This window comes from Salmo salar, chromosome ssa04 (genome assembly GCF_905237065.1).
Source record: "Salmo salar chromosome ssa04, Ssal_v3.1, whole genome shotgun sequence".
NCBI lineage: Eukaryota > Metazoa > Chordata > Actinopteri > Salmoniformes > Salmonidae > Salmo > Salmo salar.
In genome coordinates, this window is record NC_059445.1 from 4,349,437 (window position 1) to 4,419,355 (window position 69,919).

At 42.7% G+C, this 69,919-nt stretch overlaps 1 protein-coding gene and 1 long non-coding RNA gene across 2 annotated transcripts; one reads left to right on the plus strand and one right to left on the minus strand.

The window, feature by feature from the left end:
• Positions 1 to 7,864: 7,864 nt before the first annotated feature.
• On the minus strand, positions 7,865 to 12,785 carry LOC106591691 (deleted in malignant brain tumors 1 protein-like). The gene is made up of 9 exons (XM_045716336.1): positions 12,770 to 12,785; positions 12,230 to 12,538; positions 11,496 to 11,801; positions 11,101 to 11,370; positions 9,820 to 10,125; positions 9,410 to 9,694; positions 8,635 to 8,955; positions 8,443 to 8,531; positions 7,865 to 8,316 (listed from the first exon to the last, which is right to left on the minus strand). Exons 2-9 carry the CDS (start codon positions 12,432 to 12,434, stop codon positions 8,182 to 8,184), a joined length of 1,917 nt encoding a protein of 638 aa, XP_045572292.1. The 5' UTR covers positions 12,435 to 12,538; positions 12,770 to 12,785; the 3' UTR covers positions 7,865 to 8,181.
• LOC123742389 (uncharacterized) lies at positions 12,476 to 13,310 on the plus strand. The gene is made up of 3 exons (XR_006769517.1): positions 12,476 to 12,567; positions 12,753 to 12,961; positions 13,091 to 13,310. It is a non-coding gene; the product is annotated as an uncharacterized lncRNA (long non-coding RNA).
• The last annotated feature ends 56,609 nt before the right edge of the window (positions 13,311 to 69,919 follow it).

Genomic DNA, 69,919 nt, shown 5'->3' on the forward strand with positions numbered 1-69,919 from the left:
CCATTACTACTATGATGCGCATGCCCGTGGGTACTCTCTCGTTCCGAAACGTTTTGTAAGACAATGCAATCGTCCGCCTTGAATATTATTGAAGTTCTGATTGAAAAAGGCCCTAAAGATTGATGCTATACAACGTTTGACATGTTTGAACAAACGTAAATAAATAAAAAATTGCACATTCAAGACGACAAGTCCCGCGCGCTTCGTACATTTTGAGTAGCCTTCGGAACGCGCTAACAAGAAGGAGCTATTGGGACATAAATTATTAACTTTTTCAAACAAAACTACATTTGTTGTGGACCTGGGATTCCTGGAAGTGCCTTCTGATGAAGATAATCAAAGGGAAGTGAATATTTACAATAGTATATTTGATTTTAGATGACTCCAAGGTGGCGCTAACCCACCATGGCCTCGTTTATTGCAAAGTGTGATTTCCCAGTAAAGTTATTTTTAAATCTGGCAATGCGGTTGCATTCACGAGATGTTAATCTATAATTCTTTGAATGACAATATTATATTTTACCAATGTTTTCTAATAGTAATTTTGTAAATTGTAGCGCTGATTCACCGGAAGCATTTGAGGGAAAATATTTTCTGAACATCACGCGCCAATGTAAAATGCTGTTTTTATATATAAATATGAACTTTATCGAACAAAAGAATGCATGTATTGTGTAACATGATGTCCTAGGAGTGTCATCTGATGAAGATTGTCAAAGGTTAGTGCTTCATTTAGCTGTGTTTTGGTTATTTGTGATACATGTGGTTGGTCGGAAAATGGCGGTGTGGCTATTGTGTCGATGTACTCTCCTAACATAATGTCATGTTTTGCTTTCGCTGTAAAGCCTTTTTGAAATCGGACAACGTGGTTCGATTCAGGAGAAGTGTATCTATAAAATGGTGTAAAATAGTCCTATGTTTGAGAAACAGAAATTATTAGATTTGGTTTTGAATATGGCGCTCTGATTTTTTCGCTGGATGTTGATCCCGGTCACGGGATCCGCGCGGCAAGAAGTTAACCTGTTAGGGCTAGGGGGCAGTATTGACACGGCTGGATAAAAAACGTACCCGATTTAATCTGGTTACTACTCCTGCCCAGTAACTAGAATATGCATATAATTATTGGCTTTGGATAGAAAACACCCTAAAGTTTCTAAAACTGTTTGAATGGTGTCTGTGAGTATAACAGAACTCATATGGCAGGCAAAAACCTGAGAAGATTTCATGCAGGAAGTTGCCTGTCTGACAAGGTGTCGTTCTTCTTGTCTCTGTTTATTGAAGAGTGAGGATCTTAGCTGTCCCGTGACACTTCCTACGGCTGCCATAGGTTCTCAGAAGGCGGCAAAATACTGAATCGTGGCTTTGCAGGCTCTGGCTGAAAAAAAGTAGCGCGTTTGGGTAGTGGCTAGTTACAGTACTGTAAGACTCAGGCTCGTGCCCGCGTCGACCGAAAGCTTTGTTTTCTTTCCTCTGTTTAGCTAAATGGACATTCCCGGTCGAAATATTATCGTTTTTTTACGAGAAAAATTGCATAAAAATGGATTTTAAACAGCGGTTGACATGCTTCGAAGTACGGTAATGGAATATTTAGATTTTTTTTGTCACGAATTGCGCCATGCGCACGACCCTGATTTACCATTTCGGATAGTGTCTGGGACGCACGAACAAAACGCCGCTATTCAGATATAACGATGGATTATTTTGGACCAAACCAACATTTGTTATTTAAGTAGCAGTCCTGGGAGTGCATTCTGACGAAGACAACAAAAGGTAATCAAACTTTTATAATAGTAAATCTGATATTGGTGAGTGCTAAACTTGCCGGGTGTCTAAATAGCTAGCCCGTGATGGCTGGGCTATGTACTTAGAATATTGCAAAATGTGCTTTCACCAATAAGCTATTTTAAAATCGGACATATCGAGTGCATAGAGGAGTTCTGTATCTATAATTCTTAAAATAATTGTTATGCTTTTTGTGAACGTTTATCGTGAGTAATTTAGTAAATTGTTAGTGAATTCGCCGGAAGTTTGCGGGGGGGTATGCTAGTTCTGAACGTCACATGCTAATGTAAAAAGCTGGTTTTTGATATAAATATGAACTTGATTGAACAAAACATGCATGTATTGTATAACATAATGTCCTAGGAGTGTCATCTGATTAAGATCATCAAAGGTTAGTGCTGCATTTAGCTGTGGTTTTGGTTTTTGTGACATTATATGCTAGCTTGAAAAATGGGTGTCTGATTATTTCTGGCTGGTTACTCTCCTGACATAATCTAATGTTTTGCTTTCGTTGTAAAGCCTTTTTGAAATCGGACAATGTGGTTAGATAAAGGAGAGTCTTGTCTTTAAAATGGTGTAAAATAGTCATATGTTTGAAAAATTGAAGTTTTTGGATTTGAGGAATTTGTAATTCGTGCCACGCCCTATCATCTTGTGTCTACCTAAACATGTATCACTACTGTCGCTCCTATCTAAATGATATCTTGTGTCCTACCTAACCAGTGAACGTGTGGCTGTGACCGTCCTGTCAGTGCCTGTCATCACTGTTTGATATCTTTTACTGCAGGTATGCTTTCCTGTATTTTGGTTATTTTTCTAAACACAACACATGTATATTATACAATCACTTTGTAGATTCAGTCTGAGAGAGAGATTCTGAGAGCATTGAACGTGTGGCTGTGACCGTCCTGTCAATGCCTGTCATCACTGTTTGAAATATTTTACTGCAGATAAAAACCGAGTCAACCTGAATTGTGGGTGTCCATGTGCCTTTCAGCTGGGGTGCTGTGTGAAGTTGGTTACACCAGGTGATTGTCTTTAGAAACACTGCTAATCCAACGAATAGTGCTAGGTGCCTGTACTACAGAAACACTGCTAATACAACAATAGTGCTAGGTGCCTATACTACAGAAACACTGCTAATACAGCAATAGTGCTAGGTGCCTATACTACAGAAACACTGCTAACCAAGCAATAGTGCTAGGTGCCTGCACACTTGATTAAAGGGGAACTACTCTCAAAAATCAAAATTTCAGATTTTTCCCAAACCTCAATCGTGGTCTCCAGATGTGGTTTAAGCATTGTTATTGATTTAGAACATGCAATTGTATTGTTTTTCTGTTTAAAAAAGTCTGACATAGAGAACGAAAACCTGAACAAAAATTCAGTTTCTCTGTTTCAATTGTAGGCATACTATTATCCTACTGACCAGTACAGCTTGGGTTGGTCTACTATTATCCTACTGAACAGTACAGCTTGGGTTGGTCTACTATTATCCTACTGACCAGTACAGCTTGGGTTGGTCTACTATTATCCTACCGAACAGTACAGCTTGGGTTGGTCTACTATCATCCTACTGAACAGTACAGCTTGGGTTGGTCTACTATTATCCTACTGAACAGTACAGCTTGGGTTGGTCTACTATTATCCTACTGAACAGTACAGCTTGGGTTGGTCTACTATTATCCTACTGAACAGTACAGCTTGGGTTGGTCTACTATTATCCTACTGAACAGTACAGCTTGGGTTGGTCTACTATTATCCTACTGACCAGTACAGCTTGGGTTGGTCTACTATTATCCTACCGAACAGTACAGCTTGGGTTGGTCTACTATTATCCTACTGAACAGTACAGCTTGGGTTGGACTACTATTATCCTACCGAACAGTACAGCTTGGGTTGGTCTACTATTATCCTACTGACCAGTACAGCTTGGGTTGGTCTACTATTATCCTACTGACCAGTACAGCTTGGGTTGGTCTACTATTATCCTACTGAACAGAACAGCTTGGGTTGGTCTACTATTATCCTACTGAACAGTACAGCTTGGGTTGGTCTACTATTATCCTACCGAACAGTACAGCTTGGGTTGGTCTACTATCATCCTACTGAACAGTACAGCTTGGGTTGGTCTACTATTATCCTACTGAACAGTACAGCTTGGGTTGGTCTACTATTATCCTACTGACCAGTACAGCTTGGGTTGGTCTACTATTATCCTACTGACCAGTACAGCTTGGGTTGGTCTACTATTATCCTACTGACCAGTACAGCTTGGGTTGGTCTACTATTATCCTACTGAACAGTACAGCTTGGGTTGGTCTACTATTATCCTACTGACCAGTACAGCTTGGGTTGGTCTACTATTATCCTACTGAACAGTACAGCTTGGGTTGGTCTACTATTATCCTACTGAACTGTACAGCTTGGGTTGGTCTACTATTATCCTACTGACCAGTACAGCTTGGGTTGGTCTACTATTATCCTACTGACCAGTACAGCTTGGGTTGGTCTACTATCATCCTACTGAACAGTAGAGATTGGGTTGGTCTACTATCATCCTACTGAACAGTACAGCTTGGGTTGGCCTGACTGTGAAAGACCAATATGAACAGTACAGCTTCCATTTGGAATTGATCAATTTAGGTCATTCAGAGTGTATGTCACTGTTTCTCATAGAATTTTTCACACAGGGTGCCTTTCCTTTGCCGGGCGTTTGGAAAAATATTTGAATAGAATAACAGAAATAGTGAACATTCAATTACCAAAAAATGTAAAATCTTCCATTGTCTCTGTCAGGTCCACATTTGGAAGTGATCAATAGATAAATAGGAAATTACTATTAAATGATCAAATATTTCAGTTGTGTTTGTGTTCCCCATCCTGCACTGTCTTTAGTCATCCTATTTAGATAGTTCCCCATACTGCACTGTCTTTAGTCATCCTATTTAGAGCGTTCCCCATCCTGCACTGTCTTTAGTCATCCTATTTAGATCGTTCCCCATCCTGCACTGTCTTTAGTCATCCTATTTAGATCGTTCCCCATCCTGCACTGTCTTTAGTCATCCTGTTTAGATAGTTCCCCATACTGCACTGTCTTTAGTCATCCTATTTAGATCGTTCCCCATACTGCACTGTCTTTAGTCATCCTATTTAGATAGTTCCCCATACTGCACTGTCTTTAGTCATCCTGTTTAGATAGTTCCCCATACTGCACTGTCTTTAGTCATCCTATTTAGATAGTTCCCCATCCATCCTGTACTGTCTTTAGCCATCCTGTTTAGATCGTTCCCCATACTGCACTGTCTTTAATCATCCTATTTAGATCGTTCCCCATACTGCACTGACTTTAGTCATCCTATTTAGATCGTTCCCCATACTGCACTGTCTTTAGTCATCCTGTTTAGATAGTTCCCCATACTGCACTGTCTTTAGTCATCCTATTTAGATAGTTCCCCATACTGCACTGTCTTTAGTCATCCTGTTTAGATAGTTCCCCATCCTGCACTGTCTTTAGTCATCCTATTTAGATAGTTCCCCATACTGCACTGTCTTTAGTCATCCTATTTAGATCATTCCCCATACTGCACTGTCTTTAGTCATCCTGTTTAGATCGTTCCCCATACTGCACTGTCTTTAGTCATCCTATTTAGATCGTTCCCCATCCATCCTGTACTGTCTTTAGTCATCCTGTTTAGATAGTTCCCCATCCATCCTGTACTGTCTTTAGTCATCCTATTTAGATAGTTCCCCATCCTGTACTGTCTTTAGTCATCCTATTTAGATCATTCCCCATACTGCACTGTCTTTAATCATCCTATTTAGATAGTTCCCCATACTGCATTGTCTTTAGTCATCCTGTTTAGATAGTTCCCCATCCATCCTGTACTGTCTTTAGTCATCCTATTTAGATAGTTCCCCATCCATCCTGTACTGTCTTTAGTCATCCTGTTTAGATAGTTCCCCATCCATCCTGTACTGTCTTTAGTCATCCTATTTAGATAGTTCCCCATCCATCCTGTACTGTCTTTAGTCATCCTGTTTAGATAGTTCCCCATCCATACTGCACTGTCTTTAGTCATCCTATTTAGATCGTTCCCCATCCTGCACTGTCTTTAGTCATCCTATTTAGATAGTTCCCCATCCTGTACTGTCTTTAGTCATCCTGTTTAGATAGTTCCCCATCCTGCACTGTCTTTAGTCATCCTATTTAGAGCGTTCCCCATCCTGCACTGTCTTTAGTCATCCTATTTAGATAGTTCCCCATCCTGTACTGTCTTTAGTCATCCTGTTTAGATAGTTCCCCATCCTGCACTGTCTTTAGTCATCCTATTTAGATCGTTCCCCATACTGCACTGTCTTTAGTCATCCTATTTAGATCGTTCCCCATCCTGCACTGTCTTTAGTCATCCTATTTAGAGCGTTCCCCATCCTGCACTGTCTTTAGTCATCCTGTTTAGATAGTTCCCCATCCTGTACTGTCTTTAGTCATCCTGTTTAGATAGTTCCCCATACTGCACTGTCTTTAGTCATCCTGTTTAGATAGTTCCCCATACTGCACTGTCTTTAGTCATCCTATTTAGATAGTTCCCCATACTGCACTGTCTTTAGTCATCCTATTTAGATAGTTCCCCATACTGCACTGTCTTTAGTCATCCTATTTAGATCGTTCCCCATCCTGTACTGTCTTTAGTCATCCTGTTTAGATAGTTCCCCATCCATCCTGTACTGTCTTTAGTCATCCTGTTTAGATCGTTCCCCATCCTGTACTGTCTTTAGTCATGCGTGTTGTCATCTGTATATAGTGACAAGATGCTCATGTCTATGTCTCTAACAATGGGAGTTGTTGTCCTGTGTACTGATATTCAGAACACCTCCAGTTGCATAAGAAAGCTGTTATTGTCATATGAAAATGCAGAATTCTGCCTCTGTCTGTCTGTCTGTCTGTCTGTCTGTCTGTCTGTCTGTCTGTCTGTCTGTCTGTCTGTCTGTCTGTCTGTCTGTCTGTCTGTCTGTCTGTCTGTCTGTCTGTCTGTCTGTCTGTCTGTCTGGGGGAGAGGTCACTAAGGGTCAAGGTGCTGAGCTGGACCTCTGGGCTGAGCTGATGTCTGGTGTCACTGATGGTATCACTAATGATCAATAACCCCTTGACCACCGTGAAATAAAAAACTGGAGGGGAAATCACACAAAACTGACAGCCTGTGAGTTTATTAAAAGCATTCAGTGATTACATGACAGTTTAGAGAACAACAGGTCTTCATCTGGAACATATCCACACAATCTAATGTATATTCTCTGTAACACACAGATCATAAGAGAATTACATCATGTTCTATATACTACTAACATCATAACAATCTGTATCATAATCAATATTATAACATTTATAATCAATAACGTGAGAGGTAAACAACAACAACCCCCTTTATTTAAAAAAATCTAAATACAAAGAATGAACAGATGATTATAATAATACATGGACTAATAATGGAAACACTTCAAGATAAAGAATCTAAGAGACACTAAATAAGATAAAGAATCTAAGAGACACTAAATAAGATAAAGAATCTAAGAGACACTAAATAAGATAAAGAATCTAAGAGACACTAAATAAGATAAAGAATCTAAGTGACACTAAATAAGATAAAGAATCTAAGAGACACTAAATAAGATAAAGAATCTAAGAGACACTAAATAAGATAAAGAATCTAAGTGACACTAAATAAGATAAAGAATCTAAGAGACACTAAATAAGATAAAGAATCTAAGTGACACTAAATAAGATAAAGAATCTAAGAGACACTAAATAAGATAAAGAATCTAAGTGACACTAAATAAGATAAAGAATCTAAGAGACACTAAATAAGATAAAGAATCTAAGAGACACTAAATAAGATAAAGAATCTAAGAGACACTAAATAAGATAAAGAATCTAAGTGACACTAAATAAGATAAAGAATCTAAGAGACACTAAATAAGATAAAGACATGAAGACAAAATCAAGAAGTAATACATTCTGGAATACAAAACAGACTTAATTAAGCAACTCTCTTAAAATAATCAAAACCCCGTGTTACCCAAACCCCATGTTATCCAAAACCCCATGTTTCCCTAAACCCCATGTTATCCAAACCCCATGTTACCCAAAACCCCATGTTACCCAGAACCCCATGTTTCTCTGGTGGTAAAATTGAACTAAAAGGAATAATTGTGGTTACAGTCACTCCTTTTAGATTTCTTCCAAGGTTCTAGAAAGATTAACTAATTCTGAACTTATTATTAAAATTAGAACCACTTCAGGTTTGTCACCACATTTTAAACACCAGTCCACTGCTGACCATCCATTTAAAACACAAAACTGACCTAAGATCAGCATGTAGGATCAGGTTCATTCTACTCCTACTCCATCCCCTGGGCTGCTCTCTCCTCTCCCGGTCCAGCTTCAGCTCTGGAGCTCAGAGAGACCATCTCCATGGCATTGCCGTAAAGATCCATGCTGCTCACCCTGTTCACTCTCTTCTGCCTCCTGGTGGGCTAGGGAGACACAGCACCAACAGTCAGACATTTACTCTCTAGTATCTCCATTCTCTCTCCCTCCCTCTCCCCTCACCCTCTCCCTCTAGTTTAAATGACTTGTAACATCTGAGTAAATGTCTTTACCTTGTAGTACAAGTAGGAGGTGGTGATGGCTGTCAGTAGGATCAGCAGCACTACAACGTGTCTGATGATGAAGGCTGGCAGAGGAGAGGCTGCAAACAGAAACACCTTTGATGAGGGGACTGATCATCATCAGATAGATCTGTGGGAAATCTGTCAATGACAAAGTTATAAGTCTGGTTCATGTTCAGTTACCTGTGATGGTGAGGGAGAGGAGCTCACTCTCAGAGGAGAAGTTATGAGAGAAAACATAATTCTCATAAACACATCTGTAGTTCCCTTGGTGGGAGTCATCTGCAGCAGGGAAGAGGAAGGCAGCAGAGTGATTGATAGCTGGCTGGGCCTGGGTTCTGTTGGAGCCGGTGAACGTGAGGAGGAAGGAGCCTCCTGGGTACTGTGGCTGAGTGGAGCAGGTGATGGTGAAGCTGTAGTCCCTGAACACCTCGGGCCCCTGGTGGCCCCTGGAGACCCCTCCCATTGAGTCAGTCAGGGAGATATCAGGCTGGACCAGGAGATCTGTAACAATCAAAGAGAACAAAAACCTCTTCAACTAGTTTCCTATAGATATGACAATAACATCAGCATGTAACAGTGCTAGCCACCCTCCCTCACAGGGCAACATGAGTAGTGGGCCTACAGTCACTGAGACAACATATGTTGATATCAGGCTTAAGCAGGACATCTGGAACAAGAGGAGAGAAAAAGAAAACGTAGCTCCTCAACTACTTTCCCCATATAGATATGACTATAACATGACATGTGACAGTGGTAGTGAGTAGAGGCAGTCACTGAGATAACACTCAAATACAAAAGCATTCTGGGATATTTAAGTTGTATTTGATTCCTACTTGAATGAATGATCTATTTAGCAAAGCAGATTTACAATCTAAACAGTCATCATGAGAGGAGCAGAGGAAGTTGTATGAATGAAGGAAATAAGTTGAATGTAATTATAATATCTTGTTATTACCTGAGCATATCACTGTGAGTCCAGGAAGGATATCATACATTCTATAACAATCCCTCAGTGAAGGCTCAGATCCATAACATATAATGTTATTCCCTCTAGTGGTGTTTCCAGGTAGTGCTGAAACAGTGGAGCCACAACCCAGCTGTCTACACACTACTGCAGCTACATTAGTCCTGGTCTTGTCCCAGTCTTCAGCTCCCACAGTCCTCCACTCTCCCTGGTCGTATCGCTCCACTCCACCAGCACAGCGACTGCCTCCTCCCACCAGCCTCACATAATCAGGCTCTGAGAAAAGAAAAGAGAGAGAGAGTAATCTTACTATTTTCTCACTAAAACACACCTATATTGTCTCTCATGTTCTTCACTCCAGGTGAGAAACAATATTGTTTGAGTGACAAACTGTTTCTTACCTGAGCAGGTGAGTCCAACAGCATTACCAGGTAGGCAGGTGTTGTTTTCTCTGTCTGAGGTGTCACAGTCCAGGAGAAGGGTCTCTTTGCCTTTACACTGGAACTCTTTATCCCAGGTCTGACCCTCACCTTCTCCATAGAGGCCCCCCTGTAAAGCTGCAGGAGCCCCACAGCCAAGCTCCCCACAGACTACCTCTGCATCCTGCTGGTCAAAGTCAGCTTCACACACTGAGGCCCAGGACTGATTGGACTTCACCTCCACTCTCCCAGAGCAGAGACCAGCTCCATCCACAAGCCTCACAGACTCTGGAGAAAAATAGTTGGTTGAACATTCAATAAGTTTTGTTGTTGACACTGTCAAGGACAAAACACATATGTTGGATAAAATATTGTTGTTTGCTATGTTTGATACTGTAAGAGGTAGAAATGGGTTCTTAGTCACTCAGGATAGGGTTGGGAATAATGCAGGCAGGAGACAGGAATAAGTTCACTTCACTTTATAGAAAATAAACAGCTGGACATCCATCAGGCAGCTTCACTTCAGTGACAGCTTAACTACAAGATCTGATGCTATATGTCAGGGTCAGGCTGGGCTGGGCCAAGAGTGGAAAAGGTTACTGGTTATGATGACATAACTGGTGAGAAGTCAGTGATAAAAATATATTTTCTCTCTCATCTCTCAGTCTTCCTCTCCTCCTCCCTCATTCCCTCTGTGACAGTGGTAGTGAGTAGAGACCATCACTGAGATAACACTCAAATGCAAAAGTATTCTGGGATATTAAAGTTGTATTTGATTCCTACTTGACTGAGTGATCTATTTAGTAAAGCAGGCTGACAAGCTAAACAGTCATCGTGAGAGGTGCAGAGGAAGTTGTATGAATGAAGGAAAATAGATTAATATAATTATAATATCTTGATATTTCCTGAGCAGATCACTGTGAGTCCAGGAAGGAGATATAATACATTGACTTATGTATGTGGAACTCAGCAGTGAGTTTTTCAACAGAGGATTATTTTTACGCTCTACGTGTTTCAGCGCTCGGCGGTCCGTTCTGTGAGCTTGTGTTGTCTACCACTTCACGGCTGAGCCGTTGTTGCTCCTAGATGTGCCACACTGAAATTCACTGAGATCTTCAGTAAGGACATTTTACTGTTGATGTTTCTCTATGGAGATTGCATGGGTGTGTGTGCTCAATTTCATACACCTGTCAGGTGTGTCTGAAATATCTGAATCCACTAATGTCCACATACTTTTGGCCATATAGTGTATCTTGTTATTACCTGAGCAGATCACTGTGAGTCCAGGAAGGAGATCATATGTTCTGGAACACTCCCTCAGTGAAGACTCAGACCCATAACAGTCAACTCTAAACCCTCTAGTGGTGTCTCCAGGTAGTACTGAAACAGTGGAGCCACAACCCAGCTGTCTACACACTACTGCAGCTACATCCCAGTCCTCAGCTCCCACAGTCCTCCACTCTCCCTGGTCGTACCACTCCACTCCACCAGCACAGCGACTGCCTCCTCCCACCAGCCTCACATCATCAGGCTCTGAGAAAAGAAAAGAGAGAGACAGTAATCTTACTATTTTCTCACTAAAACACACCTATATTGTCTCTCATGTTCTTCACTCCAGGTGAGAAACAATGTTGATTGAGTGACAAACTGTTTCTTACCTGAGCAGGTGAGTCCAACAGCATTACCAGGTAGGCAGATGTTGTGTTTTCTGTCTGAGGTGTCACAGTCCAGGAGAAGGGACTCTTTGCCTTTACACTGGAACTCTTTATCCCAGGTCTGACCCTCACCTTCTCCATAGAGCCCCCCCTGTAGAGCTGCAGGAGCCCCACAGCCAAGCTCCCCACAGACTACCTCTGCATCCTGCCGGTCAAAGTCAGCTTCACACACTGAGGCCCAGGACTGATTGGACTTCACCTCTACTCTCCCAGAGCAGAGACCAGCTCCATCCACAAGCCGCACAGACTCTGGAGAAAAATAGTTGGTTGAACATTCAATCAGTTTTGTTGTTTACACTGTCAAGGACTAAATACAAATATGTTGGATAAAATATTGTAGTTTGCTATGTTTGATACTGTAAGAGGTAGAAATGGGTTCTTAGTCACTCAGGATAGGGTTGGGAATAATGCAGGCAGGAGACAGGAATAAGTTCACTTCACTTTATAGAAAATAAACAGCTGGACATCCATCAGGCAGCTTCACTTCAGTACCATCTGAACTACAATGATCTGCCCATGAACATCTCCCATAAACCAATAGGACAAACACAAATATAACGTTTAAATACATCTGACATCTCCCTCTCTATTTAAATGAAATAAAAAACACATAAAAATGATACAAGGTGATATTGTATAATGTATAAATGAATCTCTCAATATGACCAGTCTCTTACCTGAACAGGTCACCTGATGATAATTTCTACCAATACAGACACCAGGTTCTCTTATGAAGTCACAATGTCTAATAGAATACTCATTTCCATAGCAACGATCTAGTATGACTCTTCGTTTTCCATCTTCAACCAGAGGTCCTCCAGATTCAGCTACAGGATTCCCACAGTCCAGCTCTCTACACACAAACTTAACCTCTTTCATCATGCTCCACCAACTAGTACAAAGACCCAACCACTCTCCTCTGTAGAAGATTTCCACTGTCCCAGAACAGGAAGTGGTCCCATTCACCAGTCTGACTGAGAATTCAGCTGTAAACAGCAGAGAGGGAAACACAGTGGTGAGGACAGATTATGACAATGATTCTGTTATTCTAACAGCAGTAATGCTTTGTGGTTGACAAGTATTAGTAGTTCCATAAAACAGTACTTGTTATTGGGTTTTAGAATGGTGTGTATGGACACATGAATTTCTCCATGTGGAATAATAAAGTTGACTAATATTGAACTGCTACAATCACTGTAGATTTATACTCTACCTACCTGGTAGACTGTCACTTTGAGCCTGGAGATCTGAGGAGAAAGAGAAAGGCAGAGGAGAAAAAGAGAGAAAGAGACAGAGAGACAGAGAGAAACAAAGGAGAAAGGGAGGAGTAAGAGGAAGACAGAGGCAGAGGTGAAATGAACATCAACATGACCTTTCATGATGTGATGGGGAAGACAGGCTTATCGTTGGTATGGTGCAACAACACCCATGTGTACACACATTCCCCTTCCATGTGAACCTCTATTTGCAGATGAGTATATATATCATTTAATACATCTGCTTCGTCTGTTTTTTAAATCATACATTTCATCGGTCAGTGTCAAGCTGAGCCGGACCAAGAGTGGAAGAGTGGAAAAGGTTACTGGTTATGATGACATCACTGGTGAGAAGTCAATAATGAAAATATATTCAGTTGACTGCATGTTAGTCTGTCAGACCTATCTCTGTTGACATCTCCCTCTCTCTCCTCCTCTGTCCCATAGCCACAGGAAGAGGTTTTGGGGGTGTGGAAATACAGCTAATCCTGGGTATGGCTGAATGGGGTGTGTAGAAATACAGCTAATCCTGGGTATGGCTAAATGGGGTGTGTAGAAATACAGCTAAACCTAGGGTATGGCTGTAACGCCCTGGCCATAGAGAGGGGTTTTTGTTCTTTATTTTGGTTAGGCCAGGGTGTTACATTGGGTGGGCGTTCTATGTTCATTTTTCTATGTTTTTGTATTTCTTTGTTTTGGGCCGTGCGTGGCTCCCAATCAGGCACAGCTGTAGTTCGTTGTTGCTGATTGGGAGTCACACATAAGTAGCCTGTTTTCCTTTGGGTTTTTGTGGGTGATTGTTTTCTGTTTAGTGTGTTCCTGACAGAACTGTTGCTAGTCGTTTTTTTGGTTTCTTTTGTATAGTGTTCGTTGATCATTAAATCCTTTCATGATGAACACATCCTCCGCTGCACCTTGGTCTCATTTGAACGACGGCCGTTACAATGGCTAAATGGGGTGTGTAGAAATACAGCTAAACCTAGGGTATGGCTAAATGGGGTATGTATAAATACAGCTAAAGCTAGGGAATGGCTAAATGGGGTGTGTATAAATACAGCTAAAGCTAGGGTATGGCTAAATGGGGTGTGTATAAATACAGCTAAACCTAGGGTATGGCTAAATGGGGTGTGTATAAATACAGCTAAACCTAGGGTATGGATAAATGGGGTGTGTAGAAATACAGATAAACCTAGGGTATGGCTAAATGGGGTGTGTAGAAATACAGCTAAACCTAGGGTATGGCTGAATGGGGTGTGTAGAAATACAGCTAAACCTAGGGTATGGCTAAATGGGGTGTGTATAAATACAGATAAACCTAGGGTATGGCTAAATGGGGTGTGTAGAAATACAGATAAACCTAGGGTATGGCTAAATGGGGTGTGTAGAAATACAGATTAACCTAGGATATGGCTAAATGGGGTGTGTATAAATACAGATAAACCTAGGGTATGGCTAAATGGGGTGTGTATAAATACAGCTAAACCTAGGGTATGGCTAAATGGGGTGTGTAGAAATACAGCTAAACCTAGGGTATGGCTAAATGGGGTGTGTAGAAATACAGATAAACCTAGGGTATGGCTAAATGGGCTGTGTAGAAATACAGATAAACCTAGGGTATGGCTAAATGGGGTGTGTAGAAATACAGCTAAACTTAGGGTATGGCTAAATGGGGTGTGTAGAAATACAGATAAACCTAGAGTATGGTTAAACGGGGTGTGTAGAAATACCCCCACCAGTTGAAGCTAATTTACTGTATTTACTGGAACAGCTGAGAGCCCCAGCTCTTCCGGAAGAGTGTGTTCACGGTCTCCGCACCCAATGTGAGTAAGACCTTTAAACAGGTCAACATTCACGGATTACCAGGACGTGCGTTGACCAACTGGCAAGTGTTTTCACTGACATTTTCAACCTCTCCCTGTCTGAGTCTGTAATACCAACATGTTTTAAGCAGACAACAACAGTCCCTGTGCCCAAGAACACTAAGGTAACCTTCTTAATGACTTCCGACCCGTAGCACTCATGTCTGTAGCCATGAAGTGCTTTGAAAGGCTGGTCATGGCTCACATCAACAACATTATCCCAGAAACCCTGGACCCACACCAATTTGCATACTGCCCTAATACAGTGCCTTGCAAAAGTATTCACCCCCTTGGCGTTTTTCCAATTTTGTTGCATTAGAACCTGCATTTGAAATGTATTTTTATTTGATTTCATGTAATGGACATAAACAAAATAATCCAAATATGTGAAGTGAAATGAAAAAATAACTTGTTTCAAAAAATGTAACTAAGAAATAAATAATGGAAAAGTGATGCGTGCATATATTTTTACCCCCTTTGCTATGAAGCCCCTAAATAAGATATGGTGCAACCAATTACCTTCAGAAGTCACATAATTAGTTAACCTGTTAGGGCTAGGGGGCAGTATTGACACGGCCGGATAAAAAAACGTACCCGATTTAATCTGGTTACTACTCCTGCCCAGTAACTAGAATATGCATATAATTATTGGCTTTGGATAGAAAACACCCTAAAGTTTCTAAAACTGTTTGAATGGTGTCTGTGAGTATAACAGAACTCAAATGGCAGGCCAAAACCTGAGAAGATTCCATGCAGGAAGTGGCCTGTCTGAGAAGTTGTGTTTCATCTTGGCTCTTTTTATTGAAGACTGAGGATCTTTGCTCTAACGTGACACTTCCTACGGCTCCCATAGGCTCTCAGAGCCCGGGAAAAAGCTGAACGATATCGAGGCAGCCTCTGACTGAAACACATTATCGCTTTTGGCAAGTGGCCGATCAGAGTACTATGGGCTTAGGCGCATGCCCGAGTCGACCGAATGCTTTATTTTCTTTCGTCTGTTTACCTAAACGCAGATTCCCGGTCGGAATATTATCGCTTTTTTTAATGAGAAAAATGGCATAAAAATTGATTTTAACCCCTGTGCGGCTGCGGGACGGACATCCAGCGAAAAATCCTATCCCCATTAGCATAACAAAATGTAATTATTATTTTTTTTTTTCCAAATTATATCGTTTTATAGATACACCTCTCCTGAATCGAACCACGTTGTCCGATTTCAAAAAGGCTTTACAGCAAAAGCAAAACATTAGATTATGTTAGAGGAGTATATCGTAAAAGTAGCCACCAAGCCATTTTCCGACCAACCACATGCATCACAAATAACCAAAAAACAGCTAAATGCAGCACTAATCTTTGACAATCTTCATCAGATGACACACCTAGGACATCATGTTACACAATACATGCATTCTTTTGTTCGATAAAGTTCATATTTATATATAAAAACAGCATTTTACATCGGTGCGTAACGTTGACTAACTATTTTCCCTCAAATGCATCCGATGAAACAGAGCTACAATTTACTAAATTACTATTCGAAAACATTTTAAAAATGTAATATTGTCATTCTAAGATTTATAGATGAATATCTCTTGAAAGCACCTGTAATGCCAGATTTAAAAATAACTTTACTGGGTAATCACACTTTGCGATAAAAAGGGGATGCGATACTCAGAACAATAGGCTAGCAATAGCAATAGGCTAGCCATCTTGGAACAATCGCATATCACATCTAGTCTTGTATACTATTGTCAATAATCCCTTACCTTTGGTTGTCTTCATCAGAAAGCACTTCCAGGAGTCCCAGGTCCACAACAAATGTATTTTCGTTCGAAAAAAATGACTCCTTTATGTTCCAAGAGCTTGTTCTTGTTAGCGCGTCTGAAGGCTGATCCAAATGCTTCGTCGGCCACGGGACAGCCATTTCGAGAAAATGCATTTTTCCCCATTTAGGTTCGTTCAAACATGTCAAACGTTGTATAACATAAATCTTCAGGGCGTTTTTCAACAAGAGAGCCAATAAGATTCGAGGGGGACGATTGCATTGTGTTTCAAAACGTTTCGAAAGGGGAGGGTAACCAGGGGCGCCGGCGTCATAATGGTGATGGCCCTCTCCGTGTGACCACGTTCCACAGCATCTCATTCATTCAATTTTAACAGTAGAAGGCTCAAACCAATTTGTGAAGACTGGGGACATCTAGTGGAAGCAATAGGAAGTGCTCAATGAACCATAGCTCACGGTGTGATTAATAGCAATGTGATTAAGTTGAGTTCGCAATTCAGAATTCCACTTCCTGTTTCCATCTGTCTCAGGGTTTTGACTGCCATATGAGTTCTGTTATACTCAGACACCATTCAAACAGTTTTAGAAACTTTAGGGTGTTTTCTATCCACAAGTATTAATTATATGCATATCCTAGCTTCTGAGTTTGAGTAGGAGGCCGTTTAAAATGGGCACGAATTTTTTTGAAAAATCGCTTTAGCGCCCCCTATCCTAAGGGAACGAATTGTCACGAATTGCGCTATGCTCGTCACCCTTATTTACCCCTTTCGGATAGTGTCTTGAACGCACAAACAAAAAGCCGCTGTTTGGATATAACTATGGATTATTTTGAACCAAACCAACATTTGTTATTGAAGTAGAAGTCCTGGGAGTGCATTCTGACGAAGACAGCAAAGGTAATAACATTTTTCTTATAGTAAATCTGACTTTGGAGAGTGCTACATTTGCTGGGTGTGTAAATAGCTAGCCCTGTGATGCCGGGCTATCTACTGAGAATATTGCAAAATGTGCTTTCACCGAAAAGCTATTTTAAAATCGGACATATCGAGTGCATAGAGGAGTTCTGTATCTATAATTCTTAAAATAATTGTTATGCTTTTTGTGAACGTTTATCGTGAGTAATTTAGTAAATTCACCGGCAGTGTTCGGTGGGAATGCTAGTCACATGCTAGTCACATGCTAATGTAAAAAGCTGGTTTTTGATATAAATATGAACTTGATTGAACAAAACATGCATGTATTGTATAACATAATGTCCTAGGGTTGTCATCTGATGAAGATCATCAAAGGTTAGTGCTGCATTTAGCTGTGGTTTGGGTTTATGTGACATTATATGCTAGCTTGAAAAATGGGTGTCTGATTATTTCTGGCTGGGTACTCTGCTGACATAATCTAATGTTTTGCTTTCGTTGTAAAGCCTTTTTGAAATTGGACAGTGTGGTTAGATTAACGAGAGTCTTGTCTTTAAAATGGTGTAAAATAGTCATATGTTTGAAAAATTTAAGTTTTTGCATTTTTGAGGTTTTTGAATAACGCGCCACGGGATTACACTGGCTGTTACGTAGGTGGGACGATTTGGTGCCACCTACCCTAGAGAGGTTAAATAAAGTTCACCTGTGTGCAATCTAAGAGTCACATGATCTGTCACATGATCTCAGTATATATACATCGGTTCTGAAAGGCCCCAGAGTCTGCAACACCACTAAGCAAGGGGCACCACCAAGCAAGCTGCACCGTGAAAACCAAGGAGCTCTCCAAACAGGTCAGGGATAAAGTTGTGGAGAAGTACAGATCAGGGTTTGGTTATAAAAAAATATTTGAAACTTTGAATATCCCATGGAGCACCATTAAATCCCATAAAAAAGGGCCAAGAGACGGCCACCCACCAAAACTCACAGACCAGGAAAGGAGGGCATTAATCAGAGAGGCAACAAAGAGACCAAAGATAACCCTGAAGGAGCTGCAAAGCTTCACAGCAGAGATTGGAGTATCTGTCCATAGGACCACTTTAAGCCATACACTCAACAGAGCTGGGCTTTACGGAAGAGTGGCCAGAAAAAAAGCCATTGCTTAAAGAAAAAAAACAAGCAAACAGGTTTGGTGTCCACCAAAAGGCATGTGGGAGACACCCCGAACATATGGAAGAAGGTACTCTGTTCAGATGAGACTAAATTGAGTTCATTGGCCATCAAGGAAAACGCTATGTCTGGTGCAAACCCAACACCTCTCATCACCCCAAGAACACCATCCCATTTCATCGGCAGGCACTGGGAAACTGGTCAGAATTGAAGGAATGGGCCTCCCGGGTGGCACAGTGGTCTAAGGCACTGCATCACAGTGCTAGCTGTGCCACCAGAGATTCTGGGTTCGAGCCCAGGCTCTGTCGCAGCCGGCCGTGACCTGGAGGCCCTTGGTGCAGCATGCAATTGGCCCAGCGTCGTCCGGGTTAGGCCGGCAGGGATATCCTTGTGTCATCGCGCACTAGTGACTCATGTGGTGGGCCGGGCGCAGTGCACGCTGACCAGGTCGCTAGGTGTATGGTGTTTCCTCTGACACATTGGTGCGGCTGGCTTCCGGGTTGGATGTGCATTGTGTCAAGAAGCAGTGCGGCTTGTTTGGGTTGTATTTTGGAGGACGCATGGCTCTCGACCTTCGCCTCTCCCGAGTCCGTACAGGAGTTGCAGCGACGAGACAAGACAGTAACTACTACAAATTGGGAAGAAAAAAAGGGAGTAAAAAGATTTTAAGAATTGAAGGAATGATGGATGGTGCTAAATACAGGAAAATACTTAAGGGAAACCTGTTTCTGTCTTCCAGAGATTTGAGACTGGATGTTCACCTTCCAGCAGGACAATGACCCTAAGCATACTGCTAAAGCAACACTTAAGTGGTTTAAGGGGAAACATTTAAATGTATTCGAATGGCCTAGTCAAAACTCAGACCTAAATCCAATTGAGAATCTCTGGTATGACTTAAAGATTGCTATACACCAGCAGGAACCCATCTAACTTGAAGGAGCTGGAGCAGTTTTGCGTGGTAGAATGGGCAGAAATCCAAGTGGCTAGATGTGCCAAGTTTATAGAGACATATCCCAAGAGACTTGGTGTAATTGCTGTAATTGCTGCAAAAGGAGGCTCTACAAAGTATTGACTTTGGGGGGGTGAATAGTTATGCAATCTCAAATGTTTTGTCTCATTTCTTGTTTGTTTCACAGTAAAAAAGATTTAGCATCTTCAAAGTGGTAGGCATGTTGTGTAAATCAAATGATACAAACCACCCAAAAATCTATTTTAATTCCAGGTTGTAAGGCAACAAAATAGGAAAAAATGCCAAGGGGGGTGAATACTTTCACATGGCACTGTACAGTCATGGCCAAAGGTTTTGAGAATGACACAAATATTAATTTCCACAAAGTTTGCTGCTTCAGTGTCTTTAGATATTTTTGTCAGATGTTACTATGGAATACTGATGTATAATTACAAGCATTTTATAAGTGTCAAAGGCTTTTATTGACAATTACATGAAGTTGATGCAGAGTCAATATTTGCAGTATTGACTCTTCTTTTTCAAGACCTCTGCAATCCGCCCTGGCATGCTGTCAATTAACTTCTGGGCCACATTCTGACTTATGGCAGCCCATTCTTGCATAACCAATGCTTGGAGTTTGTCAGAATTTGTGGGTTTTTGTTTGTCCACCCGCCTTTTGAGGATTGACCACAAGTTCTCAATGGGATTAAGGTCTGGGGAGTTTCCTGGCCATGTACCCAAAATATCAATGTTTTGTTCCCCGAGCCACTTAGTTATCACTTTTGCCTTATGGCAAGGTGCTCCATCATGCTGCTGGAAAAGGCATTGTTCATCACCAAACTGTTCCTGGATGGTTGGGAGAAGTTTCTCTGGGAGGATGTGTTGGTATCATTCTTTATTCATGGCTGTGTTCTTAGGCAAAATTGTGAGTGAGTCCACTCCCTTGGCTGAGAAGCAACCCCACACATGAATGGTCTCAGGATGCTTGACTGTTGGCATGACACAGGACTGATGGAACCGCTCATCTTGTCTTCTCCGGACAAGCTTTTTTCCGGATTCCCCAAACAATTGGAAAGTGGATTTATAAGAGAAAATGACTTTACCCCAGTCCTCAGCAGTCCAATCACTGTACCTTTTGCAGAATATCAGTCTGTCCCTGATGTTTTTCCTGGAGAGAAGTGGCTTCTTTGCTGCCCTTCTTGACAGCAGGCCATCCTCCAAAAGTCTTCGCCTCACTGTGCGTGCAGATGCACTCACACCTGCCTGCTGCCATTCCTGAGCAAGCTCCGTACTGGTGGTGCCCCGATCCCGCAGCTGATTCAACTTTAGGAGACGGTCCTGGAGCTTGCTGGACTTTCTTGGGTGCCCTGAAGCCTTCTTCACAACAATTTAACCACTCTCCTTGAAGTTCTTGATGATCTGATAAATGGTTGATTTAGGTGCAATCTTACTGGCAGCAATATCCTTGCCTGTGAAGCCCTTTTTGTGCAAAGCAATGATGACGGCACGTGTTACCTTGCAGGTAAACATGGTTGACAGAGGAAGAACAATGATTCCAAGAACCACCCTCCTTTTGAAGCTTCCAGTCTGTTATTCAAACTCAATCAGCATGACAGAGTGATCTCCAGCATTGTCCTCGTCAACACTCACACCTGTGTTAACGAGAGAATCACTGACATGATGTAAGCTGGTCCTTTTGTGGCAGGGCTGAAATGCAGTGGAAATGTTTTTTGGGGATTCAGTTCATTTGCATGGCAAAGAGGGACTTTGCAATTAATTGCAATTCATCTGATCACTCTTTTAACATTCTAGAGTATTTGCAAATTGCCGTTCATACAAACTGAGGCAGCAGAGTTTGTGAAAATTAATGTTAGTGTCGTTCTCAAAACTTTTGGCCACGACTGTAGACCCACAGGTGATGCAATCTCTATTACATTCCACACTGTCCTTTCCCACCTGGACAAAAGGAACTCCTATGTGAGAATGTTAATCATTGACTACAGCTCAGCGTTCAACACCATAGTCCACTCAAAGTTCATCAATAAGCTAAGGACCCTGGGACTATACACCTTCCTCTGCAACTGGATCCTGGAAAAACTGACGGGCCGCTCCCAGGTGGTAAGGGTAGGTAACAATACATCCGCTGCGCTGATCCACAACACGGGGCCCTCAGGGATGCGTGCTCAGTCCCCTCCTGTACTCCCTGTTCACTCATGACTACACAGACAGGCATGACACCAACACCAACATTAATTAAACTCTTGCATCTAGACATTCCGCTAGCGGAACGCCTCACCAAATATCCAATGGAAGAACGTGGCGCGAAATACAAAACCTAAAAAATGCAATAATTTCAATTTTTCAAACATATGACTATTTTACACCATTTTAAAGACAAGACTCTCGTTAACCTCTTACATCTAGACGTTCCGCTAGCGGAACACCTGCTCCAATATCCAATGATGGGCGTGGCGCGAAATACAAATTCCTCTAAAATCCGAAAACTTCCATTTTTCAAACATATGACTATTTTACAGCATTTTAAAGACAAGACTCTCGTTAACCTGTTAGGGCTAGGGGGCAGTATTGACACGGCTGGATAAAAAACATACCCGATTTAATCTGGTTACCACTCCTACCCAGTAACTAGAATATGCATATACTTATTACATATGGATAGAAAACACCCTAAAGTTTCTAAAACTGTTTGAATGGTGTCTGTGAGTATAACAGAACTCAAATGGCAGGTCAAAACCTGAGAGATTCCTTTACAGGAAGTGGCCTGTCTGACCATTTCTTGAACTTCTTTTCCATCTCTATCTTTTACTAAGGATCTCTGCTCTAACGTGACACTTCCCACGTCTTCCATAGGCGCTCAGAGCCCGGGAAAAAACAGAATGTCGTCATTCCAGCCCCAGGCTGAAACACATTATCGCCTTCCTCAAGTGGCCGATCAAGGGACACTGGGCTTATGCGCGTGACCCGACCGCCCCCGCCTTTGTGATTTTTTCCTCTGTTTGCCGAAAAGGAGATTCCCTGTCGGAATATTATCGCTTTTCTACGAGAAAAATGGCGTAAAAATTGATTTTAAACAGCGGTTGACATGCTTCGAAGTACGGTAATGGAATATTTAGAATTTTATTGTCACGAATTGCGCCATGCGCGCGACACTTCTTTACCATTTCGGATAGTGTCTGGAACGCACGAACAAAACGCCGCTATTCGGATATAACGATGGATTATTTTGGACCAAACCAACATTTGTTATTGAAGTAGCAGTCCTGGGTGTGCATTCTGACGAAGACAACAAAAGGTAATCAAACTTTTATAATAGTAAATATGATTATGGTGAGTGCTAAACTTGCCGGGTGTCTAAATAAGCGAGCCCGTGATGCCTGGGCTATGTACTTAGAATATTGCAAAATGTGCTTTCATCAAAAGGTATTTTAAAATCGGACATATCGAGTGCATAGAGGAGGTCTGTATCTATAATTCTTAAAATAATTGTTATGCTTTTTGTGAACGTTTATCGTGAGTAATTTAGTAAAATGTTAGCGAATTCCCCGGAAGTTTGCGGGGGGTATGCTAGTTCTGAACGTCACATGCTAATGTAAAAAGCTGGTTTTTGATATAAATATGAACTTGATTGAACAAAACATGCATGTATTGTATAACATAATGTCCTAGGGTTGTCATCTGATGAAGATCATCAAAGGTTAGTGCTGCATTTAGCTGTCTTCTGGGTTTTGGTGACATTATATGCTGGCTTGAAAAATGGGTGTCTGATTATTTCTGGCTTGGTACTCTGCTGACATAATCTAATGTTTTGCTTTCGTTGTAAAGCCTTTTTGAAATCGGACAGTGTGGTTAGATTAACGAGAGTCTTGTCTTTAAATAGCTGTAAAATAGTCATATGTTTGAGAAATTGAAGTAATAGGATTTTTAAGGTTTTGAAAATCGCGCCACAGGCTGCAATTGGCAAGCGTCCCACCTAGCCCATAGAGGTTAATCTAACCACACTGTCCGATTTCAAAAAGGCTTTACAGTGAAAGCAAAACATTTAGATTATGTCAGCAGAGTACCCAGCCAGAAATAATCAGACTACCCATTTTTCAAGCTAGCATATAATGTCACAAAAAACAAAACCACAGCTAAATGCAGCACTAACCTTTGATCTTCATCAGATGACAACACTAGGACATTATGTTATACAATGCATGCATGTTTTGTTCAATCAAGTTCATATTTATATCAAAAACCAGCTTTTTACATTAGCATGTGACGTTCAGAACTAGCATACCCCCCGCAAACCTCCGGTGAATTTACTAAATTACTCACGATAAACGTTCACAAAAAACATAACAATTATTTTAAGAATTATAGATACAGAACTCCTCTATGCACTCGATATGTCCGATTTTAAAATAGCTTTTCGGTGAAAGCACATTTTACAATATTCTCAGTAGATAGCCCAGCATCACAGGGCTAGCTATTTAGACACCGACCAAGTTTAGCACTCACCAAAATCAGATTTACTATAAGAAAAGTTTGATTACCTTTCCTGTTCTTCGTCAGAATGCACTCCCAGGACTGCTACTTCAATAACAAATGTTGGTTTGGTCCAAAATAATCCATCGTTATATCCAAATAGCGGCGTTTTGTTCGTGCGTTCCAGACACTATCCGAATGGTAAATAAGTGTCGCGCGCATGGCGCATTTCGTGACAAAAGATTTCTAAATATTTCATTACCGTACTTCGAAGCATGTCAACCACTGTTTAAAATTAATTTTTATGCCATTTTTCTCGTAAAAAAGCGATAATATTCCGACCGGGAATCTGCGTTTCGGGAAATAGAGGGAAAAACAGAAAGACGGGGCGGCCAGTGCACGCGCCTAAGCCCACTGTCCCTTGATCGGCCACTTGACAAACGCGATAATGTGTTTCAGCCAGGGCTTTGAATTACGTCATTCAGCTTTTTGCCGCCTTCTGAGAGCCCATTGGAGCCGTAGGAAGTGTCACGTAAGAGCAGAGATCCATTGTAATGGATAGAGATGACAAAGAAGGCCAAGAAATGGTCAGACAGGGTACTTCCTGTACAGAATCTTCTCAGGTTTTGGCCTGCCAAATGAGTTCTGTTATACTCACAGACACCATTCAAACAGTTTTGGAAACTTTGGAGTGTTTTCTATCCAAAGCTAATAATTATATGCATATTCTAGTTTCTGGGCAGGAGTAATAATCAGATTAAATCGGGTACGTTTTTTATCCAGCCTTGAAAATACTGCCCCCTAGCCATAACAGGGTTCCAGCGCCCAAAATGAGTACTGATGAGGTCTCATGTTAGAGCAGGAGAAGGGGGGATGTGGTGTAGAAGCTAGAGGTCTGTTACCCAAGTCAACTCAACAGGCCTGATGCAAAATTCCAGGGTCAGGCTGGGCTGGGCCAAGAGAGGACAATGGTTATGATGACATCACTGGTGAGTGAGAAGTCAGTGATCAAATTATATTCTCTCCCCCCTCCTCCATCTTGTCCGTCCCCTTCCCTCCACTCTCTCTGGTTCTGACCATTACTCTCATCTCCCCCTCCCTCCCTCCCTCCCTCCCTCCCTCCCTCCCTCCCTCCCTCCCTCCCTCCCTCCCTCCACTCTTCTAATGCATATTATATAAAGGGGAGGGATAATGAGATCAGGAGACGGGGAAGAAGAGGAGAGGGGGAGAAGAGGAGAGTGTGGAGAAGGACATCCACAAAGGGGACATATTTGCGTATGTCATGGTCTTGTGAAGGCTGAATTCTGGTAAAGAGGATGCTCTTTTATCTCAGCATGTCTACAGATTCTCCTTGTCCCTGTATTTTTGGCTTGGAAATGTTGATACGGGAGACTGTTATCAGAAGAAACTGTGTAACCAAGCATTTATAGAGGCTAAGAAATGCATTATAATTAATTGGAAGGTTGGTTACCCTCCAACAATGTCACAATGGATGGCAGAAATGTCAAGTTTTCTATCGCTAGATTTTATTTACTGGTCAACTTTCATGAGGTCAGGATGCCTTTTATGGAATACTGTACGACAAAAGGAGTCTGTATAAAAAACATGTCACTTCATGTTTCAATAGCTGTTGGTTTACTCAGTCCTGTCCTGGTGGTCTGCTGTCCTGTGGGTTGTCACTCTGGCCTTGACCTAACACACCTGAAATCAATAATGAATGTTTCACTAAGATCCTAAATCTGAGTGGGATGTGTTGGGTTGGGGTGGTGGAGGACGGGCCGACCCAGCTACATGTTACAGTATACACAAAAGTATGTAGACACCCCTTCAAATGAATGGATTTGGCTATTTCAGGCACACCCGTTCCTGACCTGTGAATAAAATTGAGCACACAGCCATGCAATCTCCATAAACAAACATTGGCAGTAGAATGGCCTTAATGGATCATAGGATGCTACCTTTCCAACAAGTCAGTTCGTCAAATTTCTACCCTGCTTTAGCTGCCCCGGTCAACTGTAAGTTCTGTTATTGTGAAGTGGATAGGTCTAGGAGCAGCAGTGGCTTAGCCAGGAAGTGGTAGCTCACACAAGCTCACAGAACGGGACCACGAGTGCTGAAGTTCGTCACGCGTCAAAATCATCTGTCCTCAGTTGCAACACTCACTACCGAGTTCCAAACTTCCTCTGGAAGAAACTTCAGCACAAGAACTGTTCGTCTGGATCTTCATGAAATGGGTTTCTATGGCCGAGCAGCAGCACACAAGCCTAAGATCACCATGCGCAATGCCAAGTGTCGGCTGGAGTGGAAACGCGTTCTCTGGAGTGATGAACCACGTTTCACCATCTGGCAGTCCGAACCACAAACCTGAGTTTGGCAGATGCCAGGAGAACGCTACCTGCCCCAAAGCATAGTGCCAACTGTAAAGTTTGGTGGAGGAGGAATAATGGTCTGGGGTTGTTTTTATGGATCGGTCTAGGCCCCTTAGTTTCAGTGAAGGGAAATCTAATCGCTACAGCATACTATGACATTCTAGACTATTCTGTGCTTCCAACATTGTGGCAACAGTTTGGGGAAGGCCCTTTCCTGTTTAAGCATGACAATGCCCCTGTACACAAAGCGAGGTCCATACAGAAATAGTTTGTTGAGATCGATGTGGAAGAACTTTACTGGCCTGCACAGAGCCCTGACCTAAACCCCATTGAATACCTTCAGGGATGAATTGAAACGCCGACTGCGAGCCAGGCCTAATTGCCCAACCTCACTAATGCTGTTGTGGCTGAATGGAAGCAAGTCCCTGCAGCAATGTTCCAACATCTAGTGGAAAGCCTTCCCAGAAGACTGGAGGATGTTATAGCAGCAAAGGGGGACCAACTCCATATTAAGGCCCATGATTTTGGAATGAGATGTTAGATGAGCAGGTGTCCACATACTTTTGGTCATGTGGTGTACATTCGCCTTCCATGCAAATGTGTAACTCTCTTTGCAGATGAGATTAAATCTAATTGAATACATTTGCTTTTGTCAGTTTTTTAAATCATTCATTTCAGAGGTCAGGGTCAAGCTGAGCCGGACCAAGAGTGGAAAAGTTTACTGGTTATGATGACATCACTGGTGAGAAGTCAGTAATGAAAAGATATTCAGTTGACTGCATGTTAGTCTGTCAGCCCTATCTCTGTTGACATCTCCCTCTCTCTCCACGCCTTCTCGCTCTCCCTATATCTGTTGACATCTCCCTTTCTCTCCTCGCCTTCTCGCTCTCTCTCCTCCCGTCCTCTGTCCCCTCGTCTCTCTCTCCTTCCTCTCTCTCTGCTCCTCTCTCTCTTCATGACAGATAGCATCAGACCTGTTGACTTGGGTAACAGACCTCTAGCATCTACACTCCCCCTTCTCCTACTCTAACATAAGACCAATATAATATATAATATGTCAAGTATTAGTAGTTCCATAAAACATTACTTGTAATTGGGCTTTAGAATGGGTTGTATGGACACATGAATTTCTCCATGTGTCACGTCCTGACCAGCAAAGGGAGTAATTGTATTATAATTTGGTCAGGACGTGGCAGATGGGTATTTGTTTTGTATGGTTTAGGTTGAGTGTGAATTTTGTAGGGGTGTTTGATTTATTATTTCCGGGTTTTGGTTTATGTTCCATGTTTTGTATGTCTAGGTTCATTCTAGTTCTTTGTATTTCTATGTCTAAGTAACTGGGTGTTGGACTCTCAATTGGAGGCAGGTGTTTTCTGTTGCCTCTGATTGAGAGTCCTATATATAGGTTTGTGTTTTGGTTGTAGTTTGTGGGTAGTTGTTTTTGCATTGCGTTGTATATATCCTGCTAAACTGTTCCTGGCGGTCATTGTTTCTTGTTTTTTTTCGTGGTGTTCACATTTAAATAAAATATGATGAGCATGCAACCCGCTGCGTATTGGTCCACTTTTTCCGACAGCGATTTCTCCATATCTTCAGACGAAGAGGAGCGTGACACCATGTGGTATAATAAAGTTGACTAATATTGAACTGCTATAATCACTGTAGATTTCTACTTTACCTACCTGGTGGACTGACGCTTTGAGCCTGGAGATCTGAGGAGAAACAGAGAGACAGAGGAGAAAGAGAGAGAAAGAGACAGAGAGAAAGGGAGGAGTCAGAGGAAGAGGGAAGCAGAGGTCAAGTGAACATCAACATGACCTTTCATGATGTGATGGGGAAGACAGGCTTATCGTTGGTATGGTGCATCAACACCCATGTGTAAACACATTCCCCCTCTCTCCTCCACCCTCCTCTCTCCCCTCCCCTCCTCTCTCCCCCTACCTTCCTCTCACTTCCACACATCTCTCTCTCCCCTCCCCTCCTCTCCCCTCCACAAATCTCTCTCTCCCCTCCCATCCTCTCTCCTCTACCCTTCTCTCTCCCACCCTCCACTCTCCCATTCCCTCCTTTCTCCCCTCCCCTTCTCTCTACCCTAACCGCTTCTCTCCTCGACCCTTCTCTAATCCCTACCCTCCTCTCTCCTTCTACCCTTCCCTCTCTCCTACCCTCCTCTCTCCTACCCTGCTTTCTCCTTCTCAAATCTCTCTCCCCCTACCCTCCTTTCTCACCTCCCATTCGCTCTCCACTACCCTCCTCTCTTCTCTCTCCACTACCCTCCTCTCCTCTACCTTCCTCTCTCTCCCCCACCCTCCTCTCTCCTCTACTCTCCTCCCTACCCTCCTCTCCCCTACCCTCTATCCCCAACCCTCCAATCTCCTCTACCCTCCTCTCTCCTCTACAATTCTCTCTCCTGCCCTCCTCTCCCCTACCCTCAATTCTCCTTTACAAATTTCTCTCTCCCCTACCCTCCACTATCCCCTCCCCTCCTCTCTTCTCTAACCTCGTCTCTCCCTTACCCTCCTCTTTCATCTCCTCTCCCATTCCTTCTCCCTCCATACCCTCCTCTCTCCCCTCATCTGTCCCCTATCATTCTCTCTTCGCTACCTTCCCCTTCTCTCTACCTTAGCCTCTCTCCCCTCCCCTCCTCTCTCCCCTACCCTCCTCTCTCCTCCACATATCTCTCTGACCCCTACCCTCATTTCTCATCTACCTTCCTATTTCCACTACCCTACTCTCTTCCCTACCCTCCTCTCTCCCCTACCCTCCTTTCTCCTATACCCTTCTCTCTCCCCTACCCTCCTCTCGCCTTTACCCTTTTCTCTCCCCTACCCTCCTCTCTCGCCCGTCTTCTCTCCTATACCCTTCTCTCACCCCTACCCTCCTCTTTCCGCTCCGCTCCCCTTCTCTCTCCTCTACTCTTCTCTCTCCTCTCCCCTCCTCTCTCTCCTACCCTCCTTTCTCCTCTCCTCTCTCTCCTACCCTCCTTTCTCCCCTCCCCTGCTCTCTCCTCAAACATTTTCTCTCCCCTCCCCTTCTCTCTCACCTATCTTGCTCTATGCCCTACCCTCCTATCTCCCCTCCCTCCCATTCTTCTCCCCTCCCTTTCTCTCTCCTCTTCCCTTCCCTACCCTCCTCTCTCCCTACTCTCCTCCTCAAATATCTCTCCCCACCCCTCCTCTCACTTCCATCTCTCTCTCTCTCAACATATAGTGTTGGACCTGTTGATCTTGACTCAGCTGATAGACCTCTATCATCTACACCCATCCCTTCTCCTACTCTAACATAACACCTATATAATATATACTCTCATTCATTTACATAGAGACAGATACAATCAATCATTGACACACTGAATATACAACAGTCAGATGCATGACACATTCACAACTTAACTGACATTAGTGCCTGTCCCCAGATGGACAGTTAGGCTACAGTAAAGTACATTTACAGGTGATCACATCATTGTCCTGCTTTGAGACAGATGTTTACTGTCTGCTTCCAGTTGCATGTTCTTTTACTAGCCCTGTAAATTATAATATATCTTACAATATCAAAACATATCTCAGTTACTGTTACAAGTGTATATCAGTATCTTACCTGTGCTCCAGAAAAGGATAATCAATATCCCTGCAGATATCATGTCTGTCTCTAACTGGGGCTCCACTGACATATACAAGTCCCTGTCATAAAGTTTGGACTGAAGAGTGGAACATACTGCTAGGCTATATGACTTCTCTCTCATTAGTTCAGTAGGTCTTTGATGTGAGATAAACTTCTTAGCAACTTATCTTGGATCAGTGGTTGAACACACTACAGCAAACTGATCTGTTAAAAAAACTCCACAGGAAACTGCTGACAGAGCAGAAACATTTCACATAGTGTTCTATAATATCACCTCTAACTTTCTACTGCTTGAGTTCACTTCTTATAGAATATTGGCTTAATGTTCCAGCACCTAAATATAAACAGTACCAGCACCCAAAATAAGTACTGATGAGGTCTCATGTTAGAGCAGGAGAAGGGGGGATGTGGTGTAGAAGCTAGAGGTCTGTTACCCAAGTCAACTCAACAGGTCTGATGCTATATGTCAGGGTCAGGCTGGGCTGGGCCAAGAGAGGAAAAGGTTACTGGTTATGATGACATCACTGGTGAGATGTCAGTGAAAAAAAGATGAAGAGAAAAGGGGAGAAGGGGAGAAAAGAGGAGAGGGGGAGAAGAGGGGAGGGGAGGAGAAGGGAGGGGAGGAGAAGGGAGGGGAGGAGAGGGGGAGAAGGGGAGAGGGGAGAAGAGAGGGGAGGAGAGGGGGGAGAAGGGGAGAGGAGATGAGAGGGGAGGAGAGGAGAGGGGGAGAAGAGGAGAGGAGAGAGGAGCAGGGGGAGGAGAGGGGAGGAGAGGAAAGAGGAGAAGGGGGAGAAGAGGGGAGGAGAGGAAAGAGGAGAGGGGGGAGGAGAAAGAGGAGAGGGGGAAGAAGAGGAGAGGAAAGACTAGAGGGGGGGAGAAGAGAAGAGGGGAGGAGAGGGGACGAAAGGAGAGGGGGAGAATGGGGGAGGAGAGGGGAGGAGAGGAAAGAGGAGAGGGGGAGAAGAGTGGAGGAGAGGAAAGAGGAGAGGGGGAGGGGGAGGAAAGAGGAGAGGGGGAGAAGGGGAGAGGGGAGGAGAGGGGGAGAAGAGGAGAGGGGAGGAGAGGGGAGGAAAGAGGAGAGGGGGGAGAAGGGGGGAGGAGAGGAAAGAGGAGAGGGGGAGAAGAGAAGAGGGGAGGAGAGGGGAAGAAATAGGAGAGGGGGGAGAAGGGGTGAGGAGAGGGGAGGAGAGGAGAGGGGAGGAGAGGAAAGAGGAGAGGGGGAGAAGGGGAGAGGAGGAAAGAGGAGAGGGGGGAGAAGGGGAGAGGGGAGGGGAGGAAAGAGGAGAGGGGGGAGAAGGGGAGAGGGGAGGGGGAGGAAAGAGGAGAGGGGGAGAAGAGAGAGGAGAGGGGGGAGAAGAGGAGAGGAAAGACTAGAGGGGGAGAAGGGGAGAGGGGGAGAAGAGGAGAGGGGGAGAAAAGAGGAGAGAGAGAAGAGGAGGATGGGAGAAGGGGAGAGGAGGTACTGTTTGTCACTGACCGTTCCACTCAGAGGACTCTACCTTCTGTTATCAAGTGGGTGTTTCCACTATATTTAGTTCACCAGTCATTTCAGTGAAGAGAACAAGTGCACACTTTAGGAGAAAGGAGAGATAATTGGTGCAATGCTTCTTTCTCGTCTACAGTCCTGCGTCTGTGACACCAGATTGCCACCTAGTGGCCATAAGAGGAACTGTCCTGTCAGTGTGTTTTCACTGCTGGCTCAAAACAACACATGACCTGCATACATGATATGACTCGTGTGAGTACTATAAGCATATGAATATAGTATATTATAGTATATTTATTGTATATGTAACCAAACACAAGTGAAACCTCATGATGTGAGTGATAAGAAGTGTTTAAAAAGGTGAGTTCTGAACCCTGTAGACTACTGCACTACTTCTGAAGAAGACCAGAGTCATTTCAGAATGAAGACTGCTAGAGTTCTGATGGTGTTGCTGTTCTGTCTGTCTGGGGCCTGGACTCAGGGAGAGAGTGGAGGGGTGACTAGTAGGTCTGTCTGTCTGTCTGTCTGTCTGTCTGTCTGTCTGCAGTATATACACCAAATCAACAAAAGTATGTGGACACCTGCTCGTCAAACATCTCATTCCAAAATCATGGGCATTTGCATGGAGTTGGTCCCCCTTTTTGCTGCTATAACAGCCTCCGCTCTTCTGGGAAGGCTTTCCACTAGATTTTGGAACATTGCTGCTGGGACTTGCTTCCATTCAGCCACAAGAGCATTAGTGAGGTCGGACACTGATGTTGGGCAATTAGGCCTGGCTCGCAGTCGGCGTTCCACTTCATCCCAAAGGCGTTCGACGTCGTTGAGGTCAGGGCTTGTGAAGTTCTTCCACACCAATCTCGACTAACCATTGTCATGCTGAAACAGGAAAGGACCTTCCCCAAACTGTTGCCACAAAGTTGGAAGCACAGATTCCTCTAGAATGTCATTGTATGCTGTAGCGTTAAGATTTCCCTTCACTGGAACTAAGGGGCCCAAACCATGAAAAACAACCCCAGACCATTATTCCACCAAACATTACAGTTGACACTATGCTTTGGGGCAGGTAGCGTTCTCCTGGCATCCGCCAAACCCAGATTAGTCTGTCGGATTGCTAGAAGGTGAAGCATGATTCATTACTCCAGAGAATACGTTTCCACTGCTCCAGAGTCCAATGGCTGTGAGTTTTACACCACTCAAGCTGACCCTTGACATTGCCCATGGTGATCTTAGGCTTGTATGCAGCTGCTCGGCCATGGAAACCCATTTCATGAAGCTCCTGACAAACAGTTTCTTGTGCTGATGTTGCTTCCAGAGGCAGTTTGGAACTTGTTAGTGAGTGTTGCAACCAAGTACAGACCATTTTTACGCGTTACACGCTTCAGCACTCGGCGGTCTTGTTCTGTGAACTTGTGTGGCCCACTACGTCTTGGCTGAGCCGTTGTTGGTCCTAGATGTTTCCACTTCACAATAACAGCACTTACAGTTGACCGGGGAAGCTCTAGAAGGTCCAACATTTCACAAACTGACTTGTTGGAAAGGTGCCATCCTATGACGGTGCCACGTTGAAAGTTACTTCAGTAAGGCCATTCTACTGCCAATGTTTGTCTACGGAGATTGCATGGCTGTGTACTCAATTTTATACACCTGTCAGCAACTGGTGTGGCTAAAATAGCCCAATCTACTAATTTGAATGGGTGTCCAAATACTATTGTATAAATAGTGTATCCCTCCAGATGTCTGGTCCAGGAGAATATCACCTGTGATGCTGTCTGGTCCAGGAGAATATCACCTGTGATGCTGTCTGGTCCAGGAGAATATCACCTGTGATGCTGTCTGGTCCAAGAGAATAACACCTGTGATGCTGTCTGGTCCAGGAGAATATCACCTGTGATGCTGTCTGGTCCAGGAGAATATCACCTGTGATGCTGTCTGGTCCAGGAGAATATCACCTGTGATGCTGTCTGGTCCAGGAGAATATCACCTGTGATGCTGTCTGGTCCAGCAGAATATCACCTGTGATGCTGTCTGGTCCAGGAGAATATCACCTGTGATGCTGTCTGGTCCAGGAGAATATCACCTGTGATGCTGTCTGGTCCAGGAGAATATCACCTGTGATGCTGTCTGGTCCAGGAGAATATCACCTGTGATGCTGTCTGGTCCAGGAGAATATCACCTGTGATGCTGTCTTTGTCCAGGAGAATATCACCTGTGATGCTGTCTGGTCCAGGAGAATATCACCTGTGATGCTGTCTGGTCCAGGAGAATATCACCTGTGATGCTGTCTGGTCCAGGAGAATATCACCTGTGATGCTGTCTGGTCCAGGAGAATATCACCTGTGATGCTGTCTGGTCCAGGAGAATATCACCTGTGATGCTGTCTGGTCCAGGAGAATATCACCTGTGATGCTGTCTGGTCCAGGAGAATATCACCTGTGATGCTGTCTGGTCCAGGAGAATATCACCTGTGATGCTGTCTGGTCCAGGAGAATATCACCTGTGATGCTGTCTGGTCCAGGAGAATATCACCTGTGATGCTGTCTGGTACAGGAGAATAACACCTGTGATGCTGTCTGGTCCAGGAGAATATCACCTGTGATGCTGTCTGGTCCAGGAGAATATCACCTGTGATGCTGTCTGGTCCAGGAGAATATCACCTGTGATGCTGTCTTTGTCCAGGAGAATATCACCTGTGATGCTGATGAAAATCATGGGCCAAAACAACAGACTGATTTATTTTTCACAATGGAGTATTTGTTTCTTGTCTTATGATTTAGATGTGACTGTATTTTGACAATTTCTTAATCTATTCCATACAATTGATCTAACATACAGTACAGTAGTATAAAAAGGATTCCTCCTTGCATATGCTAAATATATTTACTGTATTTTTTGCATTTTTACTGTTTGTATGCTTACAGTATGCTGTTTGAAATGTATTGAGTCATGTTGAAATATTCAACTTTAATTTTTGCATTTGTGTTCCTTTCTTGTTTGAGTTCACAAACAATATACATTTTAACAACAGCATCTTAGTCTTCACACTGAAATAGGTTCTGATAGTAGTGTTTTGAATATGTCACATTAGAGTGAAGGGGTCACAAGGTGAGACGTGGTATGAAATAAAGTAATAATTTACAGCACACAGTATCTACTGTAAAGACTGTTGTCATTGTGTGGAAACCAGGGTCTGACCCCCAAAACAAAGTTCCTCTCATAATTATCCATAACGAGCCATCTCCACCCTGGTACCTCCCTCTACACAAACACCAAGTCATTCTATGGAACGCAGCTCCGAGAGAGAGAGGACAAGGCCAACATCAATCAGTAGCTGGAGTTCCATCTCAGAAGCTCTACTGACCATCATCAATCAGTAGCTGGAGTTCCATCTCAGAAGCTCTACTGACCATCAACAATCAGTAGCTGGAGTTCCATCTCAGAAGCTCTACTGACCATCATCAATCAGTTACTATGAGATGTGAAAATGTACCACATAAAAGATATAATGTTTTAACTCTTCATCGTTGGGAAGGGTCTCGTGAGCATTTCACAGTAAAGTCTACACCAGTTGTATCCAACACATTTTATTTATGTTTATGTATTTAAGACACTGCATCTCAGTGCAAGAGGTGTCACTGAAGTACCTGATTTGAATCCAGGCTGTATCATATCCGGCTGTGATTGGGAGTCCCATAGTGTGGCGCACAATTGGCCCAGCGTTGTCTGGGTTTGGCTGGGATAGGCCGTCATTGTAAATAAGAATTTGTTCCTAACTGACTGTGTGGGAGGATTTGGTGATTTTCAGTAACTATACTGTCCTCATGTAAGTAGAAAGAATAATCGATATAAGTTTAAATATTAGACATATCTAAGCATAATGAAGGCTGAGCCCATGTGAGTGTACAAAGCTGGATCAACATCAAGTCAACTATTAGACATGTAAAAAACAGAATGTAAGCAGAATCTGTGTAGATGAGGCAAGGTAGACTAACAAGATGTGTCTGGTCTGGGCCATATCTGATCTTGTGAAGGCTACTGAACATACACATGGGTTAATCATACATAGACAACATCGGTCTGAACTTGTAAAGACCTTTGGACAGGAACATTAGCTAATCAGTGATAGGCAACAGTAGGAGTATGCATGTGAAGCCACCAATAGAATCTATGCCCCAATGTCTGAGCCAATAAGAGAATGGAAACTAAGCAAGACAACAAGATTCATAAAGTGGAGTGATGTTATGTAAGGGTCAGACTGTATAAAAGCCAAGTACTAAGAATGAATAGTCAGTTCTTCCATGGAATTACTCGGCTTTGTTTCTGTTTGTAATAAAGTCTAATTGAATTCATAGGTTCCAATATTGGTGATCAATTTTATTCAATATTTTCCACAACAGTCCATGTGTATAGACTGCAAGAACTTTGAAATTAAGTTGTTTTCAAGTCATTTTAACAACCCGAAAATAAATATTTAAAACCAAACGTATATTGGACGTCGGGTATAGTCGTCTTTTCAATTACATTTTGCTAGGTGGTATAGCCCAATGTCAAAACACAGTTTTAATGTGTCCAAATCAATAACCAATATGAAGAAACAGTTTGTGAAATTGAAAACCTAAACATAACATGTACTATCTGCACAAATATCTGCAACAATAATCATATTACCTGTATTTTTTTAAACAAGCGCCTTTTAAAATGCACAAGCACCGGAAACACTGTTGTTTTGACAAGTAGCAATAAATCACTGATATCAATTAGGGGGGAAATCAGGTTGTATGTGCTGTTGAAACTAACACAACTAAAAAACACATGGAAATGGGAGATATATTTTACCTCACTGGTTAGAGGACAACCTGCAGAAGACAGTTAGCTACATTTTGGAGTGATGCCTTTCAATTTAGTGTTCGCTAAACAAAGGAACGCAACACTTATATGTCATCACTCATCGATATCATGTTGAAATCAAGTGGGGAGATGAGGTTGCACGTCCTGTTAAAACTAACAGCTCAAAAACCACATGGAATCTGGGAATAATGTGTACATCACAGGTTAGAGGACAACTTGTAGAAAACATCTAGCTACATTTTGATTCAAGTGGGCTGCCAGCTCTTTTTTGTTAACCACTTTTCAGATAGTGTTGGTACGCGACAACAAACGCCGCTATTCGATATAACAATGGATTTATTTCTGAATTCAAACCAATATTTGTTATTGAAGTAGTAGTCCTGGAGTGCATTTGGACGAAGACAACAAAAGGTAATCAAACGTTTATAATAGTAAAGCTGATATTGGTGAGTGCTAAACTTGCCGGGTGTTAAATAGTAGCCCGGTGATGCCTGGGCTATGTACTTGTGAATATTGCAAAATGTGCTTTCACCAAAAGCTATTTTAAAATCGACATATCGAAAGTGCATAGAGGAGTTCAGTATTATAATTTTAAAATAATTGTTATGCTTTTGTGAACGTTTAGTTTGAGAACAGTGAATTGTTAGCTAATTTTAAGTTTATGGGGTATGCTAGTTTGAACGCCATATGCTAATGTGAAAAGCTGGGTTTTTGATATAAATATGAACTTGATTGAACAAAAACATGCATGTATTGTATAACATAATGTCCTTAGGTTGTCATCTGATGAAGACTGGTCAAAGGTTAGTGCTGCATTTAGTTGTCTTCTGGGTTTATGTGTGGACATTATATGCTAGCTTGAAAAATGGGTGTTGATTATTTCTGGCTTGGTACTCTGCTGGACATAATCTAATGTTTTGCGTTTGTTGTAAAGCCTTTGAATCGTGGACAGTGTGGTTAGATAAAGGAGAGTCTTGTTTTTAAAATGCTGTGAAATAGTCATATGTTTGAAAAATGGAAGTTTTATATTTTTGAGGAGTTTGTACTTGCGCCACGCCCATCATTGATATTGAGCAGGTGTTGGCCAGCGGAACGTCTAGGATGCAAGAGGTTAACTGACATTAAAGCTGTCCCCAGATGGACAGTTGGCCAGCAGTAAAGTACATTTACAGGTGATCACGTATTGTCCTGCTTTGAGACAAACTTGTACTGTCTGCTTCAGTTTATGTTCGTTTACTAGTCTGCAAATGGTAATATACCTACAACATCAAAACATATCTCAGTAACTGTCACAAGTGTATATCAGTATAACAGCATCCTACCTGTGTGCAGAACAGGATCATCAATATCACTGCAGGTATATATCGTTTAACTGGGGGTCTACAGAGCTAAACACCTGACTCATCTGTTCACTGTCTGCCCTGGCATCATCTCCCTGTCTGGTACAGGTACCTTCCACCACACTCAACCCTCTCTCCCGAAGCCGCCGCCTCCAGCACACACGCACTGTTGGGGCGAGGGGTGCGTGCTCAGTCCCTCCTGTACTCCTTGTTCACTCATGACTGCACGACCAGGCACGACTCCAACACTCATCATTCAATTTGTTGATGACAAAACAGTGGTAGGCTCCTTGATCACCCACAACGAGCTCCAAGCACACCATGTCAGTCGTGAGCCGGCAAATTTACAAAACCTGTTCCCCTCAGGAGACTGAAAAAGATTTCGCATGGGTCTCGATTCTCAAAAGGTTCTACAGCTGCAACCATTTAGAGCATCCTGACTGGCAGGTCACTGCCTGCTCAGCATCTGGACCGCAAGGCACTAGCAGAGGAGTGTGAATGGCCCAGCATATCACTGAGGTCAAGCTCCTTGCCATCCAGGACCTCTCATATCACAGGCGTGTCAGAGGAAGGCCCTTGAAAATTGAACAAAGACTAGCCAAATTGGCATAGACTCGTTCTCTCTGCTACCACATGGCAAGCAGCACCGGAGCACCAAGTTAGGTCCAAGAGGCTGCAAAACAGTTTATCCCTGCTTACAAGACTATGATCATCTAGTCACATGGCTGTGCCTAGACTATTCACATTTCCCCCTCCCCCTCCACACCACCCACTCTCTGTTGCCTTCATTCATGCACAATCACCCCACCAACGGTTAGGCTTAGGGGCAGTATTGGACACGGTTGATGGGCAATACCTGATTTAATCTGGTTACTACTCCCGCCCAGTAACTAGAATATGATGATAATTATTGGCTTGGATAGAAAACACTCCAAAGTTTAAAACTGTTTGAATGGTGTCAGATATACAGAATCAAAACGGCAGGGTCAAAACCTTGAGAGATTCCTTTACAGGAAGCGGCCTGTCTGACCATTTAGTGTCTTTTTCTTTGACATCTCATTCAATTACAAAGGATCTCTGCGGTAACGTGACACTTCCAGCCGGCCCAATAGGCCTCAAGTTCAAAACCTGAATGTGCTGTCCAGCCCCAGGCTGAGAAACATTATGCTTCTCGCGGCATCAAGGGACACGGGCATTAGCGCACGGTATTTCCTGTTTTGTAAGGTTTTTTCCTCTGTTGCCAGCGAGATTCCTACCAACATTATCGCCACAGAGCAACCGTATAAAACTGATTTAAACAATTATGCCGACATGCTTCGGTGCGTTTATATTGGAAATATTTATAAATTTTTTGTCACTTAATTGGCGCCCATGCTCGCTAATTCTGAATACTATGGATAGATTGGGACTCATCAACAAAAATGCTTATTCGGATATAACGATGGATTATTTGGAACCAACCAACATTTGTTAGTAGAAGTAAAGGTGCTATGGGAGGCATTTGATGGGTAGATAACAAAAAGGTAATCAAACTTTATAATAGTAAATCTGATTTTCTGGTGAAGGCTAAACTTGCCGGGTGTCTAAAACAGCTAGCCGGTGATGCCTGGGCTATGTACTCACAATATTGCAAAATGTGCTTTCACCAAAAATTTATTTTAAAAATCGGACATATCGGTGTATAGAGGAGTTCTGTATCTATAATTCTAAAATAATTGTTACAAGCTAGAACGCTTATCGTGAGTAATTTAGTAAATTGTTAGTAAATTCCCGGAAGTTTGGGGGGTATGCTAGTTTGAACGCCACATGCTAAACAAAACTGTTTTTTGATAAATATGAACTTACTGAACAAAACATGCAGGTATTGTATAAATATAATGTCTAGGTGTGTCATCTGATGAAGATCATCAAAGGTTAGTGTGCTGCATTTATTGTTTCTGGGGTTTTGTGACATTACATGCTAGCTTGAAACGTGTCTGATTGCTTCTGGCTTGGTAGTCTGCTGGACATAATCTCATGTTTTGCTTTGTTGTAAAGCCTTTGAAATCGGACAGTGTGGTTAGATTAATCGAGAGCCTTGTCTTTAACCTTCTTCTGGGCTAGGCGACGAATTCGTCCCACCCACGAATAAGCCAGTTGAAGCCTGTATGCCATTTTCAAAAAAACCTTAACGAGTCTTGTTTTAAATGGTGTAAAATAGTATATGTTTGGAAATTGAAGTAATAGATTTCTAAGTATTTGAATATCGCGCCTACCGGGATTCCACTGGTTGTTGAGTAGGTGACTCAAAGTAGTCCACTGGGTCAGAGAGGTTAGTTGTACCTTGCTGTACAGTTTCAACATAATGACACTATGAAATGTCTGCTCCTGTGAGCAGTTTCCTGTGGGGGGTTTTCAAACAGATGAGTTTGCTGGGTTGGTGATTAGGTTAAATCACTGATCAAAGATAAGTGTGAGAAATTTATCTCACATCATTGAAATAAGGAGATAAATGAGTAGCCCAGCAGTATTTTTCACACTTCAGTCCCTCTCTCACTGAACCCACATTCAAGTTACATCACAATCCTCTCCGACCCTCACCAGCTCAACATAATTGAACTTCTCCCTGACTGTTATGGTAAGATGGCACAGTGGTGCCATCTGTTGGTAAATGTTAATTATGCAACTCCAGTAGGGTGTTTGAAATACCCGATTTATTGCAATATACTGAATAAGACTGGTTACTTCGCATCAATGCCTCTGTCTCATCATTTAACCTGTTTAGATATGGGGCAGACACGGTTGATAAAAAGCATCGATTAATCTGGTTATTACTCCTGCCCAGAAACTAGAATATGCATATAATTATTTGATTTGGATAGAAAACACCCTAAAGTTTCTGTAAACCTCGAATGGTGTCTGTGTGAGTATAACAGAACTCATATGGCAGGCAAAACCTGAGAAGATATCAAGCAGGAAGTGCCTGTCTGCGATTTTGTAGTTCTGCTTTTGCTGTCTACTCCAAACTACAGTATCCGTGGTTATGTTGCACTTTCTAAGGCTTCATTGGCTCTCTGTGTCGGGGCCAGAAAGTGCATTTGGGGGTCACCTGTCTCAAAGCAAAGTATACTAGCACTGTTTGTTGGTGGACTGCCTGGAGGACAGGGAATGGAAATGCTCGCTCACGAGATCACCATTTTTTTCTTTCCCTGTTTGAATGAATACAAGGTGTCCCGTTGGAATATTATCGCTAATTTTACGAAAATCGCATAAAAATTGATTTTAAACAGCGCTTGACATGCTTCTAAGTACGTGTAAAGGAACAATTTTACATGATCAAACTGACAAAGGAATGGAAATGCTCGCTCACTATGAGATCACCATCCCTTTTCTTTTCCTGTTTGAATGAATACAAGGTTGTCCGGTTGGGAATATTATCGCTATTTTACGAAAATCGCATAAAAATAGATTTTAAACAGCGTTTGACATGCTTCTTTGGCACGTGTAAAGGAACATTTTGAATTTTGTCACGTAAATGCGTCCGCTGCTACCCTTGATAGTGACCTGAACACAATTTAACAAAACGGAGGTATTTCGACATAACTATGGATTATTTGGAAAAGCTAATTTTAAAATCTGACACCGCGATTGCATAAAGGAGTTTGTATTATAATTTTCAAATAATTGTTATGGTTTCTTGTCAACGTTTATCATGAGTAATTTAGTAAATTCACCGGAAGTTTTTGGTGGTATGCTAGTTCTGAACATCACATGCTAATGTAAAAGTTGGTTTTTGATATGAATATGAACTTGATTGAACAAAACATGCATGTATTGTATAACATAATGTCCTAGGAGTGTATTGATGACATCATCAAAGGTTAGTGCTGCATTTAGCTGTGTTTTGGTTTTTGTGCTATATATGCTTGCTTGAAAAATGGCTGTGTGGTTATTTGTGTCTATGTACTCTCCTAACATAATCTAAATGTTTTGCTTTGTAAAGTTTTGAAATCGGACAGTGTGGTTAGATTTTTCACAAGAGTTTATCTTTAAATGGTGTAAAATAGTCGTATGTTTGAAATATTGAAATTATAGCATTTTGAGGTTTTGTATCATACCACGCCTTCCACTGGCTGTTGAATAGAGCTGGAGTGTGACGTCCACCTCCCAGCTCACCCATAAGTTAAATACAGTTAATGATTAATCAGTTTGATCATGACAAAAATTACAGAGTTATTTGATAAATAAGTCATCAGTTTTAAAATGCTGTAAAATAGTCATACATGTTTGAGAAAATTGAAGTAATAGCATTTCTAAGGTATTTGGAATAACGCGCCACAGGATTCCACTGGCTGTTACGTAGGTGGGACGATTTCTGGCCTCGGCCGGCCCTAGAGAGTAATCTTAACCACACTGTCTGATTTCAAAAAAGGCTTTACAACGAAAGCAAAACATTAGATTATGTAGCAGAGTACCCAGCCAGAAATAATCAGACACCCAATTTTTCAAGCTAGATATAATGTCACATAAACCCAAACCAGCTAAATAGCAATAACTTTAGATCTTCATCAGATGACAACTTAGACATTATGTTATACAATACATGCATGTTTTGTTAATCAAGTCTATATTTATATTAAAAAACAGCTTTTTACATTAGCATGTGACTAGCATGTGATCACTTCATTCCCACCGACACTTCCGTGAATTTACTAAATTACTCATTTATAAACGCTCACAAAAAACATAATAATTATTTTAAGAATTATAGATACAGAACTCCTTTATGCACTCGCTATGTCCGATTTTAAAATAGCTTTTCGGTGAAAGCACAATTTTGCAATATTCTGAGTAGATAGCCCGGCCATCACAGGCTAGCTATTTTGACACCCACCAAGTGTGGTGTACTCACCAAACCCGACTACTATTAGAAAAGTTTGATAACCTTGCTGTTCTTGTAGAATGCACTCCCAGGACTTCTACTTCAATAACAAATGCCAGTTTGTCTCAAATAATCCATAGTTATATCCAACAGCGGCGTTGTTTGTGCTGCTCAAGACACTATCCGAAGGGTAAAGCACGCCGCTTCGTGACAAAACATTTCTAAATATCTGGCCACTACTTCGCTAATACGTAAACATGGCGAAACTCAATTTTGCATTTTTTTCGCAAAGAATGATAAATATTCCTAATTCGGAAGTACATGTTTTCGCTCAAAGAGAAAGTAGCATGGTGTGGCTGTGCACACGCCCACCTCACTGTCCTCAGATCGACCACCTACCAAAATGCGCTGGCTGTTTTTCAGTCAGCCTGCAAAGCCACCATTCATCATTCTGGTGCCTTCTGAGAGCCAATGGGAGCTGCTAGGAAAATGTCACGTTATGCCAGAGATCCCCTGTTTTGGTTAGAGATGATCAAGAAGGCTATGAAATGGTCGAGAGAGCGCTCGTGGAATCTTCAGGTTTCCTTACTGCAAAATGAGTTCTGCTTATACCTCACAGAGACACCATTCAAAACAGTTTTAGAAACTTTAGGGTGTATTTATCAAAATCAAACAATTATATGCATATTCTAGTTACTGGCAGGAGTAGTGACCAGATTGGGACCGGGTAATGCTTTTTATCCGGCCGTGCAAATATGCCCCCATCCCCAACAGGTTTTAAAAGATTTCTCTACCCTACCCAGCTTCTCTCCTCTACCCTTCTCAATCCCTACCCTCCTCCTACCCTTCCCTCTCTAATACACCCCCCCCCCCCCCCTACTCCTGGGCTTTCCCTTTAAATCTCTCCCCCACCCTCCTTTCTCACCTCCCATTTGCTCTCCACTACCCCCTCCTCTCTTCTCTCTCCACTACCCCCCCCCCCCCCCTACCTTCCCCCCCCCCCACCCTCCTCTCTCCCTCTACTCTCCTCCCTACCCTCCCTCCCCAATCCCCATCCCCAACCCTCCAATCCCCTCAACCCTCCCCCCTCCTCTACAATTCCCCCTCCTGCCCCTCACCCTTTACAAATTTCTCCCTCCCCTACCCTCCACTATCCCCTCACCCCCCCCCCCCTCTAACCTCAACCCTCCCTTACACTCCTTCTTTCATCCCCTCTCCCATTCCCCTCCCCTCCATAACTCCCCTCCCATCGTCCCCTATCATTCTCTCTTTCGCTTACCTTCCCCTTCTCTCTACTCTTAGCCTCTATCCCCCCCCCCCTCATCCCCCCCTCCTCTCTCCCTACATATCTTCTCTGACCTCACCCTCATTTCTCATCTACCTTCCATTCTCCATCATCTACTCTTCTTTCCCTACCCCCCCCTACCCCCCCCTCGCCCTTTATCCCCCCCCCCCCCCTGACCCCCTCCGGCTTCACCTCTCGCCTTTACCCTTTCCCTCCCTCCCCCCCCTCCTTCCTCTCCTCCCTCCTCTCTCCACCACATATCTCTCTGACCTCACCCTCATTTCTCATCTACCTCCTATTTCCAACACCCTACTCTCTCCCCCCCCCCCCCTCCCCTACCCCCCTTCCTCTCCTCTTCCCTTTCTCTCTCCTACCCCCCCCCCCTCCCTTACCCTCCTCCCAAATATCTTCCCCACCCCCTCCTCTCACTCTCCAATTCTCTCTCAACATAGTGTTGGACCTGTTGGATCTTGACTCAGCTGATAGACCTCTATCATCTACACCCATCCCTTCTCCTATCTAACATAACACCTATATAATATATACTCTCATTCATTTACATAGAGACAGATACAATCAATCATTGACACACTGAATATACAACAGTCAGATGCATGACACATTCACAACTGATATTAGTGCCTGTCCCTAGATGGACAGTTAGGGCTACAGTAAAGTACATTTACAGGTGATCACATCATTGTCCTGCTTGAGAGACAGATGTTTACTGTCTGCTTCCAGTTGCATGTTTTTTTACTAGCCTGTAAATTATAATATATCTTACAATATCAAAACATATCTCAGTTAATAAGGTGTATATCAGTATCTTACCTGTGCTCCAGAAAAGGATAATCAATATCCTGCAGATATCATGTTTGTCTCTAACTGGGGCTCCACTGACATATACAAGTCCCTGTCATAAAGTTTGGACTGAAGAGTAGAAATGAATGCCAAGCATAAGTGACTTTCTCTCATTAGTTCAGTAGGTCTTGATGTGAGATAAACTTTAGCAACTTATCTTGGATCAGTGGTTGAACACACTACAGCAAACTGATCTGTTTAAAAACTCCACAGGAAACTGCTGACAGAGCAGCAACATTTCACATAGTGTTCTACAATATCACCTCTAACTTTCTACTGCTTGGAGTTCACTTATAGAATATTGGCTTAATGTTCATCACCTAAATATAAACAGTACCAGCACCCAAAATGAGTACTGATGAGGTCTCATGTTAGAGCAGGAGAAGGGGGATGTGGGTGTAGAAGCTAGAGGTCTGTTACCCAAGTCAACTCAACAGGTTGATGCTATAAGGTTGTGGGTCAGGCTGGGCTGGGACAAGAGAGGAAAAGGTTACATTGGTTATGATGACATCACTGGTGAGATGTCAGTGAAAAAAAAAGATGAAGAGAAAAGGGGAGAAGGGGGAGAAAAGAGGAGAGGGGGAGAAGAGGGGAGGGGAGGAGAGAAGGGAGGGGAGGAGAAGGGAGGGAGTGAGAGGGGGAGAAGGGGAGAGGGAGAAGAGGAGGGGAGGAGAGGGGGGAGAAGGGGAGAGGAGATGAGAGGGGAGGAGAGGAGAGGGGGAGAAGAGGAGAGGGAGAGAGGAGCAGGGGGAGGAGAGGGGAGGAGAGAAAGAGGAGAAGGGGAGAAGAGGGGAGGAGGAAAGAGAGGAGAGGGGGAGGAGAAAGAGGAGAGGGGGAAGAAGAGGAGAGGAAGACTAGAGGGGGAGAAGAGAAGAGGGAGGAGAGGGACGAAATAGTGGAGAGGGGGAGAATGGGGAGGCGAGGGGAGGAGAGGAAAGAGGAGAGGGGAGAAGAGGAGGAGAGAGGAAAGAGGAGGAGGGGAGGGGGAGGAAAGAGGAGAGGGGGGAGAAGGGGAGAGGGGAGGAGAGGGGGCAGAAGAGGAGAGGGGAGGAGAGGGGAGAAATAGGAGAGGGGAGAAGGGAGGGAGAGGAAAGAGGAGAGGGGAGAAGGGAGAGGGGAGGAGAGGAAAGAGGAGAGGGGGAGAAGAGAAGAGGGGAGGAGAGGGGAAGAAACAGGAGAGGGGGAGAAGGGGTGGGAGGAGAGGGGAGGAGAGGAGAGGGGAGGAGAGGAAAGAGGAGAGGGGGAGAAGGGGAGAGAGGAAAGAGGAGAGGGGGAGAAGAGGAGAGGAAAGACTAGAGGGAGAAGGTGAGAGGGGGAGAAGAGGAGAGGGGCAGAAAAGAGGAGAGAGAGAAGAGGAGGATGGGAGAAGGGGAGAGGAGGCACTGTTTGTCTCGACCGCTCCACTCAGAGGACTCTACCTTCTGTTATCAAGTGGGTGTTTCACTATATTTAGTTCACCAGTCATTTCTTGTGGAAGGGAACAGGTGCACACTTTAGGAGAAAGGAGAGATAAGTGGTGCAGCCTGCTTCCTTCTCGTTGCATAGTCTATGTCTGTGACACTGAGATTGCCACCTAGTGGCCATAAGGAGGAACTGTCCTGTGTGTGTGTGTTTTCACTGTTGGCTCAAAACAAATACATGACCTGCATACATGATATGACTCATGTGTGAGTACTATAAGTACATGAATATAGTATATTTATTGTATATGTGGAGTCTGATAAGTAAACACTCTTAATGTTTGATGTTTTATCATCAAGAAGAACATTGGTCACTATGTAACCAAACACAAGTGAAACCCCGCGATGTGAGTGATAAGAAGTGTTTAAAAGGTGCTGCCTGAATCCTGTAGACTACTGCACTACTTCTGAAGAAGACCAGAGTATTTAGAATGAAGACTACTATAGTTCTGATGGTGTTGCTGTTCTGTTGTTGGGCCTGGACTCAGGAGAGAGTGGAGGGGTGACTAGTAGGTCTGTCTGTCTGCCTGCCTGTCTGCCTGCCTGCCTGCCTGCCTGCCTGCCTCCGCTGCCTGCCTGCCTGCCTGCCTGCCTGCCTGCCTGCCTGCCTGCCTGCAGTATATACACCAAATCAACAAAAAGTATGTGGACACCTGTTTATGGAGATTGCATGGCTGTGTGCTCAATTTTATTCACCTGTCAGCAACTGGTGTGGCTAAAATAGCCCAATCTACTAATTTGAATGGGTGTCCAAATAATATTGTATAAATAGTGTCCCCTAGCTGTCTGGTCCAGGAGAAATTATCACCTGTGATGCTGTCTGGTCCAGGAGAATATCTACCTGGAGTGCTGTCTGGTACAGGAGAATAACACCTGTGATGCTGTGGTCCAGGAGAATATCTACCTGTGATGCTGTCTGGTCCAGGAGAATATCACCTGTGATGCTGTCTGGTCCCAGGGAGAATATCTACCTGCTGATGCTGTCTTTGTCCAGGAGAATATCACCTGTGATGCTGATGAAAATCATGGGCCAAAACAACAGACTGATTTATTTTTCACAATGGAGTATTTGTTTCTTGTCTTATGATTTAGATGTGACGACTGTATTTTGACAGTTTCTTAATCTATTCCATACAATTGATCTAACATACAGTACAGTAGTATAAAAAGGATTCCTCCTTGCCTACGCAAATATATTTACTGTATTTTGCATTTTTACTGTTTGAGCCTTGTTACAGTATGCTGTTTGAAATGTATTGAGTCATGTTGAAATATTCAACTTTCACTTGCATTTGTGTTCCTTTCTTGTTGGAAATTCTACAAACAATATACACTTTTAACAAACAGCATCTTAGTCTTCACACTGGAAATAGGTTCTGATAGTAGTGTTTGAATATGTCACATTAGGTGAGTGCGGGTCACAAGGTGAGACGTGGTATGAAATAAAGTAATAATTAAGCACACAGTATCTACTGTAAAGACTGTTGTCATTGTGTGGAAACCAGGGTCATTCCCCAAAACAAAGTTCCTCTCATAATTATCCATAACACGAGCCATCTCCACCCTGGTACCTCCCCTCTACACAAAACACCAAGTCATTCTATGGAACGCAGCCTAAGAGAGAGAGGACAAGGCCAACATCCAATCAGTAGCTGGAGTTCCATCTCCAGAAGCTCACTGCAATATCAACAATCAGTAGCTGGAGTTCCATCTCAGAAGCTCTACTGACCATCAATCAGTGCAGCTGGAGTTCCATCTCAGAAGCTCTACTGACCATCATCAATCAGTAGCTGGAGTTCCATCTCAGAAGCTCTACTGACCATCAACAATCAGTAGCTGGAGTTCCATCTCAAAGCTTCTACTGACCATCATCAATCAGTAGACTGGAGTTCCATCTCTAAGCTCTACTGACCATCATCAATCAGTAGCTGGAGTTCCATCTCAGAAGCTCTACTGACCATCATCAATCAGTAGCTGGAGTTCCCATCTCGAAGCTCTACTGACCATCGCTCTCATCAATCAGTAGCTGGAGTTCCATCTCAGAAGCTCTACTGACCATCATCAATCAGTAGCTGGAGTTCCAACTCTCAGAAGCTCTACTGACCATCAACAATCGGGGTAGCTGGAGTTCCATCTCAGAAGCTCTACTGACCATCATCAATCAGTAGCTGGAGTTCCATCTCAGGAAGCTCTACTGACCATCATCAATCAGTAGCTGGAGTTCCATCTCAGAAGCTCTACTAATCGTGGGACCGCGGTTGACCATCATCAATCAGTAGCTGGAGTTACATCTCAGAAGCTCTACTGACCATCATCAATCAGTAGCTGGAGTTCCATCTCCGAGAAGCTCTAACTGACCATCATCAATCAGTAGCTGGAGTTCATCTCAGAAGCTTCTACTGACCATCATCAATCAGTAGCTGGAGTTCCATCTCCAGAAGCTCCTCTCCAGTTCAGACACCTAGTAGAGCCTCTAAGAACCTCTATTCTGCTGCATTAAACAACCAGTTGATGCCGTAGTATAAACATCTTGTAATTTCACTAAGTGTATTGTCTAATGTGAACTGTGTAATCTACTGTAATTTATAGTACTGTAGTATATTACTGTCAGCACCTGTAAGGGCCATTTGAAACACGTATCTTACATTGTTTTCATATTGGATCAACTGGTAGTTAAAAGGACTAAATTGAAAAGATATCAATATGTTGTGTTTTGGTGATTAAACCAACGTTCTCAGTACATTTATCAATAAACATATATATTGGAATCAATGGTTGTGTGGTGAGAGATGTTTACAATCAAATGAATGAATGACAGGTTTTGAATTAAAGACTGTCTGTTGTGTTACAAGGTGACCAGTTAGGGAGTTCTGTACTATGAGATGTGAAAATGTACCACATAAAAGGTATAATGTTTTAACTCTTCATCGTGGGGAAGGGTCTCGTGAGCATTTCATAGTAAAGTCTACACCAGTTGTATTCAACACATTTTATTTATGTTTATGTATTTAAGACACTGCATCTCAGTGCAAGAGGTGTCACTGAAGTACCTAGATTTGGAATCCACAGGCTGTATCATATCCGGCTGTGATTGGGAGTCCCATAGGTGGCTGGTGATTGGCCTAGCGTTGTCTGGGTTTTGGCTGGGATAGGCGTCATTGTTAAATAAGAATTTGTTCCTAACTGACTGTGTGCCAGGAGGATTTGGTGATTTTCAGTAACTATACTGTCCTCATGTAAGTAGAAAGAATAATCGATATAAGTTTAAATTTAGACATATCTAACATAATGAAGGCTGAGCCCATGAGTGTACAAAGCTGGATCAACATCAAGTCAACTAATAGACATGTAAAAAGTAGAATGTAAGCAGAATCTGTGTAGATGAGGCAAGGTAGACTAACAAGATGTGTCTGGTCTGGGCCATATCTGATCTTGTGAAGGCTACTGGACGACATGGGTTAATCAGATACATAGACAACATCGGTCTGAACTTGCTAAAGACCTTTGGACAGGAAACATTAGCCTTCTAATCAGTGATGATAGGCAACAGTAGGAGTATGTGAAGCCACCAATAGAATCTATGCCCCAATGTCTGAGCCAATAAGAGAATGGAAGAGCAAGCAAGACAACCTTAAGATTCATGGGGAGTGATGTTATGTATGGTCAGACTGTATAGCAAAAGCCAAAAGTACTAAGAATGAATAGTCAGTTCTTCAATGGAATTACTAGGCTTTGTTTCTGTTTGTAATAAAGTCTAATTGAATTCATAGGTTCCAAATATTGGTGATCAATTTATTCAATATTTTTTCCACAACAGTCCATGTGTATAGACTGCAAGAACTTGGAAATTAAGTTGTTTTCAAGTCATTTTTAACAACCCCAAAATAAATATTTAAAACCAAACCGTATATTGGACGTCGGGTATGGTCGTCTTTTCAATTACATTTTGCTAGGTGGTATAGCCAATGTCAAAACACAGTTTTAATGTGTGTCCAAATCAATAACCAATAGGAAGAAACAGTTTGTGAAATTGAAAACCTAAACATAACATGTACTATCTGCACAAATATGCTGCAACAATAATCATATTACCTGTATTTTTTTTAAACAGCGCTTTTAAAATGCACAACACCGGAAACACTGTTGTTTTGACAAGTAGCAATAAATCACTGATATCAATTAGGGGGAAATCAGGTTGTATGTGCTGTTGAAACTAACACAACTAAAAAAACACATGGAAATGGAGAGATATATTTTACCTCACTGGTTAGAGGAAACCTGCAGAAGACAGTTAGCTACATTTTGGAGTGATGTTCAATTTTAGTGTTAAGCTAAATAAAGGAACGCAACACTTTATATGTCATCACTCATCGATATCATGTTGAAATCAGAGTGGGGAGATGAGGTTGCACGTCCTGTTAAAACTAACAGCTCAAAAACCACATGGAATCTGGGAATAATGTGTACACACATCACAGGTTAGAGGACAACTTGTAGAAAACATCTAGCTACATTTTGATTCAAGTGGGCTGCCAGCTCTTTTTTGTTAACCACTTTTTGTTATATCATATAAATAGTACTCTTTCAACTCAGAGCCTGGATTTTTCCCCTGATGAGGGCTAATATCCTATATTCATGTGAAATCAATAGAACAGGGGGCAAACGAATTAGGGTTCTACATTGTGACATCATTAAAATACTCCTACTACAATGTTAAAACATTCACATTATGACATCATTAAAAATACTCCTACTACAATAAACATTCTACATTATGACATCATTAAAATACTCCTACGTAATGTTAAACATCTCTACATTGTGACATCATTAAAATACTTCTGCTACTATGTTAAAACATTCTACATTGTGACATCATAAAATACTCCTACTACTATGTTAAAACATTCTACATTGTGACATCATTTCATTGATATCATGAAACAACTCCTTCATGTATGTATTTTCGAGTTCAGAATCTTCAGATATCTCTTGTCACATTGATACCAGCTATAAGATTTCTCTCCTGTGTGTGTTTTCTGGTGTATAGTCACATAGCTAGATATAGTAATACTCTTCCCACATTGACCACAGCTATGAGGTTTCTCTCTTGTGTGTGTTCTCTGGTGTAAAGACAGATAGCTACATGTAGAAAAAAAAACTCTTCCCACAATGATCACATCTATAAGATGTCTCTCCTGTGTGTGTTCTCTGGTATAAATCAGATGGGTGTATGTAGTAAAACTCTTTTCGCGTTGATCACAGCTATAAGATTTCTCTCCTGTTAGTGTGTTATCTGGTGTGATATCAGGTTGCTTGACTGGAGTAAAACTCTTCCCACATTGATCACAGCTATAAGATTTGTCTCCTGTGTGTGTTCTCTGGTGTACAATCCGATGGCGAGATGTCGTAAAACTCTTCCCACATTGATCACAGCTAAAGGTTTCTCTCCAGTGTGAATTCTCATGTGTACTTTTAGTGAGTCTGATCTTGAGTAACTCTTCCCACAATCAAAACAGTGGTGAGATTTCTCTCCTGTGTGTACAGCTGGTGTATTTTAAGTTCTGATGAAGATTTGCAACCTTTCCCACAGTCAGAGCAGCGGGAGAGATTTCTTCCTGTGGGTCTCAAACAGAACAGGCGAGCCAAGTGATTTATAGGATATTTATTTTTATCTGGATATTTTCTAACTGCTGGCTGCAATGTTTAAATGTTTTTGGCTTTATGTGTGGACTATTATTACATAGTTAGATGGCAGCCAAAAACACTATTTTATATTTGTATGTCATTTTCATTTTAGATAGAATATGTAGATTAACCACAGAATGATGTTGAGATACAAAGACGACTATAAATTAAAATGAAACTGTTCCAGTAAAATGTGAATATGAAAATCCTAACTGGCACCAGATCAGTAGAAATGGTCAGATAAATTGGAAAAGGTTGCCCACTGCTGGTGTAGCCTATTATCAGAAACTTTAGGAGCATAACGTCTGCAGAATGTACAAAGGCCAGCAGCGAGGAGGAGTAGGCCCTAAGGAAGAGGGTTTTTCTTCTGGTAAGGCTATCTTGATATCTGGCTTCCCTGAGGTCATTTCTGTGTCTTCATTATTTAATCAAACAGCTTGGCTTAAAGCATCAGACCAGTTCAGTACATATAGTTGATTTTATTAAGAATGTTTACATATCTCACGTATTACTCATCTCATATGTATATACTGCTTATCCTTCACTATCTATTCTTTACTATCTATTGCATCTTAGCTGCTCTGTCACTGCTCATCCATATATTATATATTTATATATTCTCATCTCATTCCTTTACTAGACTGTGTATTAGGTTTTTGTTGTGAAAATTGTTAGATATTACCTGTTAGAGCTGCCCTGAAAGAGGATCTAGAAGCATAAGCATTTCACTACACTCCCGTAATAACATCGCTAACCCTTGTATGTAGGGTGACCAATAACATTTTATTTTGATTTGGACTAAGACCTAACAGCCATCTCTTTCCCTCTTCCCCTCTTCCTCTTCCTCGACTAAAGACATAACAGCCATCTCTTCCTCTTCCTGGACTAAGACAAACAGCCATCTCTTCCTCTTCCTCTTCCTCGACTAAGACATAACAGCCATCTCTCTTCCTCTTCTACGACTAAGACACAACAGCCATCTCTTCCTCTTCCTCTTCCTCGAAACTAAGACATCAACAGCCAACCTCTTCCTCTTCCTGGACTAAGACCTGAACAGCCATCTCTTCCTCTTCCTCTTCCCTGGACTAAGACCTAACAGCCATCTCTTCTCTTCCTGGACTAAGACCTAAATGACAAGACTACGCAGGGCATCTCTTCCTCTTCCTGGACCAAGACCTAGACAGTCTTCCTCTTCTGGACTAAGACCTGAGTGTTTAATCAGATCTCAAACCTCTTGTCTGTCCGGGAAAGCGGTTCCTGTTCATGATTCTGTTGTTGAAGAGTCTGTAGAGAAAAAGCATTATTATTATTATTTTAATGTTGTTATTATTATCCTCCAAACAATTGTCCTCCTCAGCAACAGACACAATTCCAGTATATGATCTCAAACACATGCTCTGCTTCACCACACACACACCCTTACCGTAAATGCGGTGTGTATTGGAAGTGTTGGTAGAGACCCAGTTGGAGTATTCTGTCAGTCAGAGCATGGGTGATGTCATTGGACTCAGGCTGGGCGAGAGAGGGAGAAAGAGGGGAGAGAGAGAAAGACAGAGGAGAGAGAGGGACAGAGCGAGAGAGACACAGGAGAGAGGGAGAGACAGGGGGAGAGAGAGAGAGAAAGACAGAGAGAGAGGGGAGAGAGAGGGACAGAGTGAGAGAGAGACACAGAGAGAGAGGAGGGAGAGATAGGGAGAGAGGGAGAGGGAGAGAAAAGACAGAGAGAGAGGGACAGAGCAAGAGAGACACAGAGAGAGAGGGAGAGAGGAGAGAGATCGGATATTTATCATGTAGTGAATACACACAGTCTTGTACAAATAACCTTGTGGGGACATACAATTTCAGACCCTAACCCGTACCTGTAATTAAAAACCTAGCCCTAGATCCTAATCCTAAAACTAATTCTAACCCTAACACTAATTCTGACCTTAATCCTAAACCCCTAGAAATAGCATTTTGACCTTGTGGGGACCAACAAGAAATGTCCCCTAGTTGGTCAAATTTTTTGTTTGTTTACTATTCTATTCTGGTCCCCAAAAGTATAGTTAAAACACTATCCACACACACACACACACACACACACACACACTGAAAGCCACTCACTCCAGGACTTGGCACTTTATGCAGGTGTGTGATCAGGGGGGCTAGGTGGTGGTGTGAGTTGACAGTGGCTGAGGTCCAGTTCTGACAGACCCCTCTGAGTGTTCCAGAACCAGGGCCAGAGATCCACAGGCCTTCGGTCAGCTGGTTATCTCACTGAAAGGGTCCAGCTCCCCATCCAGGGCTCTGCAACAGGGACTCTGTGGCCTAGCAGCCCCTCTTCCAATCCCCTACACACACAAGGTCCAGCAGCTGAAGTAGCAGAGCTTTGCTGGGAGCTGAGAGGACAAGAAGCGAGACAACATTATGACACAGAGTAGGTCTAACTCCTCTGATAAACTAGTTGGTCAAATGTTTGTCTTTGTGTGTCTAACCTCAGCTTGACAATATGCAGGATGGGAAGCAGCTCTCTCCAGTGCTCTGTCCTCCACCTCACAGTCTCTTAGGATGAGCTGCTGACCTGGTTCTGGACCAGCTGGGTGCTGTGTTGGTTCTACTGTCAGAACAGAGCTGATGTCCTGCAGTGGTCAGTGGTCGCGAGGACACAGAGCCTTCTCCTGGTCCCTGAGGAACAGGTCCACAGAGAGGAGAGAGGTCCAGCCTGTAGTGCAGAGACGAGGCAGCCATTGCTGTTGGTGGTGATGGTGCCCCCTGCTGGATCTGAGAGGCAGCACAGGCTGGAGGAAACTCAACAGTAACTTCCTGTCAACACTACAGAGAGAGAGACAGAGAAAGAGACAGAGAGTGAGAGAGAGGATAGAGAGAGACTTATTTTCTTCACAGCATCACACATTAAAACACCTGATAAACACACTATAACTCTGTTAGTCGGGTCAACTCCCAGGCGCTCCCCTTCAATTTCACTCCTAGCTGAGGTGAAGGTTAAAACACAATCACTTGAAAAACTACAAACCACTTCCTGGTCGGATTTTTTCTCAGGTTTTGCCTGCCGCAACGAGTTCTGTTATACTCACAGACATCATTCAAACAGTTTTAGAAACTTCGCGTGTTTTCTATCCAGATCTACTAATAGTATGCATATCTTAAGCTTCCGGGCCAGTGCTTCTTGAGGGGCAGTTTACTCTGGGCACCTTTTAATCCAAGCTACTCAATACTGCCCCCATGTCCCAAAGAAGTTAATCAGGTCAACTCCCAAGGGTTCCCCCTTCAATTCCACCCTAGCTGAGGTTAAAGTTAGTACATTACACTCAAGGTTAGGGTTAGAGAGTTCTTTAAATCAGTCAGGGAAGTGGAAAGCCTCATAGTTCTATCCATTTTCTAGCAGGGTCAAAGAGTGTTAACTAAACCTGAGTTGGGAGACTCTCGGTCCAGAAGAGGCAGGATGCTCTCTAGCCCGGGTGGTATGGAGGGCTCCACAGCAGGTGGACTTTGACTTGGTGGCTGTGCTGCAGGGTAAAAACACAGAGCAGTAAGTTCCACTCTGTCCAGCCTCTCTATGCCTGCTGTTCAGGGTTGATCCAATGGTCTGAAGACCTCAACAAACTATGGACACACAGTCACTCGGCTCTACCTGTACATAGATCTGTCTTTTGATGGAGGACTTTTACAAAGCTGGAACTGGACCTGAACAAACATGGAGAATGGATTGTTGTGGTTATGTCAAGGTTTTATAAAGAATAACCATAGTAAACAAACTGGCTTGGACAGGGACATTGTAATTAAAGTCTATAAATATTGAAAAAAATCTCCCACCTCTTGAATGATATTCTTAATGATATTACAGAGGATAACTCAGAACAAACATGTCACTGGATAGAAATAGTTACTTTATTATTTCTAGAAAGTCTGACTAGAGTAGAGAAAATCTCTCCCACCTCTTGAGAGTAACCCTTCCCAGAAAGGGGAGAAGATCTTGAGATGTTCTTCTCTAGAAGCCGTTCCTGAGGTCCAATGATGTTGTTGTGGTTGAATGCTGCAGCAGAGAGAAGCACTTCCCCGAGTCCAGCCTGCAGGAGGTCAGGTCTCCACCAACCTTCTCCAGGAACCACTGAGTCAAGTCCTTGTCCTGAGCTTCATACACAACTACAGTCAGCTGCAGGGGAGTGTCTGAGTTCAGTCTAGGAGGTTGGAATTAAAGGCAGTCAGAAATAGGAAGAAAAAAACACATGAATGAAGTTACTATTTCTGGCCCCAAAAAACATCCAGCTTCAGACTGACCTGAGAGAGAGAGGTCCTGGTGACACAGCAGTGTGATGAGAGAGTGACCCTGGAATTCAGAAATCTGAGTCAGGTCCAGACACTGGAACCCTCCAGAGTTTTCCCAGCAGGGACGCTACACTACTCAGAGCCCCTGGATAACACTCTCTCTGGTGGCTGGGCTGCTCTTTAGGACCAGGGGACAGTTCTACCTGGGACAGTCCAGTGGAGGAGCACCTCTCTCTGTCCTCCTAACCCAGTCTGGAGCAGTTTCACTGCCATACCCACATTCAGCCTGGAATGAAAGACAAACCGGGTTACTTGAAACAGAGAAACCTTGTCAGATAAATAATCAGTAGGAAAATCAATGTTCCAATAGACCTGTAAAAGTGCTTATTGAACATACCCGAGCTTGTGGAGCTTGGACTCATGTCTCAAAAGAAGTAAGGCTCCTTGGAGAGAGATCTTGCTGGAGTGAGAGTGGAGGTCCACTCTGAGGGCACAAGAGACCAGGACTCTCCCCACAGGTTGCAGGTTTTCCTGGGTAATCTCTCCTCCCATGACAGGGGTGGAGCCGAAGGCCTGAGGAGAGAGAGGCCAACTGCCTGGTCCTCCTCTCTCTGGACCTCACAGGGATGGATTCACACAGTCTGGAAGAACTGCAATAATCATCTTTTGGCTGAGCAGCCTTGAAACAGCAATGGGGACATCGAAATCAGATATTTAGGAGACAGTGACACATGGATTGTTGTTTTGGCTCTGTACTCAGCACTTTGAAAGATACACGGTGACTATGAGGTTAAAGGTCGAGCTTTAATCGAGAGGTATTTTCATACATGCATATCAGGTGAACTGTTTAGAAATTACAGCACTTTTTGACTTACAGTGCCCTGCAATAGTTTTCAATCCCCTTAAGACTTTTTTATTGTGTTACAACCTGGAATTAAAATTCATTGAATTTGACATTTTTTTTGGTCAAAAATAAGAAATGAATGAAAAATAAAACACATAACTCTTCACCACACTGACTAAATACAGAAACATCATCGGGTCAAACTAAGTGGAATAAACATTTGATAATATCAATTTCCTGAGAAAACATGGTGAAAATAACCTCAAATTAAAGCCCCGACAGTTTGACCTTTAACCTCAGTCATGTATCATGTCAAAGTGTACAGAGACAAAATAACAAATGCATCACTGTCCCAATACGTCTTCCTCACTGTACATGAATACCTGCCTGTCATATGGAAACACCATGTCACAGAGAAAGTTACATAATATACATTGACATTTTGGTTTATAGATTAGATATTCGGAATATAAACATTCAGGTTTAATATTACAAACATTTCTCAAAGATAAAATTCACAAGATTTCTAAAAGACAAATGTCTAGCATCACATCATTTAGATAAATTAACAATATATCTGTGACGTTTAGTAATGCAACATATTTGTTATGTCAGGAAATGGGCTGATAAATGTTACCAGATACACCAACACTACTTTTTGGAAGTTCTACAAGAATGTAATACTAGATCACATAATCACTAACCACCACACATGTTCAGACTCACCTAAGCTGGGAGATGTAGGACAGACACTGAAGGAAACTCCTCACTTCCTCTCTTCATCTGACCAGCCCTTCAGCTCTACTGGTTTCTTCTCTGGTTGGAGTTTCAGCACTTCTAGGAGGGGAGGGGAGAGGCCTTTCTCTCTGAGAGGTCTATGGACCAGGCTGCAGGAGCTGACTGGTAAACTGGCTGTAATGCTTGGAAGGACACTCCTGCCTGTTTGAGTTCTCATAGTCCTTCACATGTGAGTACAGATCCAGCAGGAAATTACATTTCTGATAGTGATATACTTCAGACAGTGACAACACTTTCTCTACAGTTGTTTGTATGGTTCCTTCTCATGGAGAGCTGCTTGAAGACACAGATTCAGTAGGGAATGTCTTCTCTCTCTTTATCCTCTCTACATTATCCTTCAGTGGAGGAAATCTGAACAAACAGTTTAAAACACAGATGATATACAGGTGAGTGATGAGGACTGACATGAGTAACAGGGTTGGGGAACTGAAAACTAATAGCACCATATGACTCCTTCTATTAAAACAATACAACTAAGTGAATTGGAATTTTGTTCAATTTTGAATTCCAGAACACTCAATTAGAGTTTTCTACAGGATCTTCATATATGTAGGCATGTAAAAAAGATAAAGACAGTGTAAAACATAAATACTATCTACACCAGTTCAATGACATATGGACTCTTGTTGGATAAACTCGCTCACCTCAGCTGTGGATGTAGGGCAGACACTGAAGGAAACTCCTCACTTCACTCTCTTCATCTCCGACCAAAGCCCTTCAGCTCTGGTTTCTTCTCTGGTTGGAGTTTCAGCACTTCTAGGAGAGAGGCCTTTCTCTCTGAGAGGTCTATGGACACAGACTACATGACTGGCTGGTAAAGTGGGTTCAATGATGGAAGGAACACGGCTGTTTGATTCTTATTACTTCACAGTGTGAGTCAGATCCAGCAGATGTCATATCTCTCAGTTTGATACACAGAGAACAGTGACAGCAGTGTGTTCACAGTTCTCTGGAACGTTTCTCTGTGATCTAGTGCTGCTTGTAGACACAAATCTAGTAGGGCTGCTTTCTCTTCTGTTTCCAGTCTTTCAAGGGATCCTCTCTGATGTTGTAGAGGGTAAACCTGTAACCCATAAAACATAAGAATGTCTATGTTCAGATAGAACGCAGGGAGAATGTGACTGCTGCCTCTTTTTTACAGACTGAATACTGTTGTCATGTGTGTCTATCTTGTTGTGTTGTTGTAATGTCTTATAAAAAAATACTAGTATACTAGACTGCAGTATTTACTGTAGTTAAAAAATCTTTACAGTAGTATTTACTGTAGTATTTTTTGGGGGAATTTTATTGTTAGTATTTACTGTATTCTGTAGTAAAGTGTAATTATTTGTTCATGTGGGCACTCACCTGAACTGTTGATATTTGGTGGAGACACTTTAAGATGGTTTTGCTGAGAGCTTCACTGGAGAACAGTTCTCTGATCCCAGTGTAGACAGAGATGAACCCTCTCTAGACTCTGCTTCATCACTTCTTCTGCTCTCTCAAACACTCGTATTTCACCCTGGACTGGAAGCTGCAACTCATTTCCACAGAGACGCAAGTAAAAGTGGTGAAGTCCATCTCTGCCTCACTGCTCAGCAAAGTTGTCCAGAGTTGACACAGCATTGATGAATCATCAGGAGGGTCTTTAAAAGAGTAATATATACTGATTATTTCAAAGTAGCATGAAACAGAAGTGTTTATAACGCAGTATCTGAATGGAAGAGAATATAAGTATATTTTTTTAAGATGGGTTTTTTTGTTTCATCTCAATGTATCTTTCTTTGACTGGTTAATTGGAAATAAACCTGGTGAATTAGATAACACAAATATTACCCAAGATGTCTGACATGCATTGAAGGTTCAGATGTATCATCAGTAAACAGATTTGATCTTTAATTCAATGTCAGGTATGTGTAACTGGCTGTAAGGTAGTCAGGCGCAGGAGAGCAGAATGTGGCTAGCAAACGGAGCCTTTTATTTAGGCAAAAACACACACGGCACTAAGCACACTAAACACAATACGGGTAACAACCCAGTGCAACCAGTCCTAACGTTGTGCATACACGAAACAATCAACAATACCACACAAAGACATGGGGAAAACAGGGTTAAATACACACAAAATGAGGGAAATGAGAACCAGGTGTGTGGGAAAACGAGACAAAACAAATGGAAAATGAAATCGTGATGACTAGAAGACCGCGACGACGCGAACAAGGAGAGACTTCGACCGCGGAACACCGCCCGAAGAGAGGCATCGACTCGACCACCGAACACCGCCCGAACAAGGAGAGATCGACCACCGCGACCGCCCACAGAGTATCACTTCACCACCGAACACCGCCCGAACAAGGAGAGGCATCGACTTCGAACACCGAACACGCCCGAACAAGGAGAGGCATCGAGCCGACTCACCGAACACCGCCCAACAAGGAGAGGCATCGACTTCACCGCTCACCACCGCCAACAAGGAGAGAGACGACTTCTGACCGAACACACAAGGAGAGATCGACTTCGACCACCGAACACCGCCCGAACAAGGAGAGAGGCATCGACTCACCACGAACACCGCCCGAACAAGTAGAGGCATCGACTTCCGAACACCGAACACTTGTTTCGCCCGAACAAGGAGAGGTATCACTTGACGCAGGTAAGTCGTGACATTCAAATCTTACATTTTGGAAGTAGCATGTGAGCATTTTGTCGTCTTGACAACTAACTCGTAAAATGGCTGATAATACCAGTGAATGTTGCATTCCTCAAGATAACTTATTTGCAGGGGATATGGGGTTGATTTAATCGGGTAGGGAAAAGTCTTGAGACAGTTTTAAAATTTACAGAGAGATGTATCCTGACCTCAAATGGTATCAGCTCTGATACAGATGTGACAAACAAGGAATTAAAGTAGTTGCATGAATGGTGATAAACCTTATTTGACGAGGTTTGAACACAGATAATAACCTTACTAAGATGTCTGACATTCTTCAGAGAGCCCAGTATCAACCTTACTCCTTGGTCCGACACAGTGCAGCCGTTCAGGTCCAAGCCAACCTTTCTCTCTGCAGACTGACTGGTGACACAAGAGACTGTGTACAGCACTGGTGGGATCAAGATGTTCTCCACTCAGGTCTAGATGATAGTCCAGTTTGTCCAGGAGAAGCAGACAGGCCTCAGTAGACTGATATTCATACAAGCACTGACACAAAAACAGAAGATCTATCTCAGACTCAGGAGCCCCACATTCTGCATGATCTTGGTTTGTTTGAGATGGAAGAAATGTGTTCACAATTTCCTTGAAGAACCAATCTGATGTCTTCTTGATCTGTTGAGCTGGAAACTAGACTGTTTACCAATCTAATATTCTTCTCATTCAGAAGCCCACAGGAAAGGAATCAAGTGTTTTGTGTGTTTCCATTCTTCAGTCTGGCACTTCTCTAGAACCTCTCTGATTTTTTCTGGATTCTGTAAGAGCCCAAAGGGCAGCAAAGAACTCCTCCATTGTGTAGTGGAGAAATGCAGAGTAAGTGTCTGATGCTGTGGGTGCAACCCTTAACCATAAATGCCCCCAAGAATGCAAAATGGATACTGCTTTCTTCACAACTCAGTGTTGTCAAGTTCATGTTTTTTTTTCATTTGTTGCATTAAAAGCAATTTCTGCCAAAGACAATATTTTCTCTGTTTTCTTTGAGACAATTGTTGATATCCTTAAGTCGTTTGCCACTGTGTTTTTGGATGCAGTGACGGAGGATGTTGCTGTACATTCCAGTTATAGTGCATGTCTGTTTGAAGCCTCTGAGGTAGGGATAAATGCAGGCAACCACCATCAGTGCATCGACATTGGGACATGACACAGACTGAACAACTCTAGGTTGTTTAACACACTGCTCAAGGAGTCAAGCTCAGCCTCAGCATCTGTGTTAAGTAAGTCCCTGATGGATTCATCACTGAACCCTTTCCTCCACTCTGAACCAGTCTACCGGGCCAGTCTGTCGTAAAGTCTTCGAGATTCATCTGGTCTGCTGTGGTCACAGTCTTTGCATCCGGAAGGAGGTTCTCCCACAAGGTTCTTTACCACCGACAGAGAGAGGAGAGGTCTGTGTCTGTGATTCCATCAAATATGATGACAACGTTTTCAGAGTTATTCTTAATATCCTGTAACACTTCTTCTTTGCTTTCTTTTGGCTCACTGTACATGTTAAAGAGAAGATCCTCCAGGCTCATGGGTTTTCTATGTGAAATGTCTCTCACCTCAAAATAGAACATGTAATCTAGTTCTCTGTGATCTTTCTCTGCCCAGAGGTTCCAACATTTGATGGGTGACTGTTGTTTTTCCAATTCCAGGTTTTCCAATCAGGATTTTTTCTCATGTGTTTTAAGCAGCTCGGCAGGGGATGTTTCCTGTTTGGCCATGGGATGAAGCTCTTTAGCTTTTACGCGAGCTTTCTTTTATTCTTCATTTTAATTTTAGAGTCGATGAATGCACATCTGTATCTACACAAGAGGGGGTGTAAGAGAAAGTCCCCTCATTTCTACATCTCTGATAGGAGACTACAGCTTTGTTTCCATGCACCCTCTGGGATCTTCCGTGCTTTACATTTCAGCTGTGTCTGATATCTTTGACAGGCTATCGAGCCTAAGAAAATGTAGTCAATAAAAATCGAATTAATGGTTAAATAATAGAAAATGTAAATGGATATAAGTTCTTCTTCAAACAGGTCTATTTTCTGCCCACCAAATCACATACTTCTGCACTACCTACCTTCAAGGATGACAGTGTCCACCTCTTGGTCTTCCTCAAATGGGAAGCAGCTGATCCAAGGTGGTAAGGGTCCTTTGAATCAGATTGATGGCTCAGATAATCTCCTCTGTCTCGTAATGTACAGAATCTTCAGTAACTTACAACATGCTCTTTCCCCCTTTTTAACGACTCGGTCCAGTATTTCTCTGGCTTTGTACTTCTTGTCTCCTTACTATTGATAACTTCCACTTCCTCACTGAGGAAAACTCTCAGCTGCTGAAGATTGTCAACAATAAGTGTCAGATCCTTGAGCGCTCTGATAAGGTCCAGTCTGCGATCTTGTGACATACTTCACAGCAGTCTGTTTAGTAAGTTTGCCATACTTCACAGCAGTCTGTTTAGTGGTTACCATACTTACAGCAGTCTATTTTAGTGGTTGCCATACTTCACAGCAGTCTGTTTGGTGGTCGCTATACTTCAAAAAGCAGTCTGTTTAGTGGTTACCATACTTCACAGCAGTCTGTTTAGTGGTTGCCATAACTTCGGGTACAGCAGTCTGTTTAGTGGTTGCTCTACTTCACAGCAGTCTGTTTAGTGGTTCATACTTCAACAGCAGTCTGTTTAGTGGTTGCCATACTTCACAGCAGTCTGTTTAGTGGTTGCCATACTTCACAGCAGTCTTGTTTAGTGGTTACCATACTTCACAGCAGTCTGTTTAGTGGTTGCCATTGTGCTCTGGTTATTCTTCTGAATGTTTATTTGACATGTTTTTCCTACATTTAAAATGCAGGATCTAAGGCAGAATGAATGAGAATAAAGAAATTATAAGATTACATATGATAATTATTCATGGTTTAAGAAATGAAAATCACCTTTAAGAAAACATCAAACTATAATTAACACGATGGGAGATTTGCCAAGGCAGGGCGCAGGCAGGTGTTTATTAGTAAAGGACCACAATGTTAAGCGGAGCGTAATACAGCAGAAACCAAGAGCAGACTCAGATGAGGAAACAGGGATGAATGACAAAATATGTATTGTTACACAGAGAGATATGGAGTGCAGATCCGGGTAGGTCGGAGAAGTTGCAGAAAAAACAGATGTGGGACTGAGGTTGGAGTTGGCTGAGTACAGTGTGTGGCCAAAAGTTTTGAGAATGACACAAATATTAATTTTCACAAAGTCTGCTGCCTCATTTTGAATGATGGCAATTTGCATATACTCCAGAATGTTATGAAGAGTGATCAGATGAATTGCAATTAATTGCAAAGTCCCTCTTGCCATGCAAATGAACTGGAATCCCCCCAAAAACATTTCCACTGCATTTTAGCCCTGCCACAAAAGGACCAGCTGACATCATGTCAGAGATTCTCTCGTTAACACAGGTGTGAGTGTAGAACAGGACAAGGGTGGAGATCACTCTCTCATGCTGATTGAGTTCCAATAACAGACTGGAAGCTTCAAAAGGAGGATGTGGCTTGGAATCATTGTTCTTCCTCTGTCAGCCATGGTTACCTGCAAGGAAACACGTGCCGTCATCATTGATTTGCACAACAAAAGGGCCTCACTGGCAAGGATATTGCTGCCAGTAAGATTGCACCTAAATCAATCATTTATCGGATCATGAAGAACTTCAAGGAGAGTGGTTCAATTGTTGTGAAGAAGACTTTAGGGCACCCAAGAAAGTCCAGAAAGCGCCAGGATCATCTCCTAAAGTTGATTCAGCTGCGGGATCGGGTCACCACCAGTACAGAGCTTGCTCCAGGAATGGCAGCAGGCAGGTGTGAGTGCATCTGCACGCACAGTGAGGTGAAGACTTTTGGAGAATGGCCTGGTGTCAAGTGAAGGGCAGCAAAGAAGCCACTTCTCTCCAGGAAAAACATCAGGGACAGAATGATATTCTGCAAAGGTACAGGGATTGGACTGCTGAGGACAGGGGTTATGTAATATTCTCTGAGTGAATCCCCTTTCCGATTGTTTGGGGTACCGGGGAAAAAGCTTGTCCGGAGAAGACAAGGTGAGCGCTACCAACAGCCCTGTAGTCATGCCAACAGTAAAGCATCCTGAGACCATTCATGTGTGGGGTTGCTTCTCAGCCAAGGGAGTGGCTCACTCACAATGTTTGACTAAGAACACAGCCATGAATAAAGAATGGTATCAACACATCCTCCGAGAGCAACTTCTCCCAACCATCCAGGAACAGTTTGGTGATGAATAATGCCTTTTCCAGCATGATGGAGCACCTTGCCATAAAGAAAAGTGATAACTAAGTGGCTCGGGAACAAAACATCGATATTTTGGGTCCATGGTCAGGAAACTCCCCAGACCTTAATCCACATGGAGAACTTGTGGTCAATCCTCAAGAGGCGGTGGACAAACAAAAACCCTACAAACTCTAAAGCTGATTATGCAAGAATGGGCTGCCATCAGTCAGGATGTGGCCCAGTTAACCTTGTTGGGGCTAAAGGGGTATTTGCACGGCCGGATAAAAAAAACGATTTAATCTGGTTACTACTCCTACCCAGTAACTAGAATATGCATATAATTATTGGCTTTGGATAGAAAACACCCTAAAGTTTCTAAAACTGTTTGAATGGTGTCTGTGAGTATAACAGAACTCATTTGGCAGGCCAAAACCTGAGAAGATTCCTTACAGGAAGTGGCCTGTCTGACAATTTCTTGCCCTCCTTGATCATCTCTAACAAATACAGGGATCTCTGGCATGACGTGACACTTCACGGCTCCCCAATGGGCTCTCAGAAGGCGGGAAAAAGCTGAACGATGTAATTCCATCCCCAGGCTGAAAACACAGTTAGCGTTTGGCAAGTGCTCTATCAGAGGGCCATTAGACTGAGGCTCGTGCAGGGGGGATAGCTGCTTTTACTTCACTCTCTTTGTAATAAAAAACGATTTCCCGGTCGGAATATTATCGCCTTTTTACGAGAAAAATGGCATAAAATTGATTTTAAACAGCGGTTGACAGTGCTTCAAGTACGGTAATGGGGATATTTAGAATTTTTTGTCACCGAAATGCGCCATGCCTCGTCACCTTTATTTACCCTTTTCGGATAGTGTCTTAAACGCATTACAACATGACGCCGCTTTTGGATATAACAATGGATTGTTTGGGGCCAAACCAACATTTGTTATTCTTAATAGAAGTCCTGGGAGTGCATTCTGACGAAGAACAGCAAAGGTAATAACATTTTTCTTATATTAAATCTGACTTTGGTGAGTGCTAAACTTGCTGGGTGTCTAAATAGCTAGCCCTGTGATGCCGGGCTATCTACTGAGAATATTGCAAAATGTGTTTTCACCGAAAAGCTGTGTTAAAATCGGACATATCGAGTGCATAGAGGAGTTCTGTATCTATAATTCTTAAAATAATTGTTCTGTTTTTGTGAACGTTTATACGGGAGTATTTACATTACATTTAAGTCATTTAGCAGACGGCTCCTATTCAGAGCGACTTTCAAATTGTGCATTCACCTTATGATATCCAGAATAGAACAACCACTTTACAATAGTGCATCTAAATCTTTTAAGGGGGGGGTTAGAAGGATTACATTATCCTATCCTAGGTATTCCTTAAAGAGGTGGGGTTTCAGGTGTCTCCCGAAGGTGGTGATTGACTCCGCTGTCCTGGCGTCGTGAGGAGCTTGTTCCACCATTGGGGTGCCAGAGCAGCGAACAGTTTTGACTGGGCTGAGAACTCTGCTTCCTCAGAGGTAGGGAGGCGAGCAGGCCAGAGGTGGATGAACGAGTGCCCTTGTTTGGGTGTAGGGCCTGATCAGAGCCTGAAGGTACGGAGGTGCCGTTCCCCTCACAGCTCCGTAGGCAAGCACCATGGTCTTGTAAGCGGAATTGTGAGTAATTTAGTAAATTCACCGGCAGTGTTCGGTGGGAATGCTAGTCACATGCTAATGTAAAAAGCTGGTTTTTGATATAAATATGAACTTGATTGAACAAAACATGCATGTATTGTAGTAACATAATGTCCTAGGGTTGTCATCTGATGAAGATCATCTCAAAGGTTAGTGCTGCATTTAGCCGTTGTGGTTTGGGTTTATGTGACATTATATGCTAGCTTGAAAAATGGGTGTCTGATTATTTCTGGCTGGGTACTCTGCTGACATAATCTAATGTTTTGCTTTCGTTGTAAAGCCTTTTTGAAATCGGACAGTGTGGTTAGATTAATCGAGAGTCTTGTCTTTAAAATGGTGTAAAATAGTCATATGTTTGAAAAATTGAAGTTTTGCATTTTTTTAGGTATTTGAATATCGCGCCACGGGGATTACACTGGCTGTTGAGTAGGTGGTGAGCGTCCCACCTAGCCATAGAGGTTAATTGGCAGCATGCCAGGGCGGATTGCAAAGGTTTTGAAAAGAAGGTCAACACTGCAAATATTGTAATTGTCAATAAAAGCCTTTGACACTTATGAAGTAATGTTTGTAATTATACTTCAGTATTCCATAGTAACATCTGACAAAAATATCTAAAGACACTGAAGCAGCAAACTTTGTGTAAATTTATATTTGTGTCATTCTCAAAACTTTTGCACGACTGTATATTTATCTGTTGCTGCTTTTACTTCCCTGGCATGTGTCTGGATTGAAGATGGGAAGGTTAAGACAACAACACCACAATAATGAGGAGGTTCTACCGCTCTGATTCATCCATGGGACCAGCTCAAGCGTTGTAGCTACGCTTGCCCGGCAGAAGGCTAGCGGTCAGAAGCAGATCATAAGAGAATGTCAGAAAAAAGACAACCATCTAGCCTGCTAGCTAACGTTAGCATATAAGATACATCTCAATCATATATAGCTGACATAGCTAGCTGGTCAGGTTGAAGACTGTAAATCTCTCCTTCCAGACTACATTAAGCAATCCAATCCAAAATGAAATCTAGAATCGGCTACTGTTTCACAACAAAGACTCCTTCACTCATGCTGCCAAACATACCCTTGTAAAACTGACTATCCTACCGATCCTTGACTTCGGCGATGTCATTTACAAAATAGCCTTCAACACTCTACTCACCAAATTGGATGTAGTCTATCACAATGCCATCTGTTTTGTCACCAAGCCCCATATACTACCCACCCCTGCGACCTGTATGCTCTCGTTGGCTGGCCCTTTCTACATATTCTGCCAAACCCACTGGCTCCAGGTTCTATAAGTCTTTCCTAGGTAAAGCCCCGCCTTATGTCAGCTCACTGGTCACCATAGCAGCACCTACCCGTAGCACGTGCTCCAGCAGGTATATCTCACTGGTCACCCCCAAAGCCAATTCCTCCTTTGGCTGCCTTTCCCTGACAGTTCTCTGCTGCCAATGACTGGAACAAACTGTAAAAATCACTGAAGCTGAGACTCATATCTCCCTCACTAACTTTGCACCAGCTGTCAGAGCAGCTAATTTTAGCATTTAAGATACATCTTATGCTGGCAGCTGGTCAGGTTGAAGATGGGAAGATTCAGACAAATACGTAAGCGTTTGAAATAAGCTAATTAATGGGACCAGCGCCGTTGATGGATTCTATAAGATAAGCATTGAAAACGATGACCCTTGGCAGTCAGGACATCTAGTAATAAAGTAGCTGTAGATTATTTAAACTAGTAGCACAAAGAGTTATGGGATATTAGAATCCTCTTGTCTTGAACCTGTACATTCCGAACCTGTACATTCCAAACCATGGGAACACTCAAAATGGCCGCCAGTCCACCCATTATGACGTCATTGACTTGAATGATGCGATTGCGCGCATTGTCGTCTTGTGGCTCCAACAGCCTCGAAAATAACTGCAACATTTTATAGGGGGTAGGCTACTTGTTTCCGAAAATCCTGTTGTTGAATATCAATAATCTGTAACTCCTTGTCCGTTGGTCCGGATTCTATCATGTGTGGTTATCTGTAGACCGATAGAAACCGTCTGAACCGGAAACGTTTCTCAAACCGGTACCTTGGCTGTGGTAGACAGCGCTCACCACGCGCTTCCTCGTAGCCCTAATACAACCAAGTAATAGGTGCCTGTTTGGAGAAGTTCGGTTCAGACGGGTTCTATAAAGATATCCACACACAATCCGTCCGATGGACAACGGATTATAGATACATATGCCTTCAGTAACAGGGTTTCTGGAAACAAGTAGGCTACCCCACCTAAAGAATTTCACCTGTTATTTTCCGGGCTCCGCATTGTAGCCACCTACTGTAGGACGCCCATGCGCTACGTCCTATACAGTGCTACACTCGCACAGATAGGTATTTATAAGTTATATTCTTCAAGAATCGTAAAATGGAATGGCCATCGAACAGTTATATTGCAGATTGTTGCCTACCTTATCGTTTAATCATCTTTCTCTCTCCGCCTGAGTGGAGAATAGCAGGGTTCATCCTAATGTTATGTGGATCACTGGATGATTGTAATACAACCTGAAAGGATATTAGGAAACAAATCAAACTAGACTGTAAATGTGTTGTCATTTCCTATAGACAACTAAATCTACTAGACTGTAAATGTGTTGTCATTTCCTACAGACAACTAAATCTACTAGTTGTCTGCTGCCGCATTGACCTTGTGTGTAGTTATACCTATTTTACTTCTACTTTCACTTATACTTCCTGTATAAAAGTATTATTGGGGGCGGTTCAGCAAGACGCAACGTTTTGGAACAGATATAAAATGCACTATGTTGGAGAAACATGCCTCAGACATTTAGAATAAGAAATCACATCTATTCATGACATTTAGAATAAGGAATCACATCTATTCATGACATTTCTATCGGCAACATTCGACAGCGTTTGGCTACTGAAAGTGGTTTGTTGTAGTAATCACCAGCAGGAAAGCTGTCTCATACTTTCCATGGGTATATTCAATCGTGCAGATCGTAGCAAAACGTTTTGTAACAAAAACGAAGCGTTTCTCACTGGACAATTTCAGGTTAGTCCTTCCCTGCTTCGACCAGTTTGTTTCCGTTTGGTTCCTGATGAATACACCCCAGGGCAAAAGTTCAGTCAACAAACGTTGTCTAATGTTACAGAAATAATTACCATATATAGAGCCGACCTGATTTACTATTCTAAATGTCTGAGTGGCATGTTTGTTCATAACATCTGAACGTTCCAAAACGTTGGGTCCTGTTCAGTGAACATTCCACAGTTAGTCATTGCCCGGGACTAAACTATCATTTCATTCATGCATTTTGAATGAAGCGGTCGGTCTATTAAAAGCTACAGGAGTTATAATCTTAATGACTGTAAATTATGATGTGGAACTTGTCTCTGGAGTTTCCAGGCTGCTTGCTGAATGAATGAACTACAGCAGTGAGCAGTCAGTGGTCTGTTGCAGTCTGAGTCTGATGCTATAACTTAGAAGGTTCAGCAGTTTAACATCCAGTCTGTTCTAGAAGGACACTTCATGCAGTATTATAGCACGTTGTAGTTTATAAAGTCTGAATGATCAGTTTGAGCTGAATACAGTCTATCCTCTCTTTATTGCAGTTGCCTGCC

Coding starts and splice junctions, on each gene's coding strand:
- LOC106591691 (XM_045716336.1), bottom strand. CDS start 12,434: ATGATGAAAGAGGTTAAGTTTGTGTGTAGAGAGCTGGACTGTGGGAAT. Junction 11,802..12,229: donor TCATCAGGTGACCTGTTCAG/GTAAGAGACTGG, acceptor ATTTTTCTCCAG/AGTCTGTGCGGCTTGTGGAT. Junction 8,956..9,409: donor ACTCACAGTGATATGCTCAG/GTAATAACAAGA, acceptor TGATTGTTACAG/ATCTCCTGGTCCAGCCTGAT.